Source organism: Oncorhynchus tshawytscha, linkage group LG03 (genome assembly GCF_018296145.1).
Source record: "Oncorhynchus tshawytscha isolate Ot180627B linkage group LG03, Otsh_v2.0, whole genome shotgun sequence".
In the NCBI taxonomy this organism is placed as follows: domain Eukaryota; kingdom Metazoa; phylum Chordata; class Actinopteri; order Salmoniformes; family Salmonidae; genus Oncorhynchus; species Oncorhynchus tshawytscha.
In genome coordinates, this window is record NC_056431.1 from 11,581,205 (window position 1) to 11,642,152 (window position 60,948).

At 43.3% G+C, this 60,948-nt stretch overlaps 1 protein-coding gene across 3 annotated transcripts; it reads left to right on the forward strand.

The window, feature by feature from the left end:
* Positions 1–30,573: 30,573 nt before the first annotated feature.
* LOC112235331 (cytochrome b5 reductase 4) lies at positions 30,574–60,736 on the forward strand. Of its 3 annotated transcripts, none has more exons than XM_042309822.1 (16): positions 30,574–31,077; positions 31,368–31,521; positions 36,091–36,191; positions 36,371–36,455; positions 36,556–36,594; positions 36,735–36,861; positions 36,990–37,047; positions 37,184–37,277; positions 48,399–48,431; positions 48,629–48,751; positions 49,047–49,187; positions 50,095–50,250; positions 55,063–55,213; positions 57,533–57,619; positions 57,993–58,223; positions 58,667–60,736. In XM_042309822.1, the coding sequence occupies exons 1-16, from the start codon at positions 30,994–30,996 to the stop codon at positions 58,719–58,721; spliced, it is 1,719 nt and encodes a 572-aa protein (XP_042165756.1). In that variant the 5' UTR covers positions 30,574–30,993; the 3' UTR covers positions 58,722–60,736. The 3 variants fall into 3 exon arrangements, with proteins under 3 accessions (XP_042165756.1, XP_042165758.1, XP_042165757.1); XM_042309824.1 differs by having other exon boundaries at positions 58,062–58,223; XM_042309823.1 differs by lacking the exon at positions 36,556–36,594.
* The last annotated feature ends 212 nt before the right edge of the window (positions 60,737–60,948 follow it).

The following is a 60,948-nucleotide window of genomic DNA, read 5'->3' on the forward strand; positions in this document are numbered from 1 at the left end:
ATTTAAATAGATTTTTATTTGCATTTCATGTAATGGACATACACAAAATAGTTCAAATTGGTGAAGTGAATTTTTTTTTTTTACTTGTTTCAAAAAATATAAAATAAAAACTGAAAAGTGGTGTGTGGATATGTATTCACCCCCCTTTGCTATGAGGCCCCTAAATAAGATCTGGTACAACCAATTACCTTCAGAAGTCACATAATTGGTTAAACAAAGTTCACCTGTGTGCAATCTAAGTGTCACATGATCTATCACATGATCTCACCTGTTCTGAAAGGCCCCAGAGTCTACAACACCACTAAGCAAGGGGTGCCACCAAGAAAGCGACACCATGAAGAACAAGTAGCTCTCCAAACAGGTCAGGGACAAAGTTGTGGAGAAGTACAGATCAGGGTTGGGTTATAAAAAAAATATCAGAAACTTTGAACACGGAGCACCATTCAATCCATGAAAAAAAACAATTGAATGAATATGGCAATGCAACAAACCTGCCAAGAGGGGGCCGCCCACAAAAACTCACAGACCAGGCAAGGAGGGCATTAATCAGAGAGGCAACAAAGAGACCAAAGATAACCCTGAATGGGCTGCAAAGCTCCACAGCGGAGATTGGAGTATATGCCCATAGGACCACTTTAAGCCATACACTCCACAGAATTGGGCTTCACGGAAGAGTGTCCAGAAAAGGCCATTGCTTAAAGAAAAGAATAAGCAAACACGTTCGGTGTTCGCCAAAGGGCAGGTGGGAGACTTTCCAACCATATGGAAAAAGGTACTCTGGTCAGTAAGAGACTAAAATTTAGATTTTTGGCCATCAAGGAAAACGCTATGTCTGGGGCAAACCCAACACCTCTCATCAGCCCGAGAACACCATCCCTACAGTGAAGCATGGTGGTGGCAGCATCATGCTGTGGGGATGTTTTTTATTGGCAGGGACTGGGAAACTGGTCAGAATTGAAGGAATGGTGGATGGCGCTAAATACAGTGAAATTCTTGAGGGAAACCTGTTTCAGTTTTACAGAGATTTGAGACTGGGACGGAGATTCACCTTCAGCAGGACAATGACCCTAAGCATACTGCTAAAGCAACACTCGAGTGGTTTAAGGGGAAATATTTAAATGTCTTGGAATGGCCTAGTCAAAGCCCAGACCTCAATCCAGTTGAGAATCTGTGGTATGACTTAAAGATTGGTGTACACCAGTGGAACCCATCCAACTTGAAGGAGCTGTAGCAAAAATGGGCAAAAATCCGTGGCTAGAGCTGCCAAGCTTTTTGAGACATACCCCAAGAAACGTGCAGCTGTATTTGCTGCAAAAGGTGTCTCTACAAAGTATTGACTTTGGGGGGGGGGTGAATAGTTATGCACACTCAAGTTCTGTTTTTTTGTCTTATTTCGTGTTTGTTTCACAATAAAAAAAGATGTTGCATCTTCAAAGTGGTAGGCATGTTGTGTAAATCAAATGATACAAACCCCCCAAAAATCTATTTGAATTCCTGGTTGTAAGGCAACAAAATAGGAAAAATGCCAAGGGGGTGAAAACTTTCGCAAGCCACTGTATCTATCCAAAATGGAGATGTATGGATAAACCACTTATCCAATCTTTTTAGCTCTATAACAAAGAACAAACAACAAAAACATATACAGGATCAAATACAAATCATAGAATCAACTATTAAAGACTACCAGAACACACTGGATTCTCCAATTACTTTGAATGAACTACAGAACAAAATACAAACCCTCCAACCCAAAAAGGCCTGTGGTGTTGATGGTATCCTCAATGAAATTATCAAATATACAGACAACAAGTTCCAGTTGGCTGAACTAAAACTCTTTAACATTATCCTCAGCTCTGGCAACTTCCCCAATATTTGGATCAATTGACTGATCACCACAATCCACAAAGAAGAGACAAATTTGACCCCAAGAACTACCAGAGGATATGCATCAACAGCAACCTTGGCAAAATCCTCTGCATTATAATTAACAGCAGACTTGTACATTTGCTCAGTGAAAACAATGTACTGAGAAAATGTCAAATGGGCTTTATACCAAATTACCGTACGACAGACCACATATTCACCCTGCATACCCTAATTGACAAACAAACTAAACAAAGGCAAAAGTCTTCTTTTGACTCAATTTGGCATGAGGGTCTGCTTGTCACGATCATGTGTAGAGACGGACCAAGATGCAGCGTACGTAGAGTTCCACATCTTTATTATCAAGTGACACTTCGAGCAAAAACAAATAAAGGACCAACGAAACGTGACTACGTGGTGCATAAACACAAAATAATATCCCATCATCCCACCCTCATCACTCCCTGACCTACTACACCACAGAGAAACAAGGGCTCTCTATGGTCAGGGCGTGACAGTACCCCCAAAAAAAGGTGCGGACTCTGGCCACAAAACCTGAAACCAAATGGGAGGGTTAGGGGGATGACTAGTGTCGGTGGCGGCTCCGGTGCGATCTGACCATGGCGCCTGGCTGAACGACGTGCCTGGACTGGGCATCGGCACAGATGGACACCGGCCTCCTGGGCCCTGGAGCTGGGCTGGGCTGTTTGCCGTGTTTGGATTGGGCACCGGCGCAGAGGAAGGCTTCTGCCTGGATTGGGCACCGGCGTAGAGGAAGGCTCCGGCCTGTGTTGGATTGGGCACCGGCGCAGAGGAAGTCAGAGGGCTGTTTGCCGAAGAGGAAGGCTCCGGCCTTGGCTGGCCTTGGATTGGGCACCGGCGCAGGGCTGTTGGAGCTGCTGTTCGCCGTGTCTGGATGCACCGGCGCTGAGGGGCCTTGAGCTGGGCTGTTTGCCGTGTTTGGATTGGGCACAGCAGAGGAAGGCTCCGGCCTTGGAGCTGGGCTGTTCGCCGTGTTTGGATTGGGCACCGGCGCGTGGCCTTGGAGCTGGGCTGTTCGCCGTGTCTGGATTGGGCACCGGCGCAGAGGAAGGCTCCGGCCTTGGAGCTGGGCTGTTCGCCGTGTCTGGATTGGGCACCGGCGCAGAGGAAGCTGTGGGCTGTTCGCCGTGTCTGGATTGGACACCGGAGCAGAGGAAGGCTCCGGCCTTGGAGCTGGGCTGTTCGCCGTGTCTGGAGGGCACCGGAGGAAGGCTACGGCCTTGGAGCTGGGCTGTTCGCCGTGTCTGGATTGGACACCGGCTGTTCCGGTCTGGATTGGGCTTGTTCGCCGTGTCTGGATTGGACACCGGAGCAGAGGAAGGCTCCGGCCTTGGAGCTGGGCTGTTCGCCGTGTCTGGATTGGGCACCGGCGCAGAGGAAGGCTACGGCCTTGGAGCTGGGCTGTTCGCCGTGTCTGGATTGGACACCGGCGCAGAGAAGGGCCCCTGCCATGGAGCTGGACTGGACACCGTGCCTGGACTGGGCACCGGCGCAGGAGATTCCGGACCGTTGACCGTCGCTGGAGGTTCCGGACCGTTGAATGTTGCTGGAGGTTCTGGACCATTTACCATCGCAGGAGGTTCCGGACCGTTGCTGGAGGTTCCAGACTGTGGACCGTCGTTGGAGGTTCCGGACTGTGGACCGTCGCAGGAACCTTGGACTGGGAACTGTTGCCGGAAGCTCTGGACTGTGAATGCGCACTGGAGGCCTAGTGCGTGGAGCCGGTACAGGTGGCACCAGACTGGTGACACGCACTTCAGGGCAAGTGCAGGGAGGAGGCACAGGACGTACCGGACTGGGGACACGCAGTTCAGGGTGAGTGCAAGGAGGAGACACAGAACGTACCGGACTGGGAAGATGTACTGGAGACCTGGTGCGTGGAGCCGGCACAACTGGTACCGAACAGATGACAACCTCCGCACGGTGAGTGCGGGGAGCTAGCACAGGACGTACTGGGCTGTAGAGGCGCACTGGAGACCTGGTGCGTGGAGCCGGCACAGATTTCACCAGACTGATCGCACGCTCCTCAGGATGAGTACGGGGAGCTAACTCCCTCCGTTTACTCCCCTCCAATTTCTGGGTGGGTAAGACAGGGATGCAGCTTAAGCCCCACCCTCTTCAACATATGTATCGACGAATTGGCGAGGGCACTAGAACAGTGTGCAGCACCTCACCCTGCTAGAATCTGAAGTCAAATGTTTACTGTTTGCTGATGATCTGGAACCTCTGTCACCAACCAAGAAGTGCCTACAGCAGTACCTAGATCTTCTGCACAGATACTGTCAGACCTGGGCCCTGACAGTTAATCTCAGTAAGACAAAAAATTATGGTGTTCCACAAAAGGTCCAGCTGCCAGGACCACAAATACAAATTCCATCTAGACACCATAGCCCTAGAGTTCACAAAAAACGATACATACCTCAGCCTAAACTATCCATGCCACAGGTAACTTCCACAAAGCTGTGAACGATCTGAGAGACAAAGAAAGAAGGACCTTCTATGCCATCAAAAGGAACATAAAATTCAACATACAAATTAATATCCAGCTAAAAATACATGAATCGGTTACAGAATCCATTGTCCTTTACGGTTGTGAGGTCTGGGGTCCAGTCACCAACCAAGAATTCACTAAATGAGACAAACACCAAATTAAGGCTCTGCATGCAGAATTCTGCAAAAATATCCTCCATGTTCAACGTAAAACACCAAATAATGCATGCAGAGCAGAATTAGGCCAATACCCGCTAATGATCAAAATCCAGAAAAGAGCCGTTAAATTCTACAACCACCTAGAAGGAAGCGATTGCCAAACCATCCATAACAAAGCCATCACCTACAGAGAATTTAACCTGGAGAAGAGTCCCCTAAGCAAGCTGGTCCTGGGGCTCTGTTCACAAACACAAACAGACGCCACAGAGCCCCAGGACAGCAACACAATTAGATCCAACCAAATCATGAGAAAACAAAAAGAGAATTACTTGACACACTGGAAAGAATGTACAAAAAAAACAGAGCAAACTGAATGCTATTTGACCCTAAACAGAGAGTGCACAGTGGCAGAATACCTGACTACTGTGTCTGACCCAAACTTAAGGAAAACCTTTACTATGTACAGACTCGGTGAGCATAGCCTTGCCATTGAGAACGGCCGCCGTGGGCAGATATGGCTCTCAAGAGAAGACAGGCTATGTGCACACTGCCCACAAAATGTGGTTTAAACTGAGCTGCACTTCTGTCACCCCTGATCTGTTTCACCTGCCTTTGTGCTTTTCTCCACCCCCCACCAGGTGTCTCCCATCTCTCCTCATTATGCCCTGAGTATTTATACCTGCCTTCGTGCTTGTCTCCACCCCCCACCAGGTGTCTCAGATCTCTCCTCATTATGCCCTGAGTATTTATACCTGCCTTCGTGCTTGTCTCCACCCCCACCAGGTGTCTCCATCTCTCCTCATTATGCCCTGAGTATTTATACCTGCCTTCGTGCTTGTCTCCACCCCCCACCAGGTGTCTCAGATCTCTCCTCATTATGCCCTGAGTATTTATACCTGCCTTCGTGCTTGTCTCCACCCCCCACCAGGTGTCTCCCATCTCTCCTCATTATGCCCTGAGTATTTATACCTGCCTTCTTGCTTGTCTCCACCCCCCACCAGGTGTCTCAGATCTCTCCTCATTATGCCCTGAGTATTTATACCTGCCTTCTTGCTTGTCTCCACCCCCCACCAGGTGTCTCAGATCTCTCCTCATTATGCCCTGAGTATTTATACCTGCCTTCGTGCTTGTCTCCACCCCCCACCAGGTGTCTCACATCTCTCCTCATTATGCCCTGAGTATTTATACCTGCCTTCGTGCTTGTCTCCACCCCCCACCAGGTGTCTCACATCTCTCCTCATTATGCCCTGAGTATTTATACCTGCTTTTTCTGTTTATCTGTTGCCAGTTCGTCTTGTCCCGTCAAGTTAATGTGTACACCAACACAAATGAGTCTGGTGTGTGTATTGATGGAGATCTATCAATTCATGGCCATATGGCGTTGTTTTTAGTCAACATTTTATAAAATAAGTTTGAGGAAGTAAAAGGAGGAGAGTAAAAGGAAGAAATATTTAAGAGGAAAACTAAAAGGAAAGTGTGTGTTAATGTAGTAGTGTAACTATGTGAACGGCTTTATTATTGTGGCTGGCTGACCAGCTGCCCAGACTTCATCATGGCTGCCTGAGCTACTGGAGCACATGGGAATCACATGGAGGATATCTGGATAATCCATGTCTTGCTTGTTCCTGAATTAGTGTGTGTGTCATGATGACATGCTGGAGAGTTGTGTTCAGGGGGAGGGAAGAGGCCTGGGATAAACATGTCAACACATACAGCATGACACATTGAAAAACAAAAGGAGGAAGGGTGAAAATACATAACGTTGGTTTATGGTGTTGGACGTTGGTGTTTATGTCAGAGTGTGTGTGTGTGTGTGTGTGTGTGTGTGTGTGTGTGTGTGTGTGTGTGTGTGTGTGTGTGTCTGAGTGTCTGTGTGTGTGTGTCTGTGTGAGCATGTGGGTCCTGTATGTTAGTACTGACAGGCAGTCATAGAGATGTGTGTCCCTGTTCCCTTCTTGTGACTGATATGCTCCTAGCAGAGGCCACATAGCCCTGGTGTGTTTGACATCATTACAGACACTCTGTCTGAGTGTCAGGTTTCTGTCAGCCACAGGGTGACCTGTCCGCTTTTCCTGGGAGAGGAGGGTGCGGGGCGGCAGGGCCCAGTCCGGACCCAGGACCGAGAGTTTAGGGTGGGGGGACTGTGGTGGGAGGACAGGGGAACACGGAGACTGCTGAGGTGTTACAAGCTGTGAATTATGGAAGGCTAGTGGGGACCACACAAACCTAACCACAGGGATGTGAGACTCAGACCGACTTCCTGGGGAGAGGATGTCATCGTGCAGGTGGAAGGAGGGGGTATACGATGGTGCTAGTGGGGGCTAATATCCTTTGACCCCCTGCTCCACTACATCTTTATTTCATGGCTGACAGAGCGCATGCCAACGTGGCGTATGGAATTCTGCCTCTCTGCTGTGATTTATGAGCTTCAGCTGTTTCAAGCCAGCTGGCCCTCAGATGGGCCTCGGACTGAAAGAGGGAGAGAGAGAAGGAAGGAAGGAGAGAGGGGGAATGAGAGATACACTCTTTGAAAAAAAGGGTTCCAAAAGGGTTCTTCTGCTGTCCCCATAGGAGAACCCATTTTGGTTCGAGGTAGAATCCTTTTTGGTTCTAGGTGGAACCCCTTTCTGTGGAAAGGGTTCTGCATAGAACCCAAAAGGGTTTTATCTGGAACCAATAATGGTTCTTCAAAGGGTTCTCCTATGCGGACAGCTGAAGAAACCTTTTTGAGTTTTAGATAGCACCATTTTTTCTAAGTGTGTAGGGAGAGGGAAAGAGGGAGAGCTAGAGAGAGAGTGTGAGAGAGATGGGAGAGATGTAGAAAGAGAGAAGGATAAGGAGAGATGGAGGGGAGAGAGAAAGATTTGGAGAGAAAGAGAGATGGAGAGGGAAGGAGAGAGGGAAAGGGAGAAAAAAGGAAATGAATAGAGAAACAAGATGAGGAGAGGAGTGCAATAGGAGGCGTAGAAAGAGAGGGATAGAAGAGGGAGAGAAAAAACTGCTTGTTAAAACTTCTTGGCGCACCCATCCCTTTACCGGGATCATTTTCGTCAACATCCGCTGAATTGCAGAGCGCCAAATTCAAATTGAATTACTAAAAATATTTAATTTTCATGAAATCACAAGTGCCTAATAGCAAAACACAGCTTAGTTTGTTGTTAATCCACCTGGCGTGTCAGATTTCAAAAAAGCTTTTTGGCGAAAGCAATCCAAGCGTTTATGTAAGGACATCTCTCTCAGCAGACAAAACATTACAAACAGCTAGCAGCAAAGTAGATTGATCACGAAAGTCAGAAAAGCAATAAAATGAATCGCTTACCTCTGATGATCTTCGGATGTTTGCACTCACAAGACTCCCAGTTACACAATAAATGTTCCTTTTGTTCCATAAAGATTATTTTAATATCCAAAATACCTCCATTTGGTTGGCGAGTTTTGTTCAGAAATTCACAGGCTCGTGCAGGTCATAGCGGGCAGACGAAAATTCGAAAAAGCCATCCACTGACTCGATGTGATCTTTCTCGCTCATTTTTCAGAATAAAAGCCTGAAACTATGTCTAAAATCTGTTCAGACCATGTGGAAGCCATAGGAAAATGAATCTGGTTGATATCCCTTTAAATGGAGGGAAGGCATGCGATAGAACAGGGAGCTTTCAAAATAGAAGGCACTTCCTCTTTGGATTTTCCTCAGGTCTTTGCCTGCAATATCAGTTCTGTTATACTCACAGACAATATTTTGACAGTTTTGGAAACTTTAGAGTGTTAATTATATGCATAATCTAGATTCTGGGCCTGAGATATAGGCAGTTTCATTTGGGTACGTTTTTCATCCAAACATCAAAATACTGCCCCCTACACTCGAGAGGTTTAAGAAAGTCATCTGCATTCAGCTCCCATACTCTTCATTGGTGTGTTGAGTAGGAAACCAAAATGTTTGGCTTGTTTTAGCCTATTAGCTGAGTGAGAGAGCCTATTGTGGGAGCGCTATTGAGCGGCCCTCAGCTCAAAGTGCTTATTGTCGTGCCGCTCACAGCTCAAGAATCAATGGCAGGCTTGGGATCAGATTAGCCAGGTAATCAATGGTGTGCAGTAATATATTAACAGGGTAATTATAGACACTCACAGGGAGGTAAGGATGGAGGGAGGGGGAATACTAATTGTAATTCTATGCTATATAGAAGTTACACTGCAAGTTACAGTATGTGAGGGAAAGACAGTGAGACAGAGAAAGACACAGACACAGAGAGGGAAAGAGGAAGAGAAAGAAATATAAGGTTGAAACAACATTAGTTGAGGACAGATAAATTAATCAGTGAGAGAAGCAAATACACATTGAGAGATTTGGCCATAGACTTCTCCATATTTACTAAATATTGACAGAATGCGTTCGTCGCCAACAAGGTATTGTCGTGGAGAGAAGAGATATAAAGAGTAGAAAGAGAGAATGAAAGAAAAGAAAAGAGAAGGAGAGCTGCAACTGAGAAAGCACACATGGTCACATACACACCCACACACACACCCTCTTCCCCCTACCCTACCCCAGCCAGGCTCACCCAGCCCACCCCCTGTTGAGAAGGTGTTAATCACATTACTAATGATAACACTTCACACTCTTGTCATAAAGACACATGCAGCAGTCAGGCTTTACATCTTAAATCTCTCCCCAGCAATTACTCTATGTTCAGCCACAGTGCCGTGTGTGTGTGTGTGTGTGTGTGTGTGTGTGTGTGTGTGTGTGTGTGTGTGTGTGTGTGTGTGTGTGTGTGTGTGTGTGTGTGTGTGTGTGTGTGTGTGTGTGTGTGTGTGTGTGTGTGTGTGTAGCCTAGTATGGGAAGTTGCAAGAGAGACAGAACAAAGGGAAGAGAGTGAGAGAGAATGAGTACAGAACAACATTTTAAAATATATATATTTCACCTTTATTTAAGCAGGTAGGCCAGTTGAGAACAAGTTCTCATTTACAACTGCGACCTGACCAAGACAAAGCAGTGCAACACAAACAACAACACAGGGTTACACATGGGATAAACAAACGTACAGTCAATAACACAATAGAAAAATCTGTATACAGTGTGTGCAAATGTAGTAAGGAGGTAAGGCAATAAATAGGCCAATAGTGGCGAAGTAATTACAATTTAGCAATTTACACTGGAGTGATATATGAACAGATGAGGATGTGCAAGTAGAAATACAGGTGTGCAAAAGAGCAGAAAAACAAAAACAAATATGGGGATGAGGTAGGTAGTTGGTTGGATGGGCTATTTACAATATGGGCACAGTATATTTGCAGGGAGTTCATCTTGTCAATTTTCTCCCTTCAATGGAGTGGGAGTCAGCAGGAGAAGCTGAATGATCTCTGAAAGGTTTTGTGAAGCAAAGCATTCTCAAACACTGATGGTCCAACTCGTCCGACTCCTGTTAACTGGTTAAAGGCTCCCAGATCCTTTGAAGGCCCTGGGTCTTTTGTCCGTGGGTGGGGATGGGCTTAGCGGAGCAGGGAGGGCTTTGTATTCTCTCTGAGGCTTTGTGCCTTTGGCCGCCATATGGGAGAGAGAAAACAGCCATATAAGTACTTAAGCAAAGTTTATATTTGCCCAGGAATTTTCGCAGCTTTGCTTTACTTTAGTGGAAAAACAATAACGAGAGGCTGAGGAAGCGATGCTAGCTAACATTATAAGCAAAGTTCATATTAGCAATGGAAATTTCAACCTTGGCAGGAAAGCCCATCCACCATCCAAGTGGCTGTGCATAATGCACCGTTGGTTTAGAAATCTGCTCTTTTTGTTATTTTCTTCGAGTGTCTTAGAAAAGCGTGTGTTTTGACATTTGGAAATGAGTGCAACGGACGGATGTGAAGCGAGAGAAACCCAACAAACCATAATGACGGTTTCCGTCTCTTCATCCAGACTTCTGTTTGCTGTTATTTATTTTTCTGTTCTTTCCTCTTAGACAGTAAATAATCTTGTCCTCATAATGCCTGTGTTTAAAATCAAAGAGGCATAGCACAGATCTACAGTATATGTGGTTTATGTATTGGTTGTTGGGAATATATTGAGAATCTGAGATGATTCGGTACAGTACACATTGATAAGAATGCATAACAACTTTCATGAAGCTTTTATATATGCTTATGAATGCTTATAAAAGTATTGAGATATGTAGTAGATGTGATTGCATCAGAGCGGACACACTAAGTGCTGTGATGAGTTGGGTAACGTTTTGCTCTCTGATTTCTGCCCTCCTTCCTGGCTCTGAGATTGTTGGTTGGCTTTGATTTATGACTCTGGCATCTCTCTTACCCAGACTGATATACACATCAATAACGATCCATGAAGGGCTTGAAAAACAAACCAACAGCTGAAGTGTGCTGTAAATACGCATAGCATCCTAATAGTAAAGACATTTCATTTTTCATGTCAGGTGACAATTCATCTTTCTGAAATGTGTGCTTTAACTAAACATCAAGGCCCAAATGTAGCTTACTCAACAATGACATCAATGACAAAATGTAGTTTACTCTACAATGACATCAATGACAAAATGCAGCTTACTGTACAATGACATCAATGACAAACCTTAAGTGGTTTTAAACTGAAACTCTAACTTGGACATATGGTTGCTGGAAATGTATTTTTTTGGTACACAACGGTTCCCAACTATAGCTGGCAGACTGGACTGGCATGGACAGCCAAACATCAGCACAAATGCACCCTGGGATATCAGCCGGGGTATGATTAGCCCAGTGCAGTGTGGGAGGTCAGTCAGGGTATGATTAGCCTAGTGCAGTGTGGGAGATCAGTCAGGGTATGATTAGCCTAGTGCAGTGTGGGAGATCAGTCAGGGTATGATTAGCCCAGTGCAGTGTGGGAGATCAGTCAGGGTATGATTAGCCCAGTGCAGTGTGGGAGATCAGTCAGGGTATGATTAGCCCAGTGCAGTGTGGGAGATCAGTCAGGGTATGATTAGCCTAGTGCAGTGTGGGAGATCAGTCAGGGTATGATTAGCCCAGTGCAGTGTGGGAGATCAGTCAGGGTATGATTAGCCCAGTGCAGTGTGGGGTAGGTCAGTCAGGGTATGATTAGCCTAGTGCAGTGTGGGAGATCAGTCAGGGTATGCTGCCCTGCAAATTACAACTTCAATACTCAATTCTTTAAGGGGTAATTGAATGCATATGACAAGTGGTTACTGCCCTAAAATATATTGCTTTGTTTCAGTGTCTCAGGGGAGAACACAATTAGTGGAGAATCAATGTTAGTTTGAAAGTCCTAGACCTTTGGAAGAAATTACCCACCATCTGAAAACCATAAAGAAAATCCTACATCTACCCGTTTCAATAAAATCAAGGCATCAAGGTTATACTATCAACAAATCAAATATATAACTGTCTTCACTGTACTATATGTGTCTTGGTTGGGGGCGGTTGTTTAAAACATCACCACAGAGACAGACATATTCCCAACCCTGCAATATGATGTCCTACATAATGTCCTATTCACTATCGCTTTATTCTCTTTCACATTAGTGGAGTTATTGAAGCTCTTCAAACAAATGCTTGTTGTCTGTGTACTGAACCATCTGTCTGGCACCAGAGCAGAGAAAAGAGAGAAAGAGGAAGAGAGAGAAATAAAGAGAGAGAGACCTAAGGAGAAAGAGAGAGATGACGATGAAGAGAGAGAGATCAAGAGAGAGATAGAGAGAGAGACACATCCATGGCCACCCTCCCTGCCAGCTACATCTATTCATGCAGCTTAACCAGCCGTGAGATCGGCCTGGAATACCAAGTATTCCTCTCCTCCTCTCCCCCTATCCACCCTTCTCTGCATCTCTTCCCTGAGTAAACCCAAGGGTCTCATCCCCCCTCCCCCTCACACTCTGCCCATGGGGACCTAGCTAGCTCAGACAGGTTGGTTTCCAGGGCGATGCTGTAGGAGGTCAGAGGGCCTGTGGGAGTGGTGAGGGGGGATACAAAAGGACGGGCGATGGGTCCATCTGGACGAGTGACCTGACATAATTAGATATCAATCCTCCTCCAAGGGATGGGGAGGAGGGAGGGCTGAGAGAGAAGGGGGCAGAAGGGGATAGAAAGAGAGAGAAAGTGTAGTTGATTGGGGCTGATAGATGGGAAGGGGGAGAAAGGGGAGAGGGAGAGATTGAGTGGGAAGAGAGGAAGAGAGAGAAAGTGAGATGGAGAAAGAAGGGGGTGGGGGAAAGGAGAAAGAGAGAGTCAGTTTTAAATGCTAAGCTGATTAGCAAAGCATGTGTTTGCTGTTGAGCTGAGGTGTGTGTGTGTGTGTGTGTGTGTGTGTGTGTGTGTATGGGACTAATCTGTCTGCCTGTCTCATATTGACATTTATTGGCCAGGAGATGATTGGAGAGGAGGATGAGGATGAGGAAGAGAGGGAAGAAGAAGAGGAGACAGATGGCATTGGCATGTTGGCTCTGTGCCAGCCTGGCACACTGGTGTCCATCAACACATTTTTAAATACAGGTGTCTTTCCGTCAACACCTGGGTCTCCTCTTTAACTCTGGTTACATGATATATGCATAATAGGCAACACGGACGCCTGACTGATATTGGCTTGCAATCATAATTATATCTGTCAAAATACTGTACCTCCTCCCACTTCTCTTAAGCTCACTGGTGGTGGTGGCATGATGTTTTGAGTAAAGAGTGAAGACATTTTAAGCGCTGATGGTCTCATTCAGTCATTATATGATACCATGGAGACTGGCCTCATTTCCCTTAATTTGATGAGCTGATTTAAGCTATGTCATCCAATTTGGTGACCTGTGAGCCGAGGCCATGTGTGTGTTGTGGTTATGAGAGGGACAACAGGTTGTCTCTATGGGGGATTCAACTATTCATTCACTCTGTCTGGACATTGATGGAGTCATGCTGCTTTGTTGCTAGTTCCAAACTAAGAGACAGTGATAGTCTACTGAAGGTGATGTGTAAGATATATTTAGTGTTGTATATATCTATAGGCGGGGGAAGGGGTGTAAGTGTAGCATAGATGGTTGGGAGCCGAGCCTGTGTGACACAGGAAGGTGGTGGCAGCTTAATTAGGGAGGATGCAGCGGAATTAGTGGAATGGTATCAAATACATCAAACTGTGTGTGATGTGTGATGAGTAACCTTGCATTTGCACCCAGAGCTAATACCAAGGCTTTAGCTCAGCCGGTTAAAAAAATGTCTTGTGGCACAGCATACCTGAGTTTGGACATGTTAGCTCATGAACATACAATCTTATATAGATTAAACACTCTTCTCTTGCATAGATTTATAGAGAGCGAGATGCAGAGGAGAGAAAATGAAGGCAATGTAACAGGCGAGAGGAGAGAAAAGGCAAGTGTTTTTGTGTTGGTTTGTTGGAGGCTTGTTTTAAGTGAAATAAGGTGTAATTATCAGGAGGAAAAGAGCCAGAGGCGCCTGTGGAACAATGCAGGGCTCTATGCAGGGAGGTAGTGTGAGTTAAGCACTCCCAGCTGTGCTCACACTGTCAGCATGTTTACCCCGCATTCACAACCTGAGCCTGGCCACCTCTCTCTCCCTTTCTCCCTCCCTCCCACTCTCTATCAGTCCCCCCTCTCTCTCTCTCTCTCTCTCTCTCTCTCTTTCTCCCTCCCTCCAACTCTCTATCAGTCCCCTCTCTCTCTCTCTCTCTCTCTCTCTCTCTCTTTCTCCCTCCCTCCCACTCTCTATCAGTCCCCCTCTCTCTCTCTCTCTCTCTCTCTCCCACTCTCCATCAGTCCCCCTCTCTCTTTCTCCCTCCCTCCCACTCTCTATTAGTCCCCTCTCTCTCTCTTTCTCCCTCCCTCCCATTCTCTATCAGTCCCCTCTCTCTCTCTCTCTCTCTCTCTCTCTCTCTCTCTCTCTCTCTCTCTCTCCCACTCTCCATCAGTCCCCCTCTCTTTTCCCCCTCTCCCACTCTATATCAGTCCCCCTCTCTCTCTCCCTCCCACTCTCTATCAGTCCCCCCCTCTCTCTCTCTCTCTCTCGCTCTCTCTCTCTCTCTCCCCACTCTCCATCAGTCCCCCTCTCTCTTTCCCCCTCCCTCCCACTCTATATCAGTCCCCCCATCTCTCCCTCCCACTCTCTATCAGTCCCCCCTCTCTCTCTCCCTCACTCCCACTCTCTATCAGTCCCCCTCTCTCTCTGAGATACAGTATGTGATGTGTGGGAGCAGGAGTGTGCATATTTACTTTAGAGATAGGTGTTAAATTTCACCTTTACTTGTTAGTAAACACAAGCCATGTACTTATCAGAGACTTTATTACCGGCTGACATAATACAACTGTCTTCTTTAAGAGAGGGGAGAAGTGATGGGCTGTGAGAAGAGAGTGTGTCTTTAGGGATAGTATAGATCTATTTAGGATGTGTTTGCTAAGATTAAACACGAAGGTGAGAACCAGACATACCTTAGTGGTCATGTTACTCACTGTGCCGAGGAGAGGTAGAGAAACTATGATGCCACACGTAGGCACACACACACACATATGCACACACACATTTTTAAAAATATTGTAAAAAAAGATCCAAAATGGTGACTTAGTCTAGAGGATCTGATCTGGTTAAACAACACATGCAAGCACTTCCAGCTGCAGACATTTGATGCATTTACATGCAAATGATTTTACATTTGACCCAAACTTATGACAGAACGTTATGTGGGGATTGGCTCCAGTGGGGAATCATTTGAGCTGAGTGGGAGCAGAGGCTACTAAGTGAATCATTATTTTAGTAATTAATCACAGCAGAAGAGGTCCGTGGGGCTCTGTAATGTGGTGAACCATCACAGCTGGAACCGCTGTTTTAGGCTCCCAACTAACTCATGAAGCTTAATGAACTAGGCTTTAGCCAAGTACAGCAGGCCGCACAGAGCTTCAAGTCAAAGGAGTTACAAAAACAAAAGGCTTCACAAGGTTTCCAGTTAAACGAACAAAAGTTGAATCCAAAGTTTCATTTTTTTCTACAGGAATCCAATTTGAAAAGTACTGAGGTCAAACAATTGTCTTTACTGGTTGTGGTCCACTTAGTTCTACCCTCGGCCCTGAGTTATTTTAACGAGACATCATTTACCTGACGTGATTTGACACAGTACATGGTATCTCTCTCTGTTTTTGAAGGAGAATAGCGGTGCTTGGAGGAGGGAGTGGAGCGGGGGATGGATGATGATATCATTAGCAGTGCAATTATTAGGTCATATGGTCTTTATGAGGGATATCAGAGCCCAGGCACGATCCCCTTCACACAGCTGGGTTTGATCCAAATACATGAATTAGCCGAAAGTGTTGAATTGAATAAAAATATGAAAAGGTTAAGCCTATCTGCTATCCTACTGGACTGATTATTAGTGTTCCCTATATCACGTACATAATATCTTTAATCACTTGTTGTTGGTCATTAATGAGAACACTGTCAAGGAAAAATAACCGATGGTGTAATTTTAGACTAAGTCCTTGAAACAAAAGGATAATTAAGGTAAAATTAAATCATAAATAATAAAAGGTCAAAATAAAGTTTTTATGCTGCAAATGAAGGAAACATGAACATAAAAGTTTCACTTGTCATGTTGGATATTTTAATAGCCTGTAATTGTCCACGCCACATCTAAGACTAATGAAGACATAACCGTGGGTAGTAGGGGTGCTGAGGGTGCTGCAGCACCCCCTGATAAATACCCACCAAATTAGTTTACTAGGCCTTTACTACTCCTGTATGAGCGGAGAAAAATACTCCTCAGACAATATGTAGTTTCACAGTGTGTACAAGGCCTTGAAAAAGTATTCATCCCCCTTGGCATTTTCCTATTTTGTTGCGTTACAACCTGTAATTTAAATTGATTTTGATTTTGATTTTGATTTCATGTAATGGACATAGACAAAATAGTCAACATTTGTGAAGTGAAATGAAAAAAAGAACTTAAAATGTAATACATTAATACATGGAAAGAGTGCACATGTTCTCACCACCTCTGCTATGAAGCATATAAATAAGATATGGTGCAAACAATAACCTTCAGAAGTCACATATTCAGTTAAATAAAGTCCATCTGTGTGCAATCCAAGTGTCACGTGATCTCAGTATATATACACCAGTTCTGAAAGGCCCTAGAGTCTGCAGCACCACTAAGCAAGGGGCACCACCAAGCAAGTGGCACCATGAAGACCAAGGATCTCTCCAAACAAGTCAGAGAAAAAGTTGTGGAGAAGTACAGATCAGGGTTGGGTTATAAAAAAATATCAGAAACTTTGAACATCCCACGGAGCACCATTAAATCCATTATTAAAAAATGTCAAGAATGTGGCACCACAACAGACCTGCCAAGAGAGGGCCGTCCACTAAAACTCATTGACCAGGCAAGGAGGGCATTAATCAGAGAGGCAACAAAGAGACCAAAGATAACCCTGAAGGAGCTGCAAAACTCCACAGCGGAGATTGGAGTGTCTGTCCATAGGACCACTTTAAGCCATACACTCCACACAGCTGGGCTTTACGGAAGAGTGGCCAGAAAAAAAGCCATTGCTTAAAGAAAAAATAAGCAAACGAGTTTGGTGTTCGCCAAAAGGCAAGTAGGGAGACTACCCAACCATATGGAAGAAGGTACTCTGGTCGAAAGGGACTAAAATTTCGATTTTTGGCCATCAAGGAAAATGCTATGTCTGGGGCAAACCCAACACCTCTCATCACCCCGAGAATACCATCCCTACAGTGAAGCATGGTGGTGGCAGCATCATGCTGTGGGGATGTTTTTCCATAGGCAGGGACTAGGAAACTGGTCAGAATTGAAGGAATGATGGATGGCGCTAAATACAGAGAAATTCTTGAGGGAAACCTGTTTCAGTTTTACAGAGATTTGAGATTGGGATGGAGGTTCACCTTCAAGCAGGACAATGACCCTAAGCATACTGCTAAAGCAACACTCGAGTGGCTTAAGGGGAAACATTTAAATGTCTTGGAATGGCCTAGTCAAAGCCCAGACCTCAATCCAATTGAGAATCTGTATACCAGCGGAACCCATCCAACTTGAAGGAGCTGGAGCAGTTTTGCCTTGAAGAATGGGCAAAAAGCCAAATGGGTAGATGTGGCAAGTTTATAGAGACATACCCCAAGAGACTTGCAGCTGCAATTGCTGCAAAAGGTGTCTCTACAAAGTATTGACTTTTGGGGGGAGAACGTTATGCACACTCAAGTTTGATTTATTTTGGTCTTATTTCTTGTTTGTTTCGCAATTTAAAAAAATTGCATCTTCAAAGTGGTAGGCATGTTGTGTAAATCAAATGATACAAACCCCCCCAAAATCCATTTTAATTCCAGGTTTTAAGGCAACAAAATAGGAAAAATGCCAAGGGGGGTGAAAAACTTCGCAAGCCGCTGTATATGTGTGCGTGCATTTGTGCTTTATTGTGTGTGTGTGTATTTCTGTTCACTTATGCATGTGTGTGTGTGTGTGTGTGTGTGCATGTGCGTACATGTGTTTGTGTGTGTCTCACAGTTTGTGTTTTATCATTCAGTCCCTCCACCGAGTTAATTATTGTAGCTGCTAAATGCACCATTAAGCAGAGCTGAGTATATCCCAGCACCTGTAAAAGGCTGTTAGACATGACCAACGTGCATAACTGGTGTTGAATACTCATTTCAATCTCACCAAAGACATTGTACAGCCAAAAAACACTCGCTATATTAACACAGGCATAGACACATACACACACAAGTGCACACACACAAGTGCACACACACACACACACACACACACACACACACACACACACACAGAAAAATAAGGTACATTAAAGATAGGATCATGTGGCGTCAGAGGATAGAGGAAGCTTACAGCAGTGAGTGACATCTCTCATCTCCACAGAGCCAGCAGACACAAGCCTGGGTTATAGGGATTAGGACAAAACAAAACAGTTTATTCAACTCATCACACACATCCTAAAGGCTACAGACTGTGTGTGTATGTGTGTTTGTGTTCATGTATGTGTAAATGTGTGTGTGTGCTTGAATGCGTGTGTGTGTGTTCACCCTTTTTATCTGTCAATCTGGTCTATTAGGCAAAAACAATCTCATGCAGTTATACAATGATGAATGTAGACAGAACACAGTAGAAGGCCATCCTAACTGCTTTCTGGTGCACTAGTTTGTATCACTCATAGCTGTCACATGGCGTTGCTGATGTGATGTGACACATGACAGCAGAAACATCCAACCCCCTGCAGTACCAGAGAGGAGAGAGGGCTAGATGCATGGCTGTCTTTTACAAACATCCAGCCCCCTGCAGTACCAGAGAGGAGAGAGGGCTAGATGCATGTCTGTCTCTTACAAACATCCAGTCCCCTGCAGTACCAGAGAGGAGAGGGGGCTAGGTGCAGGTCTGTCTCTTATAAACATCCAACCCCCTGCAGTACCAGAGAGGAGAGGGGGCTAGATGCAGGTCTGTCTCTTAGAAACATCCAGCCCCCTGCAGTACCAGAGAGGAGAGAGGGCTAGATGCAGGTCTGTCTCTTACAAACATCCAGCCCCCTGCAGTACCAGAGAGGAGAGAGGGCTAGATTCAGGTCTGTCTCTTACAAACATCCAGCCCCCTGCAGTACCAGAGATGAGAGGGGGCTAGATGCAGGTCTGTCTCTTAGAAACATCCAGCCCCCTGCAGTACCAGAGAGGAGAGGGGGCTAGATGCATGTCTGTCTCTTAGAAACATCCAGCCCCCTGCAGTACCAGAGGGGAGAGGGGCCTAGATGCAGGTCTGTCTCTTAGAAACCTCCAGCACCCTGCAGTACCAGAGAGGAGAGGGGGCTAGATGCAGGTCTGTCTCTTATAAACATCCAGCCCCCTGCAGTACCAGAGAGGAGAGGAGGCTAGATGCAGGTCTGTCTCTTAGAAACATCCAGCCCCTGCAGTACCAGAGAGGAGAGGGGGCTAGATGCATGTCTGTCTCTTAGAAACATCCAGCCCCTGCAGTACCAGAGAGGAGAGGGGGCTAGAAGCAGGTCTGTCTCTTAGAAACATCCAGCCCCCTGCAGTACCAGAGAGGAGAGAGGGCTAGATGCAGGTCTGTCTCTTACAAACATCCAGCCCCCTGCAGTACCAGAGAGGAGAGAGGGCTAGATTCAGGTCTGTCTCTTAGAAACATCCAGCCCCCTGCAGTACCAGAGATGAGAGGGGGCTAGATGCAGGTCTGTCTCTTAGAAACATCCAGCCCCCTGCAGTACCAGAGAGGAGAGGGGGCTAGATGCATGTCTGTCTCTTAGAAACATCCAGCCCCCTGCAGTACCAGAGAGGAGAGGGGCCTAGATGCAGGTCTGTCTCTTAGAAACCTCCAGCCCCCTGCAGTACCAGAGAGGAGAGGGGGCTAGATGCAGGTCTGTCTCTTATAAACATCCAGCCCCCTGCAGTACCAGAGAGGAGAGGAGGCTAGATGCAGGTCTGTCTCTTAGAAACATCCAGCCCCTGCAGTACCAGAGAGGAGAGGGGGCTAGATGCATGTCTGTCTCTTAGAAACATCCAGCCCCCTGCAGTACCAGAGAGGAGAGGGGGCTAGAAGCAGGTCTGTCTCTTAGAAACATCCAGCCCCTGCAGTACCAGAGAGGAGAGGGGGCTAGATGCAGGTCTGTCTCTTATAAACATCCAGCCCCCTGCAGTACCAGAGAGGAGAGGGGGCTAGATGCAGGTCTGTCTCTTAGAAACATCCAGCCCCTGCAGTACCAGAGAGGAGAGGGGGCTAGATGCATGTCTGTCTCTTAGAAACATCCAGCCCCCTGCAGTACCAGAGAGGAGAGGGGGCTAGATGCAGGTCTGTCTCTTATAAACATCCAGCCCCCTGCAGTACCAGAGAGGAGAGGGGGCTAGATGCAGGTCTGTCTCTTAGAAACATCCAGCCCCCTGCAGTACCAGAGAGGAGAGGGGGCTAGATGCAGGTCTGTCTCTTATAAACATCCAGCCCCCTGCAGTACCAGAGAGGAGAGGGGGCTAGATGCAGGTCTGTCTCTTAGAAACATCCAGCCCCCTGCAGTACCAGAGAGGAGAGGGGGCTAGATGCAGGTCTGTCTCTTATAAACATCCAGCCCCTGCAGTACCAGAGAGGAGAGGGGGCTAGATGCAGGTCTGTCTCTTAGAAACATCCAGCCCCCTGCAGTACCAGAGAGGAGAGGGGGCTAGATGCAGGTCTGTCTCTTAGAAACATCCAGCCCCCTGCAGTACCAGAGAGGAGAGGGGGCTAGATGCAGGTCTGTCTCTTATAAACATCCAGCCCCCTGCAGTACCAGAGAGGAGAGGGGGCTAGATGCAGGTCTGTCTCTTAGAACCATCCAGCCCCCTGCAGTACCAGAGAGGAGAGGGGGCTAGATGCAGGTCTGTCTCTTATAAACATCCAGCCCCCTGCAGTACCAGAGAGGAGAGGGGGCTAGATGCAGGTCTGTCTCTTAAATTTCAAGGAGACTTTTACTGCTGCTTCCAGCCCCACTGCAGTTAAACTTCACACCCTTTAAGCACATGTTTTGAAACAGCGGCATGCCCTCAATGTTTTGACTGACAGGCCCTAGCCCTCCCACTGGTAGACACCAAACATTAGATGTGGAATGGAGTAGGTATGGGGGTCTCAGTTGGTTTAGTCCAACCGAGTCTTTCTCAGGGGGGTGTTTCTGTTCTGTCAGCCCTGGATCCTGACATGGGGCATTTCTTCTCTTTCTGTCTTTCTTTTTTCTTTCTTTCCTCCCCTCACTCTCTCTCACTCTCTCCCTCCCCCACTCCCCCTCGGCCTACTAAGATGGACGAGGATTGTCAAGCCAATTAGGACACCGTGACATCACTGGGTCCCTGGAGCCATGGTGAGATGCATTCCTTCCTGGCCTTGGGATTCTGTTTGACTGGTAAATGGAACGTGAACATATGAATGTTCATGTTTTTTTTTAAAGAAACTTGAACATTCATATGTGACAAATATGTTTTCTTAACAAAGTGAACCTTGTATGTATTGAGACACGCAATGATGTGGATGGGGTGAGAGAAGCACCGAGCGGGAAGAGGAAAATGGTGTACGTATGTATGGGTGTGTGTGGTATGTATGTGTATGTATGTGTGTATGCGTATATATGTGTATATGCATGTGTGTATGTATATGTATGTGTGTGTATGTATATATATATATATGCGTAGGTATGTGTAAGTGCTGTTTTTTTTTTTTTTTTGCTTTGTCTCTGTTGTTGTATCTCTTAATATGGGTGAAAATTGTGAAATTCCAATAAAAATACTGTTACAAAAGAGAGAAAAAACAAAGTGAACCTTAATTTCCATTGACAAATACTCATTCTAACACTGCCAAACAACACAAATAACCAAAGACATGATTTATCCACACATAAAACCCACATATCGGATGAATAGAAATGTATGTATAAATGAATGGCAACTGATTAAGTGGGCTGTGGTCAAAGCCATTGGCTGGGCAGTGGAAGGTCATAGGTCACGACTCTGTGAGATGATTCATGGAGAGTTGACCCGGTGTAACCATGAATCCATGTTGGACACGGCCAATCGGCCAATCAGACTGAACACAATGACTTCAAAGGTTCTAGTCAGCCAGCGGTTCATCAGAGTCAGGGCACAGGAGAGCCAATGAAACATCCGGACAGGTTTCTGGCTCTGAGAGATCTATCAAAAGAGAAATCAACATTTTTCAGTATTTCTCACTATGCATATCCTCTAGGTCAGGTATTCCCATGTACGCGCAATGCCGTCGGGATACACCAAATAAAAATGTGATTAAAAAATAAATAAAAATAAATTCAAACAGTCCATTTATATTTTCCAACAGGCTATACATTTGGCTGAGGGGTTTTATCTCACCTGAGTAGCCTCGTTTCACTGCCCAAAATAAAATTAAACCATCTAGTGTTCAGCGAAATAACACAATTGTCAAATACAGGTAGCCTTGTCAAATAATTAACATCCAGTCACATTAAACGTTACTCTCTCGCGGGAATTCCACTAACGGTCCTTATGTGGCCAAACATAGCTGCTGCTCATTCCGTTTCCTTTAAAATTGATAAATGGTTAAAAAAAAGTAAGGCTTGCGTCCATAGAGACACATACCAGCTCTACTGGTAGTACTGTTACCACCAGCAGTACTACACCTGCACCTGTTGACAACACAACTTGTTCTGCGTCCATAGAGACACATACCAGCTCTACTGGTAGTACTGTTACCACCAGCAGTACTACACCTGCACCTGTTGACAACACAAGTTGTTCTGCGTCCATAGAGACACATACCAGCTCTACTGGTAGTACTGTTACTACCAGCAGTACTACACCTGCACCTGTTGACAACACAAGTTGTTCTGCGTCCATAGAGACACATACCAGCTCTACTGGTAGTACTGTTACTACCAGCAGTACTACACCTGCACCTGTTGACAACACAAGTTGTTCTGCGTCCATAGAGACACATACCAGCTCTACTGGTAGTACTGTTACCACCAGCAGTACTACACCTGCACCTGTTGACAACACAAGTTGTTCTGCGTCCATAGAGACACATAACAGCTCTACTGGTAGTACTGTTACTACCAGCAGTACTACACCTGCACCTGTTGACAACACAAGTTGTTCTGCATCCATAGAGACACATACCAGCTCTACTGGTAGTACTGTTACTACCAGCAGTACTACACCTGCACCTGTTGACAACACAAGTTGTTCTGCGTCCATAGAGACACATACCAGCTCTACTGGTAGTACTGTTACCACCAGCAGTACTACACCTGCACCTGTTGACAACACAACTTGTTCTGCGTCCATAGAGACACATACCAGCTCTACTGGTAGTACTGTTACCACCAGCAGTACTACACCTGCACCTGTTGACAACACAAGTTGTTCTGCGTCCATAGAGACACATACCAGCTCTACTGGTAGTACTGTTACCACCAGCAGTACTACACCTGCACCTGTTGACAACACAACTTGTTCTGCGTCCATAGAGACACATACCAGCTCTACTGGTAGTACTGTTACTTCCAGCAGTACTACACCTGCACCTGTTGACAACACAAGTTGTTCTGCGTCCATAGAGACACATACCAGCTCTACTGGTAGTACTGCTACTACCAGCAGTACTACACCTGCACCTGTTGACAACACAAGTTGTTCTGCGTCCATAGAGACACATACCAGCTCTACTGGTAGTACTGTTACTTCCAGCAGTACTACACCTGCACCTGTTGACAACACAAGTTGTTTTGCGTCCATAGAGACACATACCAGCTCTACTGGTAGTACTGTTACTACCAGCAGTACTACACCTGCACCTGTTGACGACACAACCTGTTCTGCTTCCACGAGCCCATCCAATGCTAGCATAACTATTTATACATTTGCTGTTAGCCCAGCTAGCATGGACACTGGCAGTTGTGAATCTGATGCAGCCGAAGAGCTACTGCCCCCTTACCCGGGAAAGCACCAAACAACAGACAGGGACATTGGACCATCGAAGAGGTGCAAATATGATGAGAACTATATTGATTAGGGGTTCACTTATATTGGGAGTAGTACCTTTCCTCAGCCACAGTGTGTTATATGCAAAATAACTATCTCACAACTCGATGAAACCTTCACTCTTGCGCAGACATTTAGAAACAAAACATGCCAATTTGAAAAATAAGCCATGGGAGTTTTTTGAGAGAGAATTAAGATGACTTTCGAGTAGTAAGACATGTATAAAATCAACAGATACCATTAATAGGAATGGGCTAGAAGCGTCTTATATGGTGAGTTACTGAATGGCTAGGACAGGCAAGCCCCATACTATTGTGGACTTAATTCTTCCTGCTTCCCCGGATATGGCCGGGACAATTCTGGGGGCAAAGGCCAAAAAAACTAGTCAGACAATGTCTTCATCAAACAACACTGTTTCACGACGCTTCAGGGACATGGCAGGAGATGTTTTGAAACAATTACTGCTTCGCATACAAGCCAGTGAATTCTATGCGTTACAGCTGGATGAGTCAACAGACTTGGCGGGCCTGGCACAGCTCCTGGTATATGTCTGTTACGTTTATGGGGCATCAGTTCAGGAAGACATCCTCTTCTGCAAACCACTGGAAACCAGGACAACAGGAGAGGATATATTTAAAGTACTGGACAGCTTTGTGACATCAAATCCATCAGACTTTGGTGGTCAAGATGTTTTGGTATCTGTACTGATGGTGCAAAAGCCATGACAGGGAGACATAGTGGAGTGGTAACGCACCTGCAAGCAGTTGCTCCTGACGCCACTTGGGTCCACTGCAGCATCCACCGAGAGGCTCTTGGGTCCACTGCAGCATCCACCGAGAGGCTCTTGGGTCCACTGCAGCATCCACCGAGAGGCTCTTGGGTACACTGCAGCATCCACCGAGAGGCTCTTGGGTACACTGCAGCATCCACCGAGAGGCTCTTGGGTACACTGCAGCATCCACCGAGAGGCTCTTGGGTACACTGCAGCATCCACCGAGAGGCTCTTGGGTACACTGCAGCATCCACCGAGAGGCTCTTGGGTACACTGCAGCATCCACCGAGAGGCTCTTGGGTACACTGCAGCATCCACCGAGAGGCTCTTGGGTACACTGCAGCATCCACCGACTCTTGGGTACACTGCAGCATCCACCGAGAGGCTCTTGGGTACACTGCAGCATCTACCGAGAGGCTCTTGGGTACACTGCAGCATCCACCGAGATGCTCTTGGGTACACTGCAGCATCCACCGAGCATCCACCGAGAGGCTCTTGGGTACACTGCAGCATCCACTCTTGAGAGGCTCTTGGGTACACTGCAGCATCCACCGAGAGGCTCTTGGGTACACTGCAGCATCCACCGAGAGGCATCCACCGAGAGGCTCTTGGGTACACTGCAGCATCCACCGAGAGGCTCTTGGGTACACTGCAGCATCCACCGAGAGGCTCTTGGGTACACTGCAGCATCCACCGAGAGGCTCTTGGGTACACTGCAGCATCCACCGAGAGGCTCTTGGGTACACTGCAGCATCCACCGAGAGGCTCTTGGGTACACTGCAGCATCCACCGAGATCCACCGGCTCTTGGGTACACTGCAGCATCCACCGAGAGGCTCTTGGGTACACTGCAGCATCCACCGAGAGGCTCTTGGGTACACTGCAGCATCTACCGAGAGGCTCTTGGGTACACTGCAGCATCCACCGAGAGGCTCTTGGGTACACTGCAGCATCCACCGAGAGGCTCTTGCTGTTTTCTTTATTGACCATAATTTTCACTTGTCTGACTGCTTGCATGATGACAAGTTTCTCACACGACTGGCCTATCTGGGTGATGTTTTTTCTCGCCTGAATGATCTGAATCTAGGATTACAGGAACTCTCCAACTATATTCAATGTGCGGGACAAAATTAAGGCTATGATTAAGAAGTTGGAGCTATTCTCTGTCTGCATTAACAAGGACAACACACATGTCTTTCCATCATTGTATGATTTTTTTGTATTCAAATGAGCTCAAGCTTACGGACAATCTCAAATGTGATACAGCGAAGCACCTGAGTGAGTTGGGTGTGCAATTATGCAGGTACTTTCCCGAAATGGATGACACAAACAGCTGGTTTCATTATCCCTTTGTTTTTAATAATTTTTTTACCCCTTTTTCTCCCCAATTACATGGTATCCAATTGGTAGTTACAGTCTTGTCTCATCACTGCAACTCGCATACGGGCTCGGGAGAGAAGAAGGTCGAGAGCCATGATTCATCTGAAACACGACCCAACCAAGCCATACTGCTTCTTGACACAATGCCCACTTAACCCGGAAGACAGCCACACCAACGTGTCAGAGGAAACACCGTACACCTGGTGTCCGTGTCAGCGTGTACTGCGCCCGGCCTGCCACAGGAGTCGCTAGTGCCCAATGGGACAAGGACATCCCTGCCGGCCAAACCCTCCCCTAACCCGGGCGACTCTGGGCCAATTGTGCGCCACCCCATGGGTTTCCCAGTCAGCCTGCTGCGACAGAGCCTGGACTCGAACCCAGAATCTCTAGTGGCACGACGAATACTGCGATGCAGTGCCTTAGACCACTGCGCCACTCGGGAGGCCCTCGTTATCCCTTTCATGCCCTGCCTCCAGCCCACTTACCAATATCTGAACAAGAGAGTCTCATCGAAATTGCAACAAATGGTTTTGTGAAAATGTTGTTTAATCAGAAGCCACTGCCACTGCCTTGGCAAATCGCGCTGTTAAGACACGGATGCCCTTTGCAACCACGTACCTATGTGAGAGTGAATTCTCAGCCCTCACTAGCATGAAAACTAAATACAGGCACAGACTGTGTGTGGAAAATGATTTATGACTGAGACCTTCTCCAATACAACCCAACATTGCAGAGTTATGTGCATCCTTTCAAGCACACCCTTCTCATTAACCTGTGGTGAGTTATTCACAATTTTCGATGAACAAATACAGTTTTATATGTAAGATTGTTAAATAAAGAACAAAATTATATATTATTGATTATTATTGTATTATTATTTATGCACTGGTCCTATAAGAGCACTTTGTCACTTCCCACGAGCCGGGTTGTTACATAAACTCACACTCATTCTTATGTTTAATAAATGTATCGTATCGTGTGTGTGTGTGGCAGGCTCACAATGATGGCAAAAAACAACATTTGAGAGTGCGCTGACCCTGGTGCTAGAGGGGGTACGCAGCTGGAGGTTGAATGTTTGAAGAGGTACGGGACTATAGAAAGTTTGGGAACCACTGCTCTAGGTCATATATTATATTTGTTTCTGATTGTTTCTGTTGGGAAATGTCATTACCATTTTAACAAGTATTTTTTTAGTTAATACTTGTGAATTTCTGTACTATAAAAAATGTGCTACCCAGTTGTCTATATAAATACATTTTAGGTAGATTTACCTAGATTTACAGGTAGAACAGGTTAATCAAATATCAAATGAGGATTCTGCTATCACCCCTTCACTCTGCCACATTAACACCACTGTCAGAAAGGAGACATTTCTCATCAAAATCAGTGAACTGCAATCATAGAAATCCCAGGATTCTATGTGTAATTATGCGACTACAATGCTCTGTTAACCTATCTAAAGAAACAGTGCTGTCTTCTCATTCAGCCACGTCTTTCCCCACACTGAAATGTACCCTTCACACATCACCGTCAATACTTACGATAGTTTGCAAATATCAATGACAGCGTTAGATTGAGAATGACATCGTACAGTCAGAACACATAGAGGAAAAAAGTGATCTGTTTTTCACCTTTCACCAGACAAAGACAATGAGGCAATGAGTGACATTATGTTTATCCATATTTGGACACTGGCGCAAAGCAGCCTCCAATCTTGGAAATCCACCTCAGTCACTTGGCAGTGTTGCCATGGAAACCCTAGTCTCGGCACTAGCTAGCTGGATCCCATTGCTGATGATGGCACCACACGGTCTGATGGGTGCATCGCTAGGCTTTCTGCTAACTGTCTACTGCTGTATATATTCTACCATATAGCATGGCACGTCTTTGTTGCTCAACAACATACATTAGTCTGTTCAATAGAGGAGAATGAACCAATGAAGAGGGAAACATCATTTTGTATGGTGGGGTTTTCACAGTTTGAATGTTAATTCTTGTAGATCTAGCTCTAGGTTCCCTGTCTGTGTCTCTGAGGACCCTTGACCCTTTGGCCTCTTAGCAAAGGGCCCGGAAGACAGACAGACACGTGAAGGGCCATGTTGGGGAGAGAGAGACCCTAAGCTGTCTGTCCAGCCTGCATGGTCGAAAATGTAATGCGTGACTCATCAGACCAAACAGGGGATTAGCTGGTAATGATCTGGCTAATGGTTTTGAAATTGTAATTATCTGCCCTGTGCTGCTACGCTTGGGTCGGGTCTGGGTGGTAGAGACAGAGAGGAGAGAGAGAGGGGAGTGGGGGATGGGGTGGGAGAGAGAGAGGGAGAGAGAGAGAGAGAGAGAGAGAGAGAGAGAGAGAGAGAGAGAGAGAGAGAGAGAGAGAGAGAGAGAGAGACAGAGAGACAGAGAGACAGAGAGAGACAGAGAGACAGAAGAAAGAGGGCGGAACAGAAAAATAATGTGGCACATTTGAAGCAGACAAATAAATACCTATCACAATCACTGCTACTTTGCACTTATACTCTCAGGTGTCTCTCTGTCTGTCATCTCTAGTGGGGAGTTTATTTGTCCAATCAAGAGCATTTACAGTCTACGAGCATCATGTTATTTAGGAGAGGATCATGGGTAAAGATATTGCACTGGCTGGGTAAAAAGTGTATTCGTGGTGCAAACATGGACATGTCCTAATCAGAGATTACAGTATCTGATGAAACCATCTGAAACCACATTCTCTTTAAGCAACAATGTTTTATGCTATAGGCTTTTACCTGGGAAAATACCTAAAAACAGAACTCAACTGCTCCTTTAGGCCTACACCAAATCAATCATGCTTTAGCTGAATATTGTCAGAATGTTCATGTTCAGAACAAGATGTTTGTGACAAAAAGGAAAAGGATTTCATAACAGCTAGTCAACCATAGTGTCCTGTCACTGTGAGTATCTACTGCCACCTACAGAACACCTTACAGAACAGTGTACCAGCAGAGAGACTCAGGCTCATGGTTGCACTGCCACCTACAGAACACCTTACAGAACAGTGTACCAGCAGAGAGACTCAGGCTCATGGTTGCACTGCCACCTACAGAACACCTTACAGAACAGTGTACCAGCAGAGAGACTCAGGCTCATGGTTGCACTGCCACCTTATGGATTACTATGGCCATATGTTTAATATTAGCCAACTACCACTAATAAAAAAGTATGCACAGCGTACCTATTAGCTACACTTCTGACCCAAAATGAACAGTCTATTAACTATAAACTAAAATGTATTAACTATATAAAACCTGACAAAAGGCACAGCAAGCTTGCATGTGTTTGTGTGTGTGTGTGTGTGTGTGTGTGTGTGTGTGTGTGTGAGAAACTGGTTTCGGTTGGCCTGGCCGAGTTTGTCTGTTACCCATCCCATGTCCGTCCTTCCTGAACTCCTGCTGTGTCCAGGTGTTGCTCTCGTCAGCACAAGCTTCCCTCCATTACTGCCCAACTGGCCATTCAGCAGCTCTCTCACGCATCTACCGAATGTGTGTGTGTTTGTGTAAGTCTGTGTGTGTGTGTGTGTGTGTGTGTGTGTGTGTGGTCAGCTGTGAATGATTGTACCAGGCTGTTAAGTGATGGGAGCAGATCACACATTGTTGAAGAGGATCAAACACAGGCCTGTTTCCCAGATTAACTTTCTCGCTCATGGTTGCCACAATACATTTTTCATCTGAGATTGATTAATATGCATGTTGTTGAATTTCTGACGCACATCAAACCTATAACCCACTGCGCTTTTATTTTGAAGTCACGTGTCAAGAAGAAACTATTCCCATCTAGGAATCCTCTTAGTGAGATTTGACTAATCAGATTATGTAGGCACATAGAACTATCCCTGCACTGACGCTGGTTGGTCATGTAAATACATTCAAACCGTCGTTTTATATTGTTTTGCAGTAGGCCATTGTACATACAAGGCTCATGTGATACATGGGATAGTCACATTTCTGAATTGTGACAAAATAACTGTAGTCCTATGGAAATTATTAACATATTGGAATGTTAAATCATTCCAACGAAGATTCAGAAGAGGACGAGGAGGAGGGAGATGGAGGAAGAGCAAAATATGTTTCTAATGTGACCATTTTTTTCTCTGGTTTCATACCAGGTAGGCTACGTGTACTAAGTTATAATTTAGCATTTCCAAATACTCACATTTATATTGCCAAAAATATACCTTATAAAAACATAAATATGAGTCCTATTTTACCTTTATTTACATCGTCTTCGGAATTTTTCAGAGCGCTTTGTACTGTATCAGAGCGACTGTCGAGATTTATCCTTACACTAGATGGCGCTCTAGGTATTTTGGATACAGTTTTACTTTAAGTGTTTTAACAATTTCGTCATCATATTGCGACACCATCTGTAGCTACCGCGGGAATGTAGTTTTTAACAGTGACAACGCCAAATAGGTGTTGTTTACATAGTCAAATATTTTTGAACGAACAATGTTTTGGAAGTGTCATTTGGTTCGGTCGAGATCTAGGTCACCGGTTATTTCATACGTCTGATATTATGGACATATTTGGGCGTATTGTTGTGAATTTGCTCTTCCGGGGTGCTAGCCAGTCAGCTAGATAGTTAGCTAAATTACTCAACTAGTGTCACTTCAGGCAAATGTGTTTCTTGTGACACAACGGAAACATAATTTCACAGTGGTTCACACCTCCAAGAGTTGGTCCTTTATTGTCGTGTTAATCGAAGACCCGTCTTATACAGGATTCCTCCGGAATTTGGCCTGCTTTCGAAGAGTCGCGATGCTGAACGTCCCATCCCAGTCGTTCCCTGCAGCCAGCTCTCAGCAGCGTGTTGCTCCAGCCGGTCAGTCCGGCAGGAACAAGGTACTGTACCGGTAGTTGACGACATGATTGTTGTGTGAGAGTCATGCCTATATATCATACATAATGTTGATGTTCCATCAATGGATTAGACTATTGTGGTCCTACCATGTGAACGTTCCGTAGTCCAATTTTATATTGAGTTAGAAGACCCTGTATGCAAAGTCAACCTTAAATTGATTGTCATCATGCCACACCCTTTGACACCACTTTACTGAACTGTAAGTGTAAGGCTGTGTTATCATGATACCACCTTTTCTGACTGTGAGGGCTGTTCTTCCATGTTGTTTCAGGTAGCATTGAAGCCTGGCCACAGTCTGATGGACTGGATCCGTGTGGCTAAGAGTGGCCGGGACCTGACAGGGCTGAGAGGCAGATTTATAGACGTCACGGAGGAGGAGCTGCAAAAACACAACACACGTGATGACTGCTGGACCTGCATACGAGGTTACACAAGTTAGCCCTATACTGTACACACACACACAATACTGGTCATGGCGTTTTTCAGGTTTTTGTTTCAGCCCAGTACTAACACACTAGATTTAACTAGTCAAGGGCTCAATGCCTTTCCAGGGCTAGAGTTGGAGAAACTGTGGTATTACTTAAATCGTTCAGGGAAATAAATGTGAAAAGTACACATACACACAGTAGCCGCATACTATCTGTACACCATTCTTCTCTCCACCTTCCGTAGTCCTAATTGAGTGATTCCCCACCATACCCAGTCAAAACAAATTACATGATTTTGGGGATTTTCATTAAATGTAATCCATAGAATAGTCCTTTCAGGGAGAGATTGTATTTGATATTTGTATCTAAAAGCATAATTGAGAAATAGTTAATCAAAGGTGGCATATTTATTAAATTTTGCCTTACCTAGGCCTCCTTTAATAGCCAATAATGTTTAACCTGTAGATGCTGCAATACAAAGCAAAAATGTGTTTCTTATGAGGCTTTACCACTTGCTCTGTAATATGAGTAGTATTTTGATTTCACAAAAAATGTCTTACATTAATTTATGAATCTTTAATCACACAACATCAATATAAAAAACATGTTTAAAAACGCAATATATTGTTGAACATTATATACTCTACGGGCTTATCAAAGTTCCAGACTGGGATCTCTGCAAGTTTTAAAGTTATGGCCCCTTTTTTAAATTGGCATAGTTCAGCAATGTAACCAATCACAGCCCTCCTTCTACTTGTATCATTGCACATTCTGCAATTCACTATTTTGAATCAATCTTCACATTCACTCTTTTGTTAATGCTTAAAAAATGGGTCATAACTAGTAGCAGAGGTCCCACTCTGGAACTTTGCTAAGTCTGTAGAGTATATAATGTTCAACCATATATTAAAACATGTGCCAATGTCAATATCATGTTTATATTTTTCAATATTCATAAGTTAATGTAAAGAAAAAGTTATTGAAATAAAAATACTACTAATTTTACAGAGAAGGCAGTATAGCTTCATATGACATACATTTTTGCTTTGTAGCACCTACAGAAGTAACATTATGGAGTCTTAAAGGAAGCCTAAGTTAGGACAAAATGTCATAATATGCCAACTTTAATAAATAATTTCTCAATTATGGTTTTAAATATAAAATGTCAAATATATGTCAACAATTCTTCCTCCAAAGAACTATTACAGTGTGTTTTCTTACGTTACAGCCTTATTCTAGAATGGATTACATTCTTTTCCCCCCCTCATGAATCTACACACAATGCCCTATAATGACAAAGTGAAAATAGGTTTGTACAAATGTTTGCAAATGTATAAAAAATAACAAAAACCAGATCTTATTTATGTAAGTATTCAGACCCTTTGCTATGAGTCTCAAAATTGAGCTCGGGTGCATCCTGTTACCATTGATCATCCTTGAGATGTTTCTACAACTTGATTAGAGTCCACCTGTGGTAAATTCAATTGATTGGACATGATTTGCAAAGGCACACACCTGTCTATATAAGGTCCCACCGTTGACAGTGCATGTCAGAGCAAAAACTAAGCCATGAGGTCGAAAGGAATTGTCTGTGGAGCTCCGAGACAGGATTGTGTCGAGGCACAGATCTGAGGATTGGTACCAAAAACAATCTGCAGCATTGAAGTTCCCCAAGAGCTCAGTGGCCTCCATCATTCTTAAATAGAAGAAGTATGGAACCACCAAGACTCTTCCTACAGCTGACCGTCCGGCCAAACTAAGCAATCGGAGGAGAAGGGCCTTGGTCAGGGAGATGACAAGCACCTGATGGTCACTCTGAGGAAAACTGGCACCATCCCTATGGTGGTGGCAGCATCATACTGTGGGGATGTTTTTCAGCAGCAGGGACTGGGAGACTAGTAAGGATTGAGGGAAAGATGAATGGAGCAAAAAGAGATCCTTGATGAAAACCTACTCCAGAGCGCTCAGGACTTCAGACTGCGGCGAAGGTTGACCTTCCAACAGGACAAAGACCCTAAGCACACAGCCAAGACAATGCAGACGTGGCTTCGGGACAAGTCTCTGACTGTCCTTGAGTGGCCCAGCCAGAGCCCGGACTTGAACCCGATCGAACATCTCTGGAAAGACCTGAAAATAGCTGTGCATCGTTGCTCCACATCCAATCTGACAGACAGAGCTTGAGAAACTCCCCAAATACAGGTGTGCCAAGCTTGTAGTGTCATACCCAAGAAGACTCGAGGCTGTAATCGCTGCCAAACGTGCTACAACAAAGTACTGAGTAAAGGTTCTGAATACTTATGTAAATGTTATATTTCAGTTTTTTATTTGTAATACATTTGCAAATATTTCTACAAACCTGTTTTTGTAATTATCTAGTATTGTGTGTAGATTGATGAGGGAAAAAAACATGTAATCCATTTTAGAACAAGGCTGTAACATACCAAAATGTGGAAAAAGTCAAGGGGTCTGAATACTTTCCGAAGGCACTGTATATGGATTACATATAGTGAAAATCCCCGAAATCATGCCATTTCTTTTGTCTGGGTTTCGTGAGGAATCACTTTCGTAAGGAATCTAACACATTTCATCCTCTCGTTTCCACATGTGCGTCATTGAGATTAAATGCACTCATTGGTAGTCATAGAGTGGGTTGATTTGTCCAAGGACATTGAGTAATAAAGCTTAATTGCATTTGCTATGAAGGAAGATTATGCAGGCTTTAGTGTCTAGGACTCTGTCCACTTCTTCTTATTCAGAGCAGAACAGGGGTGCCCTCCCTCCCTTTGTGTGCCTCTCTTTCTCTCTTCCCTCCCTATACCTCTCTCTCTTACCCAAACTCATACACCCACATATGCTTGGCACACAGGAAGAACCTTTATGGACTTAGTTGACAAACAAATAACAACACCCAGCAGCAGCATTAGGTTGGAGAAGAAATATGGAATTACACAACCGTATGCTGATAACATTATCATCATGCCTCATTATTATTCATGTTTTCAGATTTGTTGATCGCACTCATCAGCACTCCCATAGGGATGTGTGATGAAGGCATTAGCTAACCAATTTAATATCAGTAGGCTATAAGACAGTTATTGGCGATTGTATACACAAATGAAGGTTCCCTGTGGTGAACATACCTTCTCCTCTCATACACAGTGTTTCCCTGCGACCCTTTTTTCAGGGTCAGTAAGTCACCCAGCTACAGCGTGGCCATGTCTTTGTGTTGGGAGGATAATGCTGTGTTTGTTGGGATAATGTCTCCGTTGGGGATGATAATGTTGTGTTTGTTGGGATAATGTTTTTGTGTTGGGGGGATAATGCTGTGTTGGGATAATGTGTTTTGTGTTGGGAGGATAATGCTGTGTTTGTTGGGATAGTGTCTCCGTTGGAGATGATAATGTTGTATTTGGTGGGATAATTATAATGTTGTGTTTGTTGGGATAATGTTTTTGTGTTGGGAGGATAATGCTGTGTTTGTTGGGATAGTGTCTCCGTTGGAGATGATAATGTTGTATTTGGTGGGATAATTACTTTTTGTTGAGAGGATAATGTTGTGTGTGTTGGGATAATGTTTTTGTGTTGGGAGGATAATGTTGTGTTTGTTGGGATAATGTCTTTGAGTAGGGTATGTGTCTTTGTTGTTAGAAGGCTTTCTATAGAAAGAATTGGAGGCTGGGCACAGCCTTCAACTCCCCCTCAACACCATACATTACAATGTGTATAGTTCAATCATAGTTTAATCATTCATAACCATTTATTTGAATGTATTGGCTGAATTCACTGTTATATTAGTCATTGTGAGTGGGCCCACATACATGTAGACTGACTGTACACTAAGTATACAAAACATTAAGAACACCTGCTCTTTCCATGACAGACTGACCAGGTGACAGCTATAATCCCTTATGGATGTCACTTGTAAAACCACTTCAATCGGTGTAGATAAAGGGGAGACAGGTTAAAGCAGGATGTTTAAGCCTTGAGACAATTGAGACATGGATTGTCTTTGTGCCATTGAGGTTGAATGGAAAAGACAAAAAATGTAAGTGCCTTTGAAAAGGGTATGGTAGTAGGTGCCAGGCGCACCGGTTTGTGCCAAGAACTGCAACGCTGCTGGATTTTTCACGCTCAACAGTTTCCGTGTGTATCAAGAATGGTCCACCACCCGAAGGACATCCAGCCAACTTGACACAACTGTGGGAAGCATTGGAGTCAACATGGGCCAGCATCCCTGTGGAACGCTTGACACCTTGTAGAGTCCATGCCCCGACAAATTGAGGCTGTTCTGAGGGCAAAATGTTGCAACTCAATTTAAGGAAGGTGTTCCTAATGTTTGGTATACTCCATGTATAAGACTGGACATTAGTTTCTGTCAGCAGAGGGCGCTAACTTGTCACACCTCTTACAGTATTACATCTTATACTTCAGTTAGGCTTTTGGGTGAAGACTTTTGGGAGCCACCATCCCTCCAATACTGGTCATTTCTTACACGGGTTAGCTATTTTTTTTGCCCTTTGTGAGTATTTAGTGAATAAATACTGTTATTTCCTGTGTGTGTCTCAGGCATGGTTTATAATGTGAGCCCCTACATGGATTTCCACCCTGGAGGAGAAGAGGAACTGATGAAAGCAGCTGGGATAGACGGAACAGACCTTTTTGACCAGGTCAGCTCTCATTGGACTTTCCCGAGTTAAAGGACTACCTTGGAAGTTCACATGTTAAAACACACAAGTTCAAAACATTAACGCACATAATGTGTGTTATGATGCTGTGTGTGTCTAAGCTCTCTTGCTCACTTTCTCCATGTCTGCCTTTGTCCCTGAATCTGTGGCCATATGAGCAGGTCCACCGGTGGGTGAACTATGAGTCCATGTTAAAGGAGTGTCTGGTAGGGAGGATGGCTGTGAAGGCCAGCACTGCTCTCAAAGGTACAGTAACACACAATCCCTCAGTCTCTGGACTTTAATGCACCGTAGTCTCTCTTTCATGCAGGATGTTTTTTTGACCCTTTCTAATTTGTCTCCACAGCTCAGTCTGTGATAAAGGACAACATTACTCATTTAAATGGTAATGTACCAAATAACAATAAGAATAGTGCAGAACCCCCCCCCATGATTGTTCTGTACTGTCTGGTGTTTGTGTGTGGGTGTTCTATATCCCGTGTGGCTGAAATCAGAGTCCTTACTCTAGTCTCTCTCTCTCCTCAGGTCTAGCCCCCCCTCCTCCGCCCACCTCCATGCTCCCTCCTGCTTTCCTCACCCCTCCCTCACCCTCCTCATCACTGCAACCCTCAGCCGCCCCGCCACCAACCCAACCCAAAGACGCCCGGCCCAGGTACACTCACAAAACAACAAGAACAACTGTTATGATATTGAGAATGGTGACAGACTGGATGATGTGATAGATAGATGTGAGAAGGTAATGAACATACTGTATCTGTACATTTATTTTATTTTTTTTAGGTATGACTGGTTTCAAACTGATGTCACAGTCAATATTGTGGTTTACACCAAACGGAAGGTAAACATCCCCACTTTGCAATTTTAAAATGCCAAGATTTGAGTGAAATGTGAGCCAGAATGGGTAGTAGTTGTTCTTTAACCCCCCCCACTTTTCTCTCTTTCCCTCTTCTCCCTTATTATCTCTCCTCTCGCAGCTCCCCAGCTCTGGCTGCACCATAGTTGACCTGCAAGATGGTGTTCTACGGGTGGAAGTTCTTCTGGGGAAAATGTCCTACATACTGCGTCAACGTAAGTCGCAGCTTCCTTTGATACAACATTGTGACTGTCCACTATGCCAGGGAGCTGTTTTCTGGCATGACTTGTCGTAGCCGCCTCTTTCAATCTCCTTTCTTTTATCCATCTATTACAGCCATACTCTCTCTTTCTCCCTAACCATCCTGTACGAGGGGTGTGAACGTTTCAACCAAGTTGGCATCGTTAACTGAAAAACTATGTTTATTATTATAGATTTTTCTTATTTCCTCCCATAAAATGTAAATCACAGTGCAGTTATCACACCTAGCACTAACAGCTCCCGATCATCATCATAAAGGGAACATACCTAATGCAAAAATGCTGTAATGTTAGAAGGTGGAGATATGCATCTTTCAAATGATTTGCCACGGATATAAAGCGCTCTGAACTTCGTCGTTAACGGTTGGGAAAATGACAGGGATGTGACAGCAACAAAGTCCTGTTTGGCAATACTTTGAGAAGTTAAATGAGAAGGTGATGAAACGCAAACTTTGCGAGGTGGAATTGAGCAACAGTGGCAGTACAGGTGCAATGCTTAACCGTCTGAAAGGGAGGCACCTTAAAACCTCTTGAGACTAGGGGGCAGTATTTTGATTTTTGGATGAAAACTGTGCCCAAATGAAACTGCCTATTTCTCAGGCTCAGAAGCTAGAATATGCATATACATTGCAGATTAGGATAGAAAACACTCTAAAGCTTCCAAAACTGTCAAAATATTCTCTGTGAGTATAACAGAACTGATATTGCAGGTGAAAACCTGAAGAAAATCCAACCAGGAAGTGCTGTTATTCTGAAATGTCTCTGTTCCATTGCATGACTACCCTCCATTTAAAGGGATATCAACCAGATTCCTTTCCCTGTGGTTTCCACATGGTGTGAACAGTCTTTAGACATAGTTTCAGGCTTTTATTCTGAAAAATGAGTGAGAATGATCACATCGCGTCAGTGGATAGCTGTGTGTCCCCAGAGTTGTGCATGCGCGAGCAGCTTGGATTAGAACTTTTCTCTCTCTCTCCTATTGAAAAAGCTAGTAATTTCATTTGAATTTGGCGCTCTGCAATTCAGTGGATGTTGACGAAAATGATCCCGCTAAAGGGATCGGTGCGCCAATTAACACCCAAACCGTTGCTGGCAGCAGCAGCGCAGGCCCCAAACAACAGTCATTAGACAGGCTCTTCAGTCTTCACACGAAAGAAGTGCGATTATTGGACGGAGTGAGAAAATCACAGCGCTGATTACAGAAATGATTGAAGTTGATATGTAGCCATTTTCAATGGTAGAGGATGTCGGCTTCAATGCACTAATGGCATATCTAGAACCAGACTACCAGATGCCATATCAAACAACCCAGATGGAGAAATTGTACAATGATTGCACTGCAAGTACAAAACGCAAGCTCTCAAAGTCAAACACCTCATACGTGGCATTAACCGTGGTATTAACAATATCAAATCAAAGTGTATTGGTCGCGTACGCAGATTTGCAGAAGTTATCACAGGCGCAGCGAAATACATTGTTGGACATCTACTGTATGAACACGCTGTCTTACATCATCACTGAAATGAAACACCACGTTGATGAGAAGTGGGACATAAGGTAGGGATGGGCGGTATACCATATTGTACTATGCACGGACCGGTTTGGATTTTTTACTTTACCTTCTATAACGGTATTTCAGTGTTTGGTTTTTTAAACGTGATGGGAAACTCTGGCGCGTGTACGGTCAGTTTTGATCGTTTTCTACTTGAGCCATTTTTCTCCCTCCTGATACATGCCGCTTCCTACACCAAGCCCTGACCCCTGTCAGTCAAGGAGAGAGCAGTTGCTCGACCACGTGAGTCACAAACACTTTCTGGCTATTTCATATACCTTTGACTATTGGATGTTCTTATAGGCACTTTTGTATTGCCAGTGTAACAGTATAGCTTCCGTACCTCTCCTCGCTCCTACCTGGGCTCGAACCAGGAACACAACGACAACAGCCACCCTCGAAGCAGCATTACCCATGCAGAGCAAGGGGAACAACTACTCCAAGTCTCAGAGCGAGTGATGTTTGAAACGCTATTAGCGCGCACCCTGTTAACTAGCTAGCCATTTCACATCACATCGTTACACCAGCCTAATCGCGGGTGTTGATAGGCTTGAAGTCATAAACAGCAGACCTGCTGGCAAAACGCACGAAAGTGCTGTTTGAATGAATGCTTATGAGCCTGCTGGTGCCTACCATCGCTCAGTCAGACTTCTCTATCAAATCCCAGACTTAATTATAACATAATAACACACAGGAATGCGAGCCTTAGGTCATTAACATGGTCGAATCCGGAAACTATCATCTCGAAAACACTTACTGCATTCGCGTAACAGGCAGGCTCCTCGTGAGGCAGGTGGTTAGAGCGTTGGACTAGTTAACCGTAAGGTTGCAAGATTGAATCCCTGAGCTGACAAGGTAAAAATCTGTCGTTCTGTCCCTGAACAAGGCAGTTAACCCACTGTTCCTAGGCCGTCATTGAAAATAATAATGTGTTCTTAACTGACTTGCCCAGTTAAATAAAGATTAAACCAAAGGTGTAAAAAAAATTTTTTTTAAATCGCCGTCCAAAATGACCGATTTCCGATTGTTATGACAACTTGAAATCGGCCCTAATTAATCGGCCATTCCGATTAATCAGTCGACCTCTAATTCCAACTATAATCATTCTATTCCAGGAGTTCACCAATTAACTAGGTCTATATGGTTTTGCCCATATAATGCAGCCTTGCATGGCACAGTGGAAATTATAACAAAAGTGCAGGAAATGCAGAAATGTATGAAAATGCTTAACATTATTTTTGTTTGAAGTTGGATTGAACAGTATAAAACATTCAGAATGGAGAAAGACCCATTGAATCACTTATAATTTTTGTTGCCACCCTAGGTTCATGAACTATTCATAAAGCATATTTAGAATTTGTATTATTCAAAAACATAAAATAACTGCGTACCGTCAAATGTGATATGATATTTTGGCCATATCGCCCAGCCCTGAAATGAAGTCCCATGTACTGACTACTGAGAACATGGAGGCACACAGCAGAGAACCTAAAAATGGCATAAACTACTACCGCTGCTGAGTGGGTGCAGCAGTAAGGTGAGGGCTGTCTGGTAGCCACAGGGGAGGACAACTGCCCCCTCGCATTGAGGATTTCAAGTTAATGGCCGACCGCGATACTACTGTAGGCATTGTTTCCAGAAAACAGTATCCCCATTATAGTGAATGGGAAAATGGCAATCTTTCTGGTCATTATTCATGGTTCTAAAAATTTTAAAAACACTGAACACGACCATGGTACCAATAATTGCTTCTATTTCACCAGATGTATGTCCTTGAACCGATTACTTTAAAATTGCACACAGACGAGTTAGAAGGATAATTTAGTTGCTAATGGCCGCCTTCAACTTGAGATACTTATTGAGAGGAGGCAGCATTGAGATTGCATGCGCAGTTGACGTTGCAAGCTATGTTTCCAAAAACTCCTCCATATATATATATTTTTTTATTAACAACAAATCAATACAGAAAGTACACGAGGGAACACAAGTATATTTAGATTATAAACAATGGACAATTGAACTAGAGGGTACAATATCACATTACAATTACACAAGGACCTTAAGGGACTTACATACGCTTACAATTCTAACAGCTTTTTTGTTAGTTGATTATTTAACTATTTATTTAATTTAATACCCTACAAAAAGAAATTGAACTGTAAGAGAATGTGTTTTTCTGTTTGTAAATTTACATTTGTGTACATGAAATTTGGCCAAAAGAATAATGAAATGAATTACATGAAAATGTTTCAGCTTATTTCTATTGTATGTAAAGAATCCAAGCAGTTCATCTCTCCACAATAGTGTAACATCTTCATAAATGTGTTCAATTATAAACCTACTGATGTCTTGCCACAGTTTTCTTACATGAATACAATGCCAAAAAAGATGCAACACTGTTTCTGGGTGGTCATTACAAAAGGAGCAATTTGAGTTGATGGGTTCCTTAAACTTCTTCATATAGTGGTTGGCAGGATAATATTTATGAATAATTTTAAAGGAAACTTCCTTAATTTTTTAACAAGTAGGTATGTGTGTGGCAACATCCAAACTTTCTTCCAACCGATATTATCAATAAATCCATTGCAATAAGGCATGACAAAGTATAGATACAACATCCTGCTGAATCAAGGTTCGTATCGCTCTGTTGTTGAATGGACCAAAAGAGAAACAAATCTTTCCTACTGATGAGTCAACAGGGTCAATAGAAGGTAGGCTCTGAGGGTCAGGTCTTGACATGTTCCTGAATAACAGAGCAGCACCTGAGGGAATGGCATCTAAAACAATTGCAAAATATTTAGGTGTTACAGGGACCTTGTAAAGTGATAAGAATTCTTTATAACTGAGTAAAAGACCCTCTGCATTTACCAGTTGGCTCACCAATAGGATATTATTTTGGAACCAATATTCTAAAAATAAAGAAGTATTTTTATACAATATATCCCGATTATTCCATATGTAATATCTGTGTGGAGAAAAATTGTGTTTATAAATTAAGGACCATGTCAAGAAAACCTGCCGATGAAAAGCAGAAAGTTTCACTGGAATTTTGTCAATATTATAATTGCAAAACAAAATGAATTTAAGGCCACCAAAAGTAGAGAAGACATGATGAGGAATAAAATTCGAGATAGAAGTGGGTCTTCTTAGGAATTGTTTTATCCAATTGATCTAAATTGTTATTTAAAGTAGTAAGTCCAGAAAATTCAGTCCACCATTCTCATAAGTGTTCATTACAAAAAATGTCCTAAGGTAATGGGTACGGTTTCTCCAAAGAAAGTTGAAAAGCATCTGGTCTATCTCCTTGCTTATTTTACTGTCAAGATATAAAGATGGAGCGCCATATGTTAGTCTAGAGATACCTTCAGCCTTGGTTATTAGGACTCTCCCTTTAAAGATAAGTCCCTCTGTAGCCATTGACTTAGCTTCTTCTGGGTGTTTTTAATAAGAGGGTTAACATTTAGTAAGCCTCTAGACTTCTGATGCTTTGTAATAGTTATGCCTAAATATGTAAGTTCTTCTTTTACTGGAATACCATAATATGAAGGTGTCACACAATCTTTGACAGCCATGAGTTCACATTTATTAATGTTAAGATGTAGACCAGACGCTTTGGAAAAGGATTGTATCACATTGATCGATATGGGAATTTGGTTAGCGTCTTTCAGAAAAAGTGTAGTATCATCAGCCAGCTGGCTTATAATAATTTCTTTACCAGCTATAGAAATACCTTGTACAGGACTATTATTTAAAGAATTTGCAAGAAGTTGGGTGATTAATAAAAACAGGTATGGAGAGAGAGGACAACTTTGCCTAATTCCTTTCTTTAATTCAAATCTAGGTGAGGTGCCATATTTCAATTTGATAGAGCTGTTACCATTTTGCATAGAGAGTCTTAATAGCCTTACAGAAAAAATCCCCAAAAGCCAAGTCTCTCAAGGGAGTGGAAGAGAAACTGATGCTCTACAGTGTCAAATGCTTTATAAAAATCTAAAAATAATATGAAGCCATCCTCGGTTATTAGGTCTGAGTAGTCAAGTATGTCTAATACTAGTCTGACATTGTTAGAAATATGTCTGTTCCTCATGAAGCCAGTCTGTGTTTCATCAATGATTGCATCCAGGACTTCTTTAATTATTTTTGCAAGTAGTAAGGCTAATATCTTATAGTCATTATTAAGAAGACAAATTGGACGCCAGTTATCGATGAGCAGCACTTCTTTTTTAGACTTAGGTATCAGTGTTATTAACCCCTGACTTGTTGTAGGAGGGAGAACATTGTTTTTAATACTCTCTAAAAAGACTTCAAATAGGAAGGGAGCTACTAGTTCAGAAAATAATTTGTAAAATTCTAATGTAATTCCATCAACACCTGGTGATTTATTGTTCTTTAGATGTTTGATAGACTCTATAATCTCTTCAACTTTGATGGGTTCATCACACTGTTTAGTTTCTATATCACTGATATAGTGAACAATATTCAGTGAGTTAAAAAACATATCTGTGGATTCCTGACAGTACGTAGAGCTATACAATTTTCTGTAAAAATTGCTACAGTATTTAGCGATTAATTTTTGGTCATCTGTAATAACACCATCAATGTTTAACTTATGGATAGTGTTATTTATAGAGTGACATTTCTCAAGTCTAAAGAAATAGGATGAATTCTGTTCTCCCTCCTCAATCCATTTTTTCCTAGATCTAATAAAGGCTCCTTTTGCTTTTAATCTATATATTTTATCCAGTTTATTTTGTAACTCAATCAGTTCCATCTTCTCCTCCCCCGAGAGGTCGGCTGGGGACCTCTGAGAAAGGGAAGTTATCTTAATGATCACCTTTTCCTCCTCAGCTCTTCTGGTCTTAGCAAGATTACTACCATATTTTCTAAGGTATTTGGACACCTCCAATTTAAAGAGCTCCCAGTTCTTGCAATAAGATTTTTCTTCACAAGCCCTTTCCCAAAAGTGTGAGAGCAGATCTTTAACCTCAAATTTAACTATATCATTATTTAATAATGAGCTATTTAGCTTCCAGTAGGATGCTCTACCAAGGTTAGTATCAGGGGTAAATATTTTGATATCAATGTAAATGGCACTATGGTCTGTGAGGAGAGTAGTACAAATATTTGTAGTAACACACTCACTATCAATACATTTGGATATAAGCCAAAAATCTATTCTGGGTTGTCTTGAACCCGTTTTGTTACTCCAATTGAATGATCTGTCGGCCGGAAACCTCTCTCTCCATATATCAGTAACATCAAACTTTTCCATAAAAAGTATTAAACCCAAATTCTGATTGGTTGGCCTACCTGGGGGCCATCTATCAGTTGAATTATCTATAGTAATGTTAAAGTCCCCTCCTATCAATAATAACGAATTCAGAAATTTAGATAACCAATGAAGTATATGTTTCTCTATAGATTCAAGCAACTCATCATTCTCATGTTTGGTGTTGTACCCGTAGAAGTTTACAGTAATGAGCGTAATGTCATTGTAACTGATCACAAGACAAATAAAGTGACCAAAGGGGTCACATTCCGAGTGTAGAATATTACCACCAAAGGTATTTTTCATTGTAGTGACCCCAGCGGAGCGTTCAGATCCACGGGAAAGCCAAATATCGTTGCCCCACTGTGACCTCCAGAAGTTGGCATCAGCCGAAATAGGGTGAGAATCTTGAAAAAAGCAAAAATCTGTTCGAAATTGTTTAGCAAATAAAAAAATAAGGCCTTGCGCTTCACATTGTTTGGTAACCCCCTAGCATTAAGAGAAACGATAGACAAAGACAAAACAACAAAGATGATATAAAAGTATAAACTCTAGTAGGATTAGTCAAAGACGTAGGAGCAGTGAATGTAAACGATAAGGAACTGAGCCCCATTTAAGTCCATTTAAAGTGAAAATAGTTTATTCCATAACCTTTGAGCTAGACGTTATCTGGCTTTGAAATTCAACTCAACTGGAAATTATGTTCAAGACCAAACCAAGGGTTCTTGTAGTAAGAGAGACTAAAAACCCTCTTTAGTGTAATCAGGAACTATTCTGAGAAATAAAATACAAATTAATAATTTAAATGAAAGGTTACCTACTATTTTAAGTGCATATGAAAACTGAACATTAAAAAAAATGAATACAAAATATTTTACATGTTCCTAAGACCTTTTTTTGGGAAATGAGTATGAATAACTAAATAGAACAATAACTGTGTAAAGTCAGAGCAGACCTGTATGCCCTTTAAAACAGTATCTTAGTTACTGTATACATACAAAATAAATACAGCTTTCAGTCTTCTTCGTAAGTTACTAAACAAAATAGGACTTCCGGTCATACAAGAACAAACAAATAAATTGAAGTACCTGAGTATTCCTTGAAAAATAGTCACCTGATGCTTGTTAGGTAAACAATATAAGGAAAATGAGAATACCATGGCTGAAACCATCAACCTGTTCCTTCTGGTGAGATTTTAGGGAGGAATATGGATTTCTGAACCGTTGATGAAGCCTCGTCCTCCAACGAAGTAAGCAGCCTTTCCCTCATTTCGTGCTATCTTGATCGTTGGCCACAACTTGTTCCTTCTTTCTATGTCCTCCAGGCTGAGATGCTCGGCGAAAAGCAGACCATGGCTCTGAAGGAAGGCGTTCTTCATAGCAGCTTTCCAGACAGCATCCCTGTAGAATCTGGCAGTGAAGAGGATGATAATACCCCTTGGTCTTGAATCGTTCTGCTGTTGCTTCTTGCCGAGGCGATGCACAACGTCGATGGTATCACCAACTTTGTTCTTCTCTGCAGGCAAAACTTCTTGGCAGATGCGGATAACCTCTCCTCGCACATCTTCATTCTCCACCTCTGGCAAGCCGTAGAGTCTCAGGTTCCATCTTCATTCTCCAACTCTGGCAAGCCGTAGAGTCTCAGGTTCCATCTTCATTCTCCACCTCTGGCAAGCCATAGAGTCTCAGGTTCCATCTTCATTCTCCACCTCTGGCAAGCCATAGTCTCAGGTTCCATCTTCATTCTCCACCTCTGGCAAGCCATAGAGTCTCAGGTTCCATCTTCATTCTCCAACTCTGGCAAGCCGTAGAGTCTCAGGTTCCATCTTCATTCTCCACCTCTGGCAAGCCATAGAGTCTCAGGTTCCATCTTCATTCTCCACCTCTGGCAAGCCATAGTCTCAGGTTCCATCTTCATTCTCCACCTCTGGCAAGCCGTAGTCTCAGGTTCCATCTTCATTCTCCACCTCTGGCAAGCCAATAGAGTCTCAGGTTCCATCTTCATTCTCCACCTCTGGCAAGCCATAGAGTCTCAGGTTCCATCTTCATTCTCCACCTCTGGCAAGCCATAGTCTCAGGTTCCATCTTCATTCTCCACCTCTGGCAAGCCGTAGTCTCAGGTTCCATATTCATTCTCCACCCCTGGCAAGCCGTAGTCTCAGGTTCCATCTTCATTCTCCACCTCTGGCAAGCCATAGAGTCTCAGGTTCCATCTTCATTCTCCACCTCTGGCAAGCCGTAGAGTCTCAGGTTCCATCTTCATTCTCCACCTCTGGCAAGCCATAGTCTCAGGTTCCATCTTCATTCTCCACTTCTGGCAAGCCATAGTCTCAGGTTCCATCTTCATTCTCCAACTCTGGCAAGCCATAGAGTCTCAGGTTCCATCTTCATTCTCCACCTCTGGCAAGCCATAGAGTCTCAGGTTCCATCTTCATTCTCCACCTCTGGCAAGCCATAGAGTCTCAGGTTCCATCTTCATTCTCCACCTCTGGCAAGCCGTAGAGTCTCAGGTTCCATCTTCATTCTCCACCTCTGGCAAGGCATAGAGTCTCAGGTTCCATCTTCATTCTCCACCTCTGGCAAGCCGTAGCCTCAGGTTCCATCTTATGTATTGTTCCAGATCAGTGAGACGTCTATGGTAGACATTGTTATTCTTTTCCACCTTTTTTCAACTTTTGCCACTCTCGTTTTCACATCCTTGATTTCACCACATTCAAACTCCAGTCTTTTTCAAGCCTTGGTGTTTGCGCCTACCATTTTCTCAATGGCATCAGACCTGGAGTTGATGAGTAAGGAGAGGGTAGCCACGATGTCAGAGTTCATGTTGGGTTTTTTGGAGGGTGGAGGTTTGCACGGAGTAACCGGTAAAGAGGGGAATTCGTCATCTTCAACAGCATTCGAAAGCATGATATTATCCATAGGCCAAGTGTAGTTATGGCAGTTGTCTATAAGCACGTTTCTCTCTTGTTGATTAGCAATAGAACGGGTAACTTCTTCCTTTCTTTTTTTTGTCACGACTTTGCATGGACATGGCAAAATAAATGATCCAATTATTATTACAATAACAGGAAGGTTCTTAATATCTTAAACAAATAAAAATAGTAATGACTGTAAACTTTTTTTTTTTTTTCACAATCTTTCTGAAGTTTGGTACGGAGCTCGGTAAAAAAGCGTCTGTTCAAGCCGCCATCTTCGTCAGACCTCCAGCAAGATGGTGACTTGCTGAAAATACACTTCCTGATCTTCAAATACGCCACTGAGCATTCTCATAGGAAACAATGGGGTGAAGTCGTCGATGGTTTCGTCAATATTTTTTAGTTTATGGGTTGCCGTGACTGCGTTAGTTTGAACTGCATTGCCCCCTAGCGGCCATACGCAGCACCATATCTGCGTTGTGAATAGTTTTATTATTTTCTTTTCTCTTATCGTTTAAACAATATATATATATTTTTTTACAGTTTTTGTTGTGACATTTGTCACAATGCTATCTATCCTGTACCCTAGTTAGGGCTGGCACAATTACCTTTACCCTTTAACGGATGTAGACCCCCTTAAGAAATATATGTACCTTTTCTATGACATTTTTTTGTTGTGGTGTTGACGAACAGCTGAAAGAAGATCGGACATTTGTGTGGTTGAGTCCATTTCTGGTGTAACATGGACTATTAACAACGTGTTGAAACATTGTTGCTCCTTGCTGAAACAAGCAAGGTGTTGTAGCAAATGAGTCTTCGGTTGCCTAGGCAATGACCCCCCAGCACTACACAGCATGTACAGTCAGGAGCGGAGATGAGTAGGAGAAAATGTGTGTCAATAAATGTTTTTTCTTCTTATTGTTTGCTATTCGAACGGTTGTTACTGTGACCATGGTCATTTTCACTGGCCAATTATCGTCATCCAGAATTCCATGACCATCACAGACCTAGTCCATTATCGTCTGTAATTATATTATTGAGTGCTTTCAGAGCTGATTTCTCCATCTGTGTTTCAGCCTGCCAGAGGACTTAACACAATTAGTTTCCAGTGTTTATCACTGGCTTATTAATGTTGGAGGGAAATATTGACTTCGTCAACCAGAGGAAATAAACACTGTGCCTAGTTCCACTAAACCCTCTATCGGTCTATCTCTATCCCCCTCTGTCTATCTGTCTCTCTCTTACACTCTCCCTTTCCTTCTCTATCTCTGTAAATGGGGTGATGAATTTGATTTTTCTACATTTCTGGTAAGAAATTCACTAGGAGTCTCTCTTTTTCAGGTCTAGCCCAAGAAGTAGATGGAAGTGTTGCTGGTAAGGAGAACATTTATGGTCTGATGTCTTTTCATAAGCTAAAGCGGACTAACTGTTAACGTTTACCAACTCCCTCCCTCGATCCCTCCCTCCCCATCTTTCTCTCTCTCACTCACTCACTCACTCACTCACTCACTCACTCACTCACTCACTCACTCACTCACTCACTCACTCACTCACTCACTATGCTGGTACAGTCCACACAGCGTGTGCTGTGGGGAAGATTCAGGTCAGCATGCGTAAAGCGGCCAAAGGAAAGTGGGAGGAGCTTGGTGAACCACTGGAATTCCATGATTCTCTTTTCAGGAAGAAAGATCGAGGTATGAATAGGGGCTCTTTTCCAATATGTCTTTCCTTGATTCCTCACAGCCTCACTCCTCACCTTCTTCTCAAAACGCTTTGGAGGAGTATGTAAGAGGGGATGAACCTTGGACTTTCACCTCCAATGCGTTTTGAGGAGGCAAGGAGAGAGGAAGTCAGGAAAGAGCCAGAATGCCATTTCAGACACATCCAAAGAGATGTTTATCCATTTGTCTTATCTTCTGAATTGATTTTATTACATTCCCCTATTAACCAAAATCACATGTTTGTTATTCACTCTCTCTCTCTCTGTAGCCATCTTCTACAGAGAGTGTATGTTAGTTTCTAAGACAGCAGTCACACACGACACCTGGGTGTTCCGGTTACAACTCCCTCTAGGGACGCTCATGCACGTGCCGGTTGGGAAACACATCTACCTCAAGTCCCTCATCCAAGGTAAGGCCTAGCCTTTAGATCCATGCTAATGCTAACGCTACATCTAGGCAAGCGCTAATCCCAAAGCAGCCCATGCGGTCCATTGCTCGTGCTTATGCTATGCTACATTAGATTTTTTTATTGAACCTTTATTTATACAGGTTTTTCTCATTGAGATAAAATCTATTTTTCAAGAGAGATCTGGTCCAACAGCAGCAGGGGGAACAATGTTTCAGACAAAACAACATTGAACTAAACTATAGACACATATACAGTACAACTATTTCGTAAAGAAACACATGTCGCAACTAAAAACCAGCAGTTCTAAAGTCAATTACACACTTCTATGATATTTACAGCGACCAAGTGTTTAAACTCCACCAACGTGACTAGATCATCAAATGGTTAAATGTTCAGGAGAGAATTCCAGGACCACAGAGCTGAGTAACTAAAACTATTTCTACCATGACCTGTTCTAATTCTTGGTACTGTTAAAAGCAAATGAGAATGGGACCATAACTGATCTGATTTTTAAAAAAGAACAGAGATAAAATGGCATTTTACCCAATATGGCCTTATAAATCAGTGTATACCAGTGTTTAAGCCTATGCAATGTCAATGACGACCAGCTAACAGCGCTGTAGAGATCACAATGATGTGTTAGACGTTTTTGATTATTAATGAACCTGAGGGCCGCATGCTACACTGAATCAGTTGCTCTCAGGGTAGGGGTTGAGGCCTGCATTTATATAACATCACTAAAATCTAAAACCGCCAGTAATGTACATCGTACCAGCTCCTTCCTGGCCTCCAGAGAAAAACAAGCCTTATGAAATGTGTAGACAGTTGACTAACACTATATCTGGGCTACCGCTAATCCCATAGCATCCCATGTAATTCATTGCTAATGTTAATGCTATATGTGTAGACAGTGATGTGGTGAAGCCCTACACGCCAGTCGAGGAAACACTGGTACCAACTACACTGGACTCCACACAGGGGACTGCAGCCACTGACATCTTCCTCATGATCAAAGTCTACCCAGATGGAGTGTTGACTCCACACCTCAACAACCTCAACATCGGTAAGTCTGAGGCCCCCAGTAAACCTCACTGTTACAGCTAAGTGGGTTGTTCAGATTTATTCGGTGTATGTGATAAATAACAACTGGTGTAGACTTTACATTGACATTCCGAACCGTTTCCAAAGATGCAGAGTTGAATTATTATTATTATATATATAGATATTGTTTTTAAATAGTAACGATCAAAAGACGAATCAAATAAAATACGCAAGAATGGAGCTATATACAGGGAGTACCACATCAATGTGTAGAGGTATATACAGGGAGTACCACATCAATGTGTAGAGGTATATACAGGGAGTACCACATCAATGTGTAGAGCTATATACAGGGAGTACCACATCAATGTGTAGAGCTATATACAGGGAGTACCACATCAATGTGTAGAGGTATATACAGGGAGTACCACATCAATGTGTAGAGGTATATACAGGGAGTACCACATCAATGTGTAGAGGTATATACAGGGAGTACCACATCAATGTGTAGAGGTATATACAGGGAGTACCACATCAATGTGTAGAGGTATATACAGGGAGTACCACATCAATGTGTAGAGGTATATACGGGGAGTACCACATCAATGTTTAGAGCTATATATACAGGGAGTACCACATCAATGTTTAGAGCTATATATACAGGGAGTACCACATCAATGTTTAGAGCTATATATACAGGAGTACCACATCAATGTTTAGAGCTATATATACAGGGAGTACCACATCAATGTTTAGAGCTATATATACAGGGAGTACCACATCAATGTTTAGAGCTATATATACAGGGAGTAACACATCAATGTGGAGCTATATACAGGGAGTACCACATCAATGTTTAGAGCTATATACAGGGAGTACCACATCAATGTTTAGAGCTATTAGGAGCTCAATGTGGAGCTATATACAGGGAGTACCACATCAATGTTTAGAGCTATATACAGGGAGTACCACATCAATGTTTAGAGCTATATACAGGGAGTACCACATCAATGTTTAGAGCTATATACGGGGAGTACCACATCAATGTGTAGAGGTATATACGGGGAGTACCACATCAATGTGTAGAGGTATATACGGGGAGTACCACATCAATGTGGAGCTATATACAGGGAGTACCACATCAATGTTTAGAGCTATATACAGGGAGTACCACATCAATGTGGAGCTATATACAGGGAGTACCACATCAATGTTTAGAGCTATATACAGGGAGTACCACATCAATGTTTAGAGCTATATACAGGGAGTACCACATCAATGTGGAGCTATATACAGGGAGTACCACATCAATGTTTAGAGCTATATACAGGGAGTACCACATCAATGTTTAGAGCTATATACGGGGAGTACCACATCAATGTTTAGAGCTATATACGGGGAGTACCACATCAATGTGTAGAGGTATATACGGGGAGTACCACATCAATGTGTATATATACGGGGAGTACCACATCAATGTTTAGAGCTATATATACAGGGAGTACCACATCAATGTTTAGAGCTATATATACAGGGAGTACCACATCAATGTTTAGAGCTATATATACAGGGAGTACCACATCAATGTTTAGAGCTATATATACAGGGAGTACCACATCAATGTTTAGAGCTATATATACAGGGAGTACCACATCAATGTGGAGCTATATACAGGGAGTACCACATCAATGTTTAGAGCTATATACAGGGAGTACCACATCAATGTTTAGAGCTATATACAGGGAGTACCACATCAATGTTTAGAGCTATATACGGGGAGTACCACATCAATGTGTAGAGGTATATACGGGGAGTACCACATCAATGTGTAGAGGTATATACGGGAGTACCACATCAACGTGTAGAGGTATATACGGGAGTACCACATCAACGTGTAGAGGTATATACGGGGAGTACCACATCAACGTGTAGAGGTATATACGGGGAGTACCACATCAACGTGTAGAGGTATATACGGGGAGTACCACATCAACGTGTAGAGGTATATACGGGGATTACCACATCAACGTGTAGAGGTATATACGGGGAGTACCACATCAACGTGTAGAGGTATATACGGGAGTACCACATCAACGTGTAGAGGTATATACGGGAGTACCACATCAACGTGTAGAGGTATATACGGGGAGTACCACATCAACGTGTAGAGGTATATACGGGGAGTACCACATCAACGTGTAGAGGTATATACGGGGAGTACCACATCAACGTGTAGAGGTATATACGGGGAGTACCACATCAACGTGTAGAGGTATATACGGGAGTACCACATCAACGTGTAGAGGTATATACGGGAGTACCACATCAACGTGTAGAGGTATATATACCACATCAACGTGTAGAGGTACCCACATCAACGTGTGAGGTATATACTAGTACCACATCAACGTGTAGGGTATATACGGGGAGTACCACATCAACGTGGAGCTATATACAGGGAGTACCACATCAATGGAACTATATACAGGGAGTACCACATCATTGTGGAGCTATATACAGGGAGTACCACATCAATGTGGAGCTATATACAGGGAGTACCACATCAATGTGGAGCTATATACAGGGAGTACCACATCAACGTGGAGCGCTATATACAGGGAGTACCACATCAATGTGGAGCTCTATATACAGGGAGTATCACATCAATGTGGAGCTATATACAGGGAGTAGCACATCAATGTGGAGCTATATACAGGGAGTACCACGTCAATGTTTAGAGGTACAAGCTACTTGAGGCTGATATATACATGAAGGCAGAGTAAAGTGACTCGGCATTCGGATAGATAATAATAAGAGTAAAGTAAAGAAATGTAAGGTTGTTAGTGAGTAGGTTGTGTGCGTTTTGTGTGTGTAAATGTACGTGTGTGTTCATGTGCTGTGTGTTCATGTGTAAGTGGAATATTCATATGTAGAGGTCAAGTGTATTTGTTTTATAACGTGCTCCTACTTCAACCTTACCATGTGTAGACGTAGGCGGTACACAAAATCAATGGGCGTAACTTTTCTTTTTTCATTGCTTGCTTGTGAGATGTTCAGCAGCATATGTCAGTCTGTAGGTGGTTTAGCCACCCTGTGGAATATTAATCTCTCAGATAAGTGAGCAAGGTAGGCAACAACATGAAGGAAAAAAATAGCACGTCACAAACCAGAGGCAAGGTTATTTTTCTTCCAACCAGGATTGATTAGATTACTTTTTGTTTACATAAACTCATTTACATGTTTTTCTGCTGCGTACACAAGTAGACTAGGTGACAGAAGTTCTTGACTCCTGTGTGTCGATTAAAATAAAAAACCCTTTAACAACATTTATTCTTTAAAATGCAGTACACAAGCATTGATTGTGATTATGATCGGGTACTGCATTTACAGGACCGTTAGTAATAACATGATTATGACGTTAACATTCACAGGGAGGACTATACTCTTACCATTGTGATTAGGGATATACTTATGATTAATAGTAGCACTTTGCAATTCCAGTCTCATTACGTATTTTGAGAATTAAATGTCAGATGTTAGTAGTAGTTAGATCTAGTCAAGTAGTTAGGGCTAGCACAATTATCGATTATAATCGTGTAACCAACAATTATGGACAATTATCAACTTTTATATTCAAGTAGATAATAGCATTTTTACATGAAGTGGGTACATTTGGTAGTCGTTTTACGAGCAGAATGGCACGGTCGGGAGGAGAAGCTTCATTTCCAAAATATCCAAGTGGTCCAAACCATTCGTTTTTGAGATAGGGGTGTCACCAATGCTGTTGTATTTAGTAGGTAAGTCGTAGCTCATTTTCAAAGATACGGTACAAATTCAAAACATTTTTCAACAGAAAAGACAATTATGACAATAACTGTGGTCATTTGCATGACAATGAATCGTTACCTAAAATTCTATAATCGTCAAAGCCCTAGTTAGACCCTATCTTTTTTCCTCATCTCTCTCTCATCCTGTATCTCTTTTCTCTCTCCTATCTCTCTCTCTCTCATCCTGTATCATTTTGATACCTCCCCTTCTCTTTTCTCTCTCCTCTCTCTCTCTCTCGCTCTCTCTCCCCTCTCTCACTCCTCTCTCTCTCTCCTCTCTTATTCATACATCAGCAGTAGCAGGCACTATTCAGATAAATCAATTACAGGGGGAGATTGCTCAGCCCCCAAACAGGATTGATGGTGTAATTAGTTTCTATTTAAAAACTCATAAACAGGTTGTTTTATCCCATCTATCATCTCGACTCCTCTTCTCAGAGTCCAGCCTTCTACATAGTCAGGGTGCCAGAATATAACCCTCCTTTCCTTTCCACCCACAATGAATCAGATTTCCTGGCATTTGTCTTGTGTCTTGTCCTCTTAACAGTGGAATCACCTTCTTCTTCCTGGAAAAGTAATTGTCCTACCAGTCGATCTGCACAGAAGTGGACAGGAAATATAGAGGCTTCTTTCTTTATCTTTCATATTCCATCTTTCTGGCCCCCATTACCTGAATATATGCTAGTGTTGAGTGATGTGTGTGGTTGCCTGGCGATGCTGGCCCAGCTGCAACATTGGGACAGATGGAGGATGTTTATTTCCCAGTCAGTCAGTTAAAGAAGAAAAACATTCTCCGTTACAACGAAGACCAGCTGTACAGTACAAAGAGAAATGTCATGAAAGAGGAAATGGATAGCTGATGGTAGGAAATGTTCTGTTTACAAATCAGGATAGCTTGAATAATGAAGTCTTTTTTTTTCATGTATTATCTGTTTTTGCTTATTTTTGTGTTTGTGTGGTTTATCAGCTTAATGGGTTTCCTTCTCTCCTCTTCCCTGGTTGCCTAGGTGACCACCTGTCTGTCAGCAGCCCAGATGGTCCGTTCAGTCTCCGCCTCCTGCGCGAGGTCACTCACCTCTACCTGTTAGCAGCCGGCACGGGGTTCACGCCAATGGCTCGGGTGATCCGATTGGCTCTCCAGGACCTGGGCTCACTCAGGTGAAATACACTGTCATGGATCCACCCAGAAACAACCCCTGGTATAGCCCCTTCCCCCTAAGCACTTCATGTAGATACAGTGGGGCAAAAAAGTATTTAGTCAGCCACCAATTGTGCAAGTTCTCCCACTTAAAAAGATGAGGCCTGTAATTTTCATCATAGGTACACTTCAACTATGACAGAGAAAATGAGAAAATAAAATCCAGAAAATTACATTGTAGGATTTTTAATGAATTTATTTGCAAATTATGGTGGAAAATAAGTATTTGGTCACCTACAAACAAGCAAGACTTCTGGCTCTCACAGACCTGTAACTTCTTTAAGAGGCTCTTCTGTCCTCCACTCGTGACCTGTATTAATGGCACTTGTTTGAACTTGTTATCAGTATAAAAGACACCTGTCTACAACCTCAAACAGTCACACTCCAAACTCCACTCTGGCCAAGACCAAAGAGCTGTCAAAGGACACCAGAAACAAAATTGTAAACCTGCACCAGGCTGGGAAGATTGAATCTGCAATAGGTAAGCAGCTTGGTTTGAAGAAATCAACTGTGGGAGCAATTATTAGGAAATGGAAGACCTACAAGCCCACTGATAATCTCCCTCGATCTGGGGCTCCACGCAAGATCTCACCCCGTGGGGTCAAAATGATCACAAGAATTGTGAGCAAAAATCCCAGAACCACACGGGGGGACCTAGTGAATGACCTGCAGAGAGCTGGTACCAAAGTAACAAAGCCTATCATCAGTAACACACTACGCCGCCAGGGACTCAAATCCTGCAGTGCCAGACGTGTCCCCCCAGTACATGTCCAGGCCCGTCTGAAGTTTGCTAGAGAGCATTTGGATGATCCAGAAGAAGATTGGGAGAATGTCATATGGTCAGATGAAACCAAAATATAACTTTTTGGTAAAAACTCAACTCGTCGTGTTTGGAGGACAAAGAATGCTGAGTTGCATCCAAAGAACACCATACCTACTGTGAAGCATGGGGGTGGAAACATCATGCTTTGGGGCTGTTTTTCTGCAAAGGGACCAGGACGACTGATCCATGTAAAGGAAAGAATGAATGGGGCCATGTATCGTGAGATTTTGAGTGAAAACCTCCTTCCATCAGCATGGGCATTGAAGATGAAACGTGGCTGGGTCTTTCAGCATGACAATGATCCCAAACACACCGCCTGGGCAACGAAGGAGTGGCTTCGTAAGAAGCATTTCAAGGTCCTGGAGTGGCCTAGCCAGTCTCCAGATCTCAACCCCATAGAAAATCTTTGGAGGGAGTTGAAAGTCCATGTTGCCCAGCAACAGCCCCAAAACATCACTGCTCTAGAGGAGATCTGCATGGAGGAATGGGCCAAAATACCAGCAACAGTGTGTGAAAACCTTGTGAAGACTTACAGAAAACGTTTGGCCTCTGTCATTGCCAACAAAGGGTGTATAACAAAGTATTGAGATAAACTTTTGTTATTGACCAAATACTTATTTTCCACCATAATTTGCAAATAAATTCATTAAAAATCCTACAATGTGATTTCCTGGATTATTTTTTCTAATTTTGTCTGTCATAGTTGAAGTGTACATATGATGAAAATTACAGGCCTCTCTCATCATTTTAATTGGGAGAACTTGCACAATTGGGGGCTGACTAAATACTTTTTTGCCCCAATGTATGAAAGGCTTGGATAGGTATAAGCAGTATGGAAAATATTCTGCCTATCAAATCAAATATATTGCTGTATTGTTGATCCCATTCTTTCAGATATGTTATGCAGAGTATTTCCTTTCTACTTTTGACTGAATAGAAACTGAAGGAGGCTGTACTCTGACTGCTGTGCTATTGCAAGGCTGTCATTGTTCTCTTTCTGAGGATGTGAATACATTGTAAAGGACAAGGCTGTCATTGTTCTCTTTTTGAGGATGTGAATACATTGTAAAGGACAAGGCTGTCATTGTTCTCTTTCTGAGGATGTGAATACATTATAAAGGACAAGGCTGTCATTGTTCTCTTTCTGAGGATGTGAATACATTGTAAAGGACAAGGCTGTCATTGTTCTCTTTCTGAGGATGTGAATACATTGTAAAGGACAAGGCTGTCATTGTTCTCTTTCTGAGGATGTGAATACATTGTAAAGGACAAGGCTGTCATTGTTCTCTTTCTGAGGATGTGAATACATTGTAAAGGACAAGGCTGTCATTGTTCTCTTTCTGAGGATGTGAATACATTGTAAAGGACAAGGCTGTCATTGTTCTCTTTCTAAGGATGTGAATACATTGTAAAGGACAAGGTTGTTCTGACGGCGTTAGATCTGTTTGTGTTCTAGGAAAACCAAACTGATGTTCTTCAACAGACAGGAAAGAGACATCCTGTGGCACTCTGAACTTGACGGCCTCGCAGCTGAAGATGAGAGGTGTGTGTGTGTTTTACTGTGTATTCATATTGAGGGTGGTCATTATGAGGCTGGCTGCGTTAATGTCAGCAAGACGGACCCTCTGTGGTGAATCTGATCGTGTGTGTGTGTGTTCTTGCTCGCTTCAGATGTCTATTATTGCATGTCTTCATGGTGTGTGAACACTCCCCATCATTACCATATTGACTAGATTCTCATGTGAACCATTACCTGTGAAGCAGCATTAACACATACATGTTACTGGACATGTCGTCTTGCTGCTAGGCAGACAGAGAATGTTCACTCTCTTGATCTCTATGCTCACTCAGTGTACAGTGTGTTCTGATGATCCGTCTGTCAATTGGTAAGGCAGAAGATGCATTTGTTTGTTATGGTTCCAGGTGGAGTATATTCTGTCAGAGCTGTGTGATGGGTTCTGTTCTGCTCTAATCTATGGTTCCAGGTTCCAGGTGGAGTATATTCTGTCAGAGCCGTGTGATGGGTGGGCAGGCAGGAAGGGGCGGGTTGAGGCCTCCATGCTGACTGACTTCCTGGTTAGGCCTGAGGGGTCAAAGGTCTTTGTGTGTGTGTGTGGCCCCTCAGCCTTCACCGAGCTGACTGTGGGGTGAGTGACACTCCACACCCCTCTACACACTCCAGTTAGGCATTTAGCCGGGCGGCAGGTAGCCTAGTGGTTAGAGTGTTGGACTAGTAACCGAAAGATTGCAAGATCGAGTCCCCGAGCTGACAAGGTAAAAATCTGTCATTCTGCCCCTGAACAAGGCAGTTAACACACTGTTCCTAGGCCATCATTGAAAATAAGAATTTGTTCTTAACTGACTTGCCCAGTTAAATAAAAAAAATAGAAAAACATTTCTAAATATAGAAGCCATGCTGTATGTTTTTATGTTATTGTTAATTTAGTAGATTCAAGCTATGTAGTGCAAGGAAGTTAACTTGTATAACATTCGATAACTTTTCCCACATTTAGGCTTTGTCTGACTCCCCCTCTCCCCTTCTCCTTGTTTCTCACCTTCCTCCTCTATCAATCTCCCTCCTCTTTCTCAGGTTGGTGAGACAGCATTGTTTCAGTGAAGAGGAGATTCATGTTTTCCAGGGCTGAGTGTCAGTCTCAGAAATTACAGCCTGAGGTGCCAACGGGACATTGAGAGAACAACGTGTGTGTGTGTGTGTGTGTGAGAGAGAGAGAAGTGTGTGTTTGAGAGAAAGGAGACACAATTTGTGAGAGAGTGTGGGAGAGAAGAGATGTTATTAGGCTGCCGGCCAATGTGTTTTTTGGAACAATGTCTTTCTATGCACTGTAGAATGAACTGATGGACTTCTGCGGTTAGCAGCTCTGTCTCTCTCTATTTCTGTGTGTCTCTGTCTTACTCTCTCTGGTGCTTTGAAACACGGATGGACAGTCATTCTCTCTGGACGCAAGGACGTGACTGCTGGTGAATCACACACAAAGGATGAATGGCCAATTACCCAGCAGCACTGAAACCTCAGGTCAACATCATCAGCTCACTGTCTGTACCAGAACTCTTTGAACTGTCCTGTCCTTGTGCACTCCTCTGCTCTGACGAGAGAGAGAGCAAGAGAGAGAGAGAGGGGGGTTGTTTATGAGAGGTCACTACCATGTCTTACATACTGTATCTCAATCTATTGCACAGTCCCACACATCCGCTACATTGTGATGTTATTGTTGCTGTCGCTTCCCCCCCACAAAAAAAGCAGGACTTTGTGAGCGTTTAATTTTTAGTTCTGATCATTACATCTTCCTTTTGTTGAAGAGGTAATGAGAATTTCCAACCTGCTGTTGGCATATCAGACATCCTCCTACAGAGAGTTATTATAATTAAGATAGTTGTTTTGGCTGTGCTGCTGCTATATCTGGTATATCTGGTTCTGCAGCCTGTGGTTCTGTTTGAGAGAGACTGATAGTTAAGCAGACCAGTCTTCAGTATCAGTACATTTACAGTCTCTCTTTCTCCCTCTCTCTATCTCTCTCTTTTATCTCTCTTTCTCCCCACTCTCTCTCACAGGTTGATGTTGTAGTACTCACAGTAGGTGATGAATACCAATGGGAATACATTACACAATACATAACACACCTACGTAAATGTATTCAATATAATAAAAATATCATTTTATTCATTAATTCATTAATACCTCAAGCCCGCAGTGATCTGATTAAGTGCTTGATGTTTGATGCAGTTAAATGATTCTAAACTGCATCCGGGAACCCTGACCGTGCGTCCTTGACTCTTTCTCACTCTTGTGAAATACATGAGGTTGTTAAGGCCCCAACTATCGTGATTTCTCCTCGTGGAACATCAAACTGCCAGACCGAACTATGTCAATCCTGCAGAGTAGTTCTATGCTATGAGTGCTCCCTCTGATGTAGCTCCTCTATTACCCTAATAAGAGGAGCTCTCATCTGGCCGTTTCCAGCTGCAGTCAGTCCGTCTGCCTCTTTAGATGTATCCTTTCAGACGTCATTACTGACTCAATCTGGGTCAAAATGGAACAAAATGTCCCATGAAATTGAAGTTGTATTTTCATGAAATGTCGTTTTGGAGGAAGAATCTTTTATATTGGACATTGGTATCTAGAAAAGATGTTCATGAATGTATGTAATCTTGGACTTTTCAGTTTTTTTCTCTAATTTGTACTCTCTAGATCGTATGGAAGGTGCCATTTAAAAACCTTACCCTTGCGTGGCATTTACCTTTTAATAACATTAAAGTACATAATGTCATGGTCATTTTGTTCCTTTTTCACACAAAATGAATTGCAGCATTTCTTACCACTGAACATAACCATTTGAAAGATCACACCTGTCAATGTAACACACATGCCATGCTACGTGCAATACTATAAGTCAAGCTTCTATGGATCAAAAGTACTTCATGAAAGTACCAGTTTCTTTTTGACCGGTGAAACAATGACTGAAATGTGTTGGGTTCTGGTTTTTAAAGAAATTGAGCTTCACTTGGTTTTGTAGCTCATATAATCTTGATCTAACCACATCTTATTTTAATGCATATCCAGCTTTGTACATCTTTCACATTATAACTAACATGTCAGTTATATGAGCTGTCCTGAAGCAAATTAAAAGATGCACTAAACATTTTTGTTGTGTTTAGATTCAGAGCCCTGGTTGTATTGTGTTCAGTTGTTTCTGGCTGAAATGTACTACAGTTCATTAATTAATACTTCACCTTAGGGAAGAGGCAATTCAAATGTGCAAGGGAATGATATCACAACCACACCAGGAAGTATATGATTTTAAAGACATATATATGCAAAGCTGTAGTTATCCAAGGAAAAATACCTTGCAGTCA

Coding starts and splice junctions, on each gene's coding strand:
- LOC112235331 (XM_042309822.1), top strand. CDS start 30,994: ATGCTGAACGTCCCATCCCAGTCGTTCCCTGCAGCCAGCTCTCAGCAG. Junction 36,862..36,989: donor CCCAAAGACGCCCGGCCCAG/GTACACTCACAA, acceptor TATTTTTTTTAG/GTATGACTGGTTTCAAACTG. Junction 55,214..57,532: donor CAGGACCTGGGCTCACTCAG/GTGAAATACACT, acceptor TTTGTGTTCTAG/GAAAACCAAACTGATGTTCT.